General features: G+C 52.7%; 3 protein-coding genes across 11 annotated transcripts; all 3 read right to left on the bottom strand.

The window, feature by feature from the left end:
- Positions 1 to 1,909: 1,909 nt before the first annotated feature.
- On the bottom strand, positions 1,910 to 12,223 carry Klhl30 (kelch-like family member 30). 3 transcript variants are annotated; one of them, NM_001399332.1, is made up of 8 exons: positions 12,101 to 12,191; positions 9,069 to 9,915; positions 7,896 to 8,031; positions 6,096 to 6,182; positions 5,599 to 5,754; positions 4,519 to 4,707; positions 4,140 to 4,285; positions 1,910 to 2,993 (listed from the first exon to the last, which is right to left on the bottom strand). In NM_001399332.1, the coding sequence occupies exons 2-8, from the start codon at positions 9,840 to 9,842 to the stop codon at positions 2,736 to 2,738; spliced, it is 1,746 nt and encodes a 581-aa protein (NP_001386261.1). In that variant the 5' UTR covers positions 9,843 to 9,915; positions 12,101 to 12,191; the 3' UTR covers positions 1,910 to 2,735. The 3 variants fall into 3 exon arrangements, with proteins under 3 accessions (NP_001386261.1, XP_038940662.1, XP_063123387.1); XM_039084734.2 differs by lacking the exon at positions 12,101 to 12,191 and adding an exon at positions 10,175 to 10,488; XM_063267317.1 differs by lacking the exon at positions 1,910 to 2,993 and having other exon boundaries at positions 4,147 to 4,285; positions 4,519 to 4,655; positions 12,101 to 12,223.
- Positions 12,224 to 16,765: 4,542 nt separating this feature from the next.
- On the bottom strand, positions 16,766 to 43,298 carry Espnl (espin-like). 4 transcript variants are annotated; one of them, XM_063267040.1, is made up of 9 exons: positions 42,323 to 43,298; positions 41,000 to 41,190; positions 39,454 to 39,640; positions 37,314 to 37,496; positions 30,334 to 30,465; positions 24,705 to 24,819; positions 23,359 to 23,438; positions 22,562 to 22,756; positions 16,766 to 20,993 (listed from the first exon to the last, which is right to left on the bottom strand). In XM_063267040.1, exons 1-9 carry the CDS (start codon positions 42,614 to 42,616, stop codon positions 19,374 to 19,376), a joined length of 2,997 nt encoding a protein of 998 aa, XP_063123110.1. In that variant the 5' UTR covers positions 42,617 to 43,298; the 3' UTR covers positions 16,766 to 19,373. The 4 variants fall into 4 exon arrangements, with proteins under 4 accessions (XP_063123110.1, XP_063123108.1, XP_063123109.1 ...); NM_001191812.2 differs by having other exon boundaries at positions 17,863 to 20,993; positions 23,359 to 23,441; positions 42,323 to 42,627; XM_063267038.1 differs by lacking the exons at positions 37,314 to 37,496; positions 39,454 to 39,640; positions 41,000 to 41,190; positions 42,323 to 43,298 and adding exons at positions 29,642 to 29,712; positions 35,624 to 37,302.
- Positions 43,299 to 43,717: 419 nt separating this feature from the next.
- Positions 43,718 to 64,409, bottom strand: Scly (selenocysteine lyase). Of its 4 annotated transcripts, none has more exons than XM_008767277.4 (12): positions 64,229 to 64,382; positions 61,976 to 62,088; positions 58,879 to 58,975; positions 56,839 to 57,019; positions 54,550 to 54,677; positions 54,185 to 54,349; positions 53,065 to 53,171; positions 49,424 to 49,460; positions 47,770 to 47,853; positions 47,222 to 47,321; positions 45,505 to 45,580; positions 43,718 to 44,698 (listed from the first exon to the last, which is right to left on the bottom strand). In XM_008767277.4, exons 1-12 carry the CDS (start codon positions 64,361 to 64,363, stop codon positions 44,545 to 44,547), a joined length of 1,377 nt encoding a protein of 458 aa, XP_008765499.1. In that variant the 5' UTR covers positions 64,364 to 64,382; the 3' UTR covers positions 43,718 to 44,544. The 4 variants fall into 4 exon arrangements, with proteins under 4 accessions (XP_008765499.1, NP_001007756.1, XP_063123527.1 ...); NM_001007755.2 differs by having other exon boundaries at positions 58,879 to 58,979; positions 64,229 to 64,331; XM_063267457.1 differs by lacking the exons at positions 43,718 to 44,698; positions 45,505 to 45,580; positions 47,222 to 47,321; positions 47,770 to 47,853; positions 49,424 to 49,460 and having other exon boundaries at positions 50,268 to 53,419; positions 58,879 to 58,979; positions 64,229 to 64,409.
- Between the last annotated feature and the right edge of the window lie 3,864 nt (positions 64,410 to 68,273).

Here is a 68,273-nt window from a genome sequence, read left to right as displayed (position 1 = left end):
TTGGAGGGCTCCGAGGGATCCAGCTGCTCCTGTAGCCTCTGGGTCCTCCTGTAGGCTCTATGTCTACTGAGCACTCTATATCCTAACTAGAAGTCCTCACGAGCTTCAAATGTCTGAGGCCTTATTTCCCTAAGGATTCTAGGGTATGATTCTTGGGGTGCCTTATGTCTGTCCCCTGCATTACAGAAGGATCTCCTGAGTGCCTGGTGTGTTCCAGTGTCTGTGTATTATGCTGGTGGCTGTATCCCTTTGCCTGCTCACTTTGTGCCCCCAGGGTGGCTTTAGTGGACTCTGCTAGTATTTTGTCTTCCCTCCCTAGGTTCTGGTCATTGGGTGTTTGTCAGGTTGCTGGCTGGAAATGGGGACAGTAGAGTTAGAGATCTCTCTCTCTCTCTCTCTCTCTCTCTCTCTCTGTCTTTCTCTCTCTCTCTCTCTCTCTCTCTCTCTCTCTCTCTCTCACACACACACACACACACACACACACACACACACACACACACCAGACACTGTAGTTAAAGCTGTACTCTCTCTCAGCACCATCTTGAGTCAGCATCTGCCTCTTCTCTGGTCCCTAGAAGCTGGTGGTGGTCAGAATACCCTATTGTTGTGAGCTCCTGGCATTTCCACAGCTCACCTCCACCAGCTGGACACCCTTGAAGCTGGTCCCCACTTGGAGACTTTATTAGACTTCCAGATCCCTGGCTGGAAGACCTTTCCTCTTGGAACACCAACTATGCCACTGACCCCAGAATGACCAGATGAGGCACAATGCTGCAAGCTAAGAACCATGTCTCTCTCTAGTCCAGGACTTCCCTCACTCACACTCGTCCAGGTATGTGTGGCCTTCCCAACTCCCTGTTCCTGATTGAAGTCAGCTTCACCCTTTCAACCTTTGCCTTTGGACAGCCCCAGGATAGCATGCACAGGGAAACACATCCTGATCTGCAGGCTGAGAGAGACCGGGCCTGGTATGAGATAGGCTTTTGAAACCTCAAAGCCCACCTCTAGTAACATACTTTCTCCAACAAGCCACACCCCTAATCCTTCTAATCCTTTCAAACAGTTCCACTTCCTGATGACTAAGCACTCAATATATATGAACCTATGGGGGGACCAACTCTTATTCAAACCCTGACACCACGGGAACATTTAGAGTCCAGGTCTGAGTTCTGTCCTCTTAAAAGTAACACTTCTACCCCCTGCCCTATTTGATTTCTGAGTTGGTTCAATGGTCTGAAAGATAGGCATGAAGTCAGGTCTGGGATCAAAGTGAATCTAGACTTGCAAAATCAGGGCAGACAGGAGTCCTGTCCTCAGACCCCAGTGGTATCGGGAACCATTCTGAGCCCCTGGGTTGGTCCTAGAGAAGAAGTCCACACGTAAAGGGGGCCGGGGGCCACTCAGGGCCTCAGTGGGATAGTAGCTGGTGTTGGCCAGACCAACTCCTAATCTGCAGTCTAGATCCTCAACAGTCTGTAGCAGACACAGCATGCTGCTCACACACAGTGAGAGTCCTTTATTGTTTGTCTGCTTACAAATCTGGTGCCTTGTCTAAATGAGAGCGAGAGGGGTAGGGACAAAGAGAGGAAAAGAGGCACACAGAGAAGATGTAGAGACTGAAAAACGCACGACCTCATGAGACCATGGTCTGAGTCACGCCAAATCATATCGTGACTGACAGCAGAATCCATTAGCTCCACTCCACCTCAGCAGACCACTGGAAGCAAGCTTCTGACCCACCCACCCACCCACGCAAGCTTCTGACCCACCCACCCACCCACGCAAGCTTCTGACCCACCCACCCACCCACTCAAGCTTCTGACCCACCCACCCACCCACGCAAGCTTCTGACCCACCCATCCACCCACACCCGCCGGAATCCCTGCAGACCAGGGCGAGGGGTCAGGTGTGAAATATCCCGCATATCAGATATTTACTTGTTTATCAGATATTCTGCATATCAGATATTTACAGTCGCAACAGTAGCAAAATTACTGTTATGAAGGAACAATGAAGACAATTTTATGTTCAGAGGTCACCACAGCATGAGGGACTGTATTCAAGGATTGCAACACTAGGAAGGCTGAGAACCACTCTCCTGTCCTGTACAGCATCCCCTGCCTTCCTAGTGTCTCTTCGGGGGCTGCTTTCCTGGTGTCAGAGGTACCCGTGGTAGGGCAGGACCACCTTCATCCCAGAAGCAGCTATGTAAACACAGTGTCAACACACAGAGGCTAGAGATGGGGAGAGCCTGGCTTTCATCCAACCACCCCATGCAGGGTGAATGTGGAATCTGAGGAAAGAGGAGAGAGAGGAAGCTGTGGGCATGGTCAAAGAGCAGGTTGCGGCATGCTCTAGGGTGGGTATCCAAGCTCGAGGCCCTGGCTCAGAGTTCTGGATGTTCCATTTTAACTCCTCATTTGCACAGCTTCCCTGCAAACCACAGCTGGATAGAACAAGAAGAGCTGCCACCAAGGGGTCTGTTTTCTCTGAGGGTGTAGTCCAGGACCCCTCAGCTTTCTCTGACGTCTCCAGGGACAGCAGAGCTCTCTCCCCCACTGTGAGTTGAGTATCAGGGTCTCACCCTTACAACTGGTGGCAAAGTTGGTAGCCTCCAGAGCTGTGCCATCTGATACTGAGCCCAGCTCATGCCCTGGAGGGGGCAGCAATTCACAGTAGTCAGAGGACAAGCATAGGGGTGACATTCTGCAGGACAACTAGGAGCAGAGTGCTCCCTAGTGCTCCCGAGGGGCAGTGGGGCTGAAGGGCTGCGTCCACTTGGAGATGTCCAGAAAGATGGTAGATGCCCCATGGTAGAGCCAGAGACGGGGTAGGGAGCCGTGGCGGGCCCAGGCGTCTCTCACAGTGTCATAGGCCTCCATCTCCACGTGGTAGTCTCCATCCATGCCTTGCCAGCGGCCACCTGTCACATACAGCAGGTCGCCCAGAGGCACTAATGCGCCGTTCTCGTGTAGGCTGTGCTGAGACTGCACCTGTGGAAGGCAATTATCAGTGGCCGGCGGGCAACTGGAGGGTAGAAACAAGGATGTCCCTGGTGGGGTTGGGGACCACCATGTGACCTTGAAGCCCAGAGCTCATCACTGCTCACTGTGGTTATATCTGGTTCTCTTTGCCAGCGAGGCCCTGGTCTCTCTCCAACCTACATCTAACAGGGTGGCTCCTTTGGGCCCTAGAGCCACAGGATCCAAGTAGGGTGCTGAGGTCTGAGCCCAGAGCTGCCTCCAAATGGGGTCTGGGTTGAGCCTTGGCTCCTTTGTAACTCTCTCTTGGGGCAGACACATGTACCCGAAAAGGCTGGTGCTGCCTCCACATGAAGGTGACGGCAGGCAGTTACCCTGCCTGATGACCCACAGAGTCCAAGTAGCACCCACACTACTGGGAGCCCAGCCCAGCTGTGGCTCAGCTGAGAGGCTCAAGGAAGAAGCAGCACCTTGGCAGCGCCTGCTCTGCCCCGGCTTGACTACTGTGATGGGGATTCCAGTGACCGTGGGCAAGAACACACAGTGGGGCTGCCATCACCAGGCTGACTGGTGACTGGGGATGGATGGGAACACTATCAGGCTCCTGGGACTGAGAATCAAAGTAGGTGACTGACCCAGAACAACCAGCTTAGAACTGAGGAGAAAGACCAGGGCTCTGGGTCCCCGGACTGGCATCTGGTCAAGCTCAATTCTCACCCTCTCCTGGGACTGAAGACAGGGGCAAGGCAGAATGGTACTGGGGAGACGGCTGCTCCTCAGTCTTAGCACAGGATCAACTCGATCTCCCGTGGAGTGGGACACTCACTACCTCCTGGTTAACAAATGATTCTCCCTTTCGGTCCGTCCATGGCTGCCCCAGAGGCACTCAGCACTAAGCATGGATTGGATCCCGGAGAATGAAGACAAGAGCTCAAGGGAAAGAGATCTGAGAGTGACCCGCAGTCATTGTCTGTGTCTCTGTCACCACTGACACTGTGGCAGCCCTCTCTTCTACAGAAAGTCTGCAGGCTTGCCTCAGTCCTCTGTTGGCCACCCGGGCACTCCGCACACACCTCCATTTTGTCGCATCTCTCGGGTGTCAGGAGTTCAGCTAGGCTCCACCAGGGGGCAGATAGAGGGAAACCTGGGGTGGCTCACCTTCTGCCAGAGGTTGGCCCCCGGGTCATACACGTAGACCTTCTTAGTGTTGTCACCGATGAGATACAGGGCTCCATTGAGAGCAGCACAGCGTGGAGAGGACAGGTACTTGGGCAGGAAAGGTGACGCAATAACACTCCAGACATCTGCAGAACACGTGGATGGATAACTTCACCAGGAGGAGGGGATGGTTCCTCACTGGGAAAAGTTACACCTCATTCCCACAGACTGCTGGCAGCCCCTGAGCCTCTGCATCTGTCTAACCCACATTTCCCCATGGGGTTCTCTTCTGTCAGGTCCAGAAACAATAGCCTCCCCCACCCCCAACCGCTGGAGCTTGTCACCTCAGGAGTACAGGCCACCAGGGAGGCCTTCCTACCTGTCACAGGGCTGTAGCACTGGAGAGCCAGCATGTTGTACTTGCAGGCACTGGAGCCCACCAGGTAGAGGCGGCCCTGGCAGCTGGCAGCCGAGAAGTTGCTGACATACTTGAGGGCCGGACGGACAGGAGCCCAACTGTCGGTATAGGGATCGTAACGCTCTACTTCTACTGCGTCCAGGGCGGTGCCTGTGGGGGGAGGTCTTAACTGGTAGGAGTTGGGCACGGGGGCTGAGGAATAGGAGAGGGTCCTGGAAGCTTAGGGTCTGGACATTCAAAGGGAGCAGGGGTGGCTCTAGAGACCCAGGAAGTGGGGGTGAATGAAGGAGGTAGGACCTTGGGATTCTGTGACCTGGGTCCCATTCATAGGCAGCAGGGCTTACCCAAGACCACACCAAGAGGTGGGATGCAGGTGGAATGCTGGACACTGGTCCCTAGGGCCACTTCTGGGAGAACAGGTTGTAAGGCATAAGACTACAGTGATAGCCCCCAGTGGAACAGGTATGCCAATGGTGAGAACTTATTATGGGGGAGACATGTTTCCTAGTCTAAGCTTGCATGAAACCCTGGGGACCCCAAGGTGCCTGGGACTTGGAGGGCATGTATGTTCTTTGCTTTCTGGTGAGGAACACAGCAATTTTTTGAGAAGAGGAGTCACCCCACACACATACACACATACAACTGTTACACATTAGAAGTGGCTTCCAGGCTGCCTGTGGGTCGTATTTTAATATTCATAGCTGGCACCGGGTTGTCTGGATGATGAAGCCTGAGGCCGATAGCAGCACAGGGGTTACTGTGGGTCATTTACCTCAGAGGCTTGCATTGACTCTGAACTGAGGGCTGAGTCCCTAGTTCCTGGGTGTGTATGATCATTCCTGCTGACCCTAAGGCAGGATAGGCAAAGAGGGGCTACCTAGTTCCTTGCTACCCAGGATGCCCCAGCCAGGGGTTCTAAGAACTATCTGGGACTCAGTGTCCCCCAAAAGGAGAGAGCTCTCCCTGGTAGCATCCAGTGATGACATGGGTTGGGGACCTGTGGCTCTAGGAACAAGGTAGTGATAGGGAGGAAGGACTCACCACCGATGGCATAGATCTCTCCATTCAGTGCTGTGCTGGCATGGTTCGTTCGGGCCTTCAGCATGGGTGCCACAGGCTTCCAGACAGCTTCCTTCAGTGGGAAGCACCAGGCTTGGGTGGTCGACCAGGTATCTGTTTTGGTGCCCCGTGAGCCACCTGTCAGAGAGAAATTCAGTACATATGGTGGTGGCTCCTAGCACTTGTCACTGGACTCCGGCTTGTTTGTTTTTTCTAACTTATTTATTTCTTTTCAGATTAATTTGGTTTTTGCTTGCTTCCAAGTCAGGCTGGCTCCGAGCTTGCTATGTAGGACGACCTTGAGTTTCTGATGCTCCCTTCTCTACGTCTGGAGATTCCTCACTTTCAGACGAGTAGAAAGGCCTGGAAGGTCTTAGTAGACCTCCCAGGATCCTATTGGGTGGGAGAGTTGATTTGAGGGCCTGCCGTTCTACCAAGTTGATCAGGGCGTGTGTTCCCAGAAGCCCCGGACCACCCACCTGTGACGTAGACATCGCTGTTGAGGGTTGCCAGGGAGAAGCCCCACTTGTGGTAATCAGGGAAGTCTGGGAGTGCCATCCACTGCCCTGGTAGGAAGAGAGAGGGGGAGGGTCAGAGTGGCTGTGCTCCTCCTGCAGGCCCCCCACTCCCTCACCTGCCCTGGTGTCTTTTTCAGGAACTGGCTGTAGAAACGTCCTCCTCACTAGTGACAAAAATGGTGGGTAGAAAAGAGGGTCATAGACAGCCTGGGGTGTTCCAGCTCATCGGATTCCCCCACAGCACCAGCCTGGGGGCCCAGACTGGACAAGTGTAGGCCGAGGATAGGAAACATAACCCAGGATCTGCGGGCTGTTGTCACTCTGACCTGAAGCTCACCTCACTGACTCTAAATGAACATCACCAAAGGTAGCGGCTGCGTGTGGGCATCATTAGTAGGGAGTAGCACGTGTGTTCACTCCTCCATTTAGCCGTCTATCCAAAGCCTCTGTCCATTTTCAAGGTTACCAGCCTTGCATCGGTAGAGTGCGAGCCCAAATCCTACCTCATGTGTGCCAGTTGTGTGGATTCAAACATGGCCCAGCCCCTGTGGGCCAGAGACGGCACTCACCATGGAGGTTGATGGTGTGAGTTTGATCCCTAGATGCCACATGATAGGAGGAGATTAACAGACTCTCACAAGTTGTCCTCTGACTCCCAACCATGCATCACGGCACACAGGTCCCCCCACCCTCACCCCATATACATTAAGTGTAAAACACAAATTTAAAAAGGCACGAGATGTGTGATGCATGGGACATGCCCACCAGCGGTGGCTGTTAAGCCATTCTCACTGCTGTCACCATTGTGAGAGACAGAGTGATGAGGAATGTTTGGTAAGAAACCATCATGAGACCACAGGCGTGGGAAACTCAAATCCTGTGAATGGACTCCTTGCAAGTGTTGGTGGGAGACTAGGCCCTGGGGAAGTCCCCTGGACTGTTGACTGTTAGGACACTTTGGGAACATGTAGAATTCTAGGGTTCGTGGTGAACCGAGAGCCTGGCACCATGGGTAGGAACGGAGTGTCCCCTGATTCATGTCTGTGTCACCCCAAGATGAGGATGCCCCAGCCATTGGCAGGCTACTGTTGCCAGCCAGCTGCTCTCTCCTGACGTCAACCCCAAATCCCCACTATAAGCCTCTGACCTGGACTGCTGGCCTTGGACTTCCTCCAGCCCGCCAGAGCTGATGTGGTGGTGTTGGCGACCTGCCTGAGCCCTGGAGCCAACCAGCCCTCATCAGCACTTTCCCAAGAGCTCTCCTGGGTAAGATAGCCTTCCTCAGACCCCTTTACAACCATGGGAGGGAATCACGGGGAACCCATTTCACAGGTGAGAAAAATCAAGAGACATCCAGGGAGGTTAAATGACTTGCTCCAGGACCAAACTGGATCCCAGTTTGAGCTGGGCCAGAACCCAAACTCTTCTGGGATGCACCCTCTTATTTTCCCCTAGAGCCTTGGTTCCCACACTGGATGCACAGGGTAGGAGAACTTAGAGCAATCAGTGGGCTAGGAGAACATCCACCTTAGTTGTTCTGTCTGGGCCCTTTTGTCCCAGCCCCCAGGGCCTAATAAAGATCAGAGGTGGAGTCACCTTCCTCCCCATGGCCACCAGGTTCCTCTGCAACTCTGGCAAGGTCTAAAACTCAACCTTCTGGAGACAGCCCCCACCCCCACCCCCACTTCACTGGACTCCTCACTGGCTGTACCCCAAGGTGGCTCATGTCTCATGCCCAGGACAAGCATGTCAGGTACTTACTGGCCTTAGTGTTGTAGAAAGCAAAGTTCCCGGTGTGGGGGCTGGGTTCCTCACCACCCTCCTCGTCCTCCTCCAGCGCCCGTCCTCCTACAACCACCAGCACCTCCTGCATCTTCTGTGGGAGGCCAGGAGGCTCCTGTGGACAGGAGCCAGGTCAGAGTCGTTGTCTGTTCAGCCCAAGGGTCATGTGTAGTCTTTTCTCAGTGCCTCTGCTTGAGGCTAAGTGGACTTTGGCATGTGTGCACACATGCATGGGCATATGCATCAGTGAGTACCTGTGCATGCATGTCTGCACGGGCTGGACATAGTGGTGCACACCCCTACCCTGTGAACAACCACACCCCATCCGCACCCCCACCCCATCCGCACCCCCACCCCATGGAGAGCTGTACCTCTCAGTATTCACAAAGGGCTTTCTCAAGTGCTCTGGAAAACCCTTGGGGTGACCAGGCCTGTCACTCTCTTAGGACCTGCCTGCTGCCGGCCCACTGGCAGCATGAGCAGGCATGAAATTCCACACAGGTTCAGTCAGAACCCCTCAGGAGTACTTGGTGAGAGCTTCTGGGTCCCACAGTATCCCACCTCTGTGCAGCTATCCAACATCCTGAATGGTTTTCCTTTATCTTCCTCCTTTCAACTCCCATGTCTCCTCTAAGGCCTAGCTCCAGTGTGGACTCCTCCAGGGAGTCGCTCCTGACTGCCAGCCTGTGCCCGATGGCCCTAGCACAAGCACATCCTTCCAGTGGTGGCCTTTCCACTATGTACTAGGTCTGCTTTTTTGTTTGTTTGTTTGTTTGTTTGTTTGTTTTTGTTTTGTTTTGGTTTGGTTTTTTGCTTTTGTTTTTGGAGACAGATTTTTCTCTGTGTAACCCTGGTCACATAGAACTCATTCTGTAAACCAGGCTAGCCTCAAACTCAAGAGATTAATTTGCCTCTGCCTTCCAAGTATTGAGATTAAAGGCATCTGCCACGGAGGCCCAGCAGTGATGGGCTTCATAGAGACACTTCTAGGCTCCTCCCCCTGGTCCTCAGAGCATGATGGTCTGCCAGGGGACCAGCCTACAGGAGGGAGCCATGCAAGATGGGGCATGTGGGCACTCTTCTCTCCATTGGGGGGGCGCCTCAGGGACTTCTCCTCCACTTCTTAGGTGGAAGCCCCGGCCTCCCACTCACCGCACTGTGGCCCTGGGACAAGGCCTCCTGACACGCCTCTGACTCCTGGATCAGTGGCTCTGTGGCCAGCAACTGTTGCACGCAGGGCCTAGGCAGGGCATCCAGGTGCACCAGGTTGAGGAGCTCGGGCAGGTAGGCGGCCCGGTCCTGGGGGTCATGGCGCACCCAGCGCAGCAGGGCCTCGAGCCGACTCTGTTCCGGTTGTACCTGCAGCAGGTCGCTGGCCAGGCAGGTGGCCAGGCGGTCTCTAGGCAGCTGCAAGAACTCATCCTCTTGGGCCACTGCCTCAAAGTTCTCCCGCAGGAAGGCCCAGGCTTTGGCAGCCACACCCAACAGCCCTTGCTGTTCCCCAAACTCGCAGATGCCCAAGCAGTTGGTAGCGTCCAACTGCTGCTGGAGGTACCGGCCGCAGACCTTCTGTACGGTGGGGAAGTGCAGGCGTGAGGCGGAGCGGGTGAGCGCCTCCACGTTGCTCTGAGTGATGGTCAACCGGCCCGTGTACACGAAGTCCACGAGCTGCCCCACTGCAGCCGGCTCTACGTCTCTCAGCTCCACACGTGCCGAAAAGCTCTCAGCAAAGTCTCCGGCAAACATGGCGTGGAAGTAGGGGCTATTCAGCGCCAGAAGGCTGCGGTGGCAGGGTAGCTCCTGGTCACCAACCAGCAGCGTGACATCCGCCAGCTTGGGCAGAGAGCGCAGACGCTGCAGGCCTTCCAGCATGTCCTGGGCGTGTGAAGGCAGATGGAAGTCCAGGTCGTCTACATTCCTCACCATGATGCAGAGCGCACAGAGACTCTTGTAGCTCACCCTCTTTACCGGAAGTAGTTCCTGAGGCTCCCCTGAAGACCTAAGTAGAAAAGCAGGGTCAAGTATGAGAGCTACGGGTCTCATCCACCTGTGATTCATTGTATGACTGTCTAGATGTCACCCCTGACAAGTGCCCACCAACTGAGTGTTGTCAGTGTGAAGGCCACTTCGGGCATCCCACATCCTGCTCTATCCCAGGTCCTCAGCCCTATGAGTAAGTCAACTGTTGCTCACACTTTATAGGGAGGAAGCTGAGGGATAGACTACTCATGGCCAAGAACCGTGTAGAGAATACAAACCCTGGGCCTCTTATCTTCCACAGTGTAGATCCCCAAGGCTAGAGAACCTGCTCCAAGAGTCCAAAAGGCTTCTCTCAGGCACCATGTTGCTGGGCAGGCCACCGGAGGTGTTCTTAGGTTTTACTCTACCCCATTGGTTTTTACTGCCTGTCTGCATGAACTTGCTGGCTGGGTGATTTGGTTGAGTCAAATCTGGTCCTGTTTTCTATGCTTCTGATGGAGTAGCTAAGGGTGAAGGGGCTTTGAGTCACCCTCTGGGGCAGCTCCTATGCACGGCCACTTCCCAGGCCTCTTTCTGTCCTCACACTCAGCCGTGTAAGCACTCTGCCAATTGAGTACTGGTATTTCACAGAGAAAGTGATCCAGAGAGTTTGAGTCATCAGCCCAAGACCACAGAACCAGGAAGCAGATGTTGGGGGGCAGGGCAGGGGATAGCAACTGAATTCAGAGCCTGGCTTGCAACCAACCATAGAACTCAAAGTGTAACCACAGAAGCTTCCCGTCCTGTTGAGTGCATGACCTGTCAGCAGATTCCACTTCTAGACCTAACGATGTGCATGTCTGGTATTTCACCCTAAGAAAACCGCCAAAGATAACAGTCACGGGTCACAGTGGGACGCACTTACAATCCCAAAACTGAGGCAGGAGGGTTACCAGCAAGTTCAAGGTCTGCTTGGGTTATGTAGTGAGACCTTGCAAAAAATATATATATATATATTATATACATAATATATATATATTTTCTTTTTTAGATAGAAGGGAACCAGGGCTGATGAGATGGCTCAGTGGTTAAAAGCACTGACTGCTCGTCCTGAGTTCAAATCCCAGCAACCACATGGTGGCTCACAACCATCTGTAATGGGATCTGATGCCCTCTTCTGGTGTGTCTGAAGACAGTGTACTTATATATAATAAATCTTAAAAAAAAACAAAAAACAAAAAAAAAAACAACAGTGTCTCATAGGACTAGAAAGATAGCTTAATGATTAAGAGAAATTATTTTAAAAAAACACACACACACAAAAATAAACAAAAATAAAGAAAGCCGGGAACAGAGTGAAGAAAAAGCATGAAGGGGGACAGGAAGGGGAGGGGCGAAGGAAAGGAGAGATGGGAAGGTATATAATGTAGGCCACCATTCTGAGGAGTCCCTCATAGCTGAAAGCCACACAGCGGTAGTGTATTCCCTCTGGAGGTGCCTCACACAGCCACCACAGTGGTGGAGGATTGGCGAGCCTGGTGGATGACCGGAAAACAGAGACATCAAGGGTGAGCACTATCCAGTGAACTGGCAAACCACAGGGCCTGTGGCATGGGGCTGGCCGGGAGCTTGAGGCCTATGCCCCATCCCTGATGCCCTCTCCTTCCTACAGCACAGGGACCTACTCAGAAGAATTTGCAAGGAACGGCCTTGGCTTAGGCCTACAAAAGGAAGCTCAGGTGACTGGTGGCTTCAAGACCCTCATACCCACCAGGAATCCATCTGTCTAACCTCTTAGGGAGGCCTCTGGTTGAGGCTACGGTATTTTAGCTGAGGCACGTAGGGAGTGCTGTGCCCAGGGCAACACCCACAGACAGGCCTTGCATTCCTCTTTGGCTATCAACCATAGCTACAATGGTACAACCAGGCCTGTGCACACTGCACCTCTCCAAGGGACCTCAGAGCTACCTGTGGACACCTGCTGTCCTGCAGTTCCACAGAGGCTGGAGGGTAAAGGGGGATTTTAGAGTCTTACCAGGGCTGCTCGTGGATGAAAGGGCAGAATGGCAATGGCTTTAATGCAGCCCTGCTAATGTGGCTCTGGCTGCATTCCTAGAGTCCGGCTTCTCTCTCTGAACACATTCAGCTCCCAGGAGCCCCTTGCCTGTAGAGGACTCTGCTAAGCCTAACCGGAACTTACCTCCTTGTAGAACCCTTGGTCTTACCTGTTATTAAGGCTCCTTTGCTGAGACTATAGACCAAAGGGCAGGGCTTAGGCTGAAGTGTGGGCCACAAAGGAGGCCGCTGGGCTGGACTGGGCTGGGCAGGGCAGACCACGTGGGAATTTAGGGGTATTTTTAGCTTCTGTATGGGAGGAAGGGGGGGATGGTGGAGGGAGGAGTGAGGTCACAGCTCTTCGAAGACTGTCTCCTCTGAAAGCCACACCATCTATATCACACAGGAGGCCTCTGGGTTACCGGAGGGCTAGATGGGACAGTAGGGGACTTGGACAAGTTGGTGCTTTCGCTCATCCCCCAGGCTGAGGTGGGGGAGTTGAGAGTGTGAGACAGACACAGGCAGAGTGGAGACAGCAGGGGCCTGAGTAGGGGCTTGAGCAGGAGGCTGCTCAGGGCTGACACTAAGGACCTTCTTGTACTGCTTCATGCTGGGCTGATGGGGACCCAGATAGCCACAGTCTCCCCATGGTCAGCCTAGTCCCTAAGCTTGGGGTCCACAGTGGTAATGGGTGAGACTTCAGGGGTAAATGCTGTGCTCAGAGCAGGGTGACAGGCTCCCTGACACCTAGGTGCACAGGTAGGAGAGTAGGATTCTCCCCATGCAGTAAACAAAGCCTTGGCCCTGGGCAGCTAAGAAACAGGGTCATCCAAAAATAAACCAGCCGAGCGTCCCGCTCGTTCATGCAGTGTTTGGTTTACGGGGACGCACTTCACAGACAGTGTCTAGGCCACTGATGTCACCCAGGGTCAGGTTGGGTCAGGGAACTGAGGGAGGACGAGAGCCAAACTTCCCAGGTAAGGGGGTGTCTTAGAGTTTCTACTCTTGCACAAAACATCATGACCAAGAAGCAAGTTGGGGAGGAAAAGGTTTATTCAGCTTACACTTCCACATGGCTGTTCAACACCAAAGGACGTCAGGACTGGGACTCAAGCAGGTCAGGAAGCAGGAGCTGATGCAGAGGCCATGGAGGGATGTTACTTACTGGCTTGCTTCTCCTGGCTTGCTCAGCTTGCTCTCTTTTAGACCCCAAGACTACCAGCCCAGGGACAGCACCACCCACAATGGGCTGGGCCCTCCCCACTTGATCACTAGTTGAGAAAATGCCTTACAGCTGGATCTCATGGAGGCATTTCCTCAAGGGAGGTTCCTCTGTGATAACTCCAGCTTGTGTCAAGTAGACACACAAAACCAGCTAATAGAGGGAGCTTCAGTGCACAGGTGGGACATCTCAGTCTGGGTGACCAAGCTAGTTCTCACCATCCGTGCCTCCTTCCTTCTCACATGTAGGCCTTAGTAAAATAATCATTGGTATTCTGCTTTGGGAGGTCACTAGGGACGAAGGTGATATTCTCACAGATAGGGTCCCAGGTAGCCCTGAGTGACAGTCCTCCTGGCAGAGTTGGGTACTTTCTTGAGGTACTGGATGCATGACACCTTCCTGGTTGGTACCGCAGTTGGGAAGTTCATGTAGCAGTTCATGTTCCCAGGAAGAACTCGGTCATCATGAGGAGAGCCCTGCAGGGTCTGCCAGGCTCCTCGCACAGGCAGCTTCCACCTGCAGGACCCCGGCTCGTGCTTCCCTCCTTACTCATCCCAGGCCCTGTTTCTAGGCCACAGTGAGACTTTCCCTCTGGTTTTGATATTTAAATTCATGTGGTATAGGAGACCCTCATGGGTGTCCTTGTCTGCAAGGCGTTTAGAGCCACCAGGGGAAAGGTACTGAAGCAAGGTGAAGGCTTTGCTTAACACCCCATTTGCTGGGGCAGTGCCTCCCTGCTCTGTCTAGAGGGAGCCAAGGACAGGAAGGGTGACACAGGCTCTGTCATGGGGGAGTGCTGGCTGTGCTAAGTGAGCAGGTCTCCAGCAGACCATGCGGCGGGCATCACCATGTGGGCATTAGAAGTCCAGTGCATCATCGGATGACAGACCAGGCAGGAGACACAACATCAGTGTAAAGGTCCAAAAATCACTGAAGGAAAGCCCCAGACTCAGAGAGTAGGCAAGGACAAAGAGCATTTATTCTGCAGAAACAACCAGCATGCAGGAGTCAACCATTTTTTGAAATGGTGACCCCAGACAGAGGAATGCAGGCCTTCTTATAGGGCATTTGGGGGGGGGCTCTCTAGAAGGATTAGGTAATCTAAAATTTCCCTGGTGGGTGCTAGGGGGTCACAGATGATCAGTGGTTTGCATTCCTCTGTCATGAATGTTTAACCATAGCATAAGGTAGGACTGCCCAGTGCAGATGGCCCATCCTGAGATAAGATATTTCCCCATTTTTGTGGTTATCCCCCCCGGCTGTTCTTTGGGAAGGGGGTTTATGACCTTCTGGATTTTTATGGTCTGTTCCTGGAGACAGTGCCTATGGTCTTCTTTTCAAAATCAGGCCTGGTCTTTAAATGGAGACAAATGGGGTTTATGTTGTCCTTTCAACTAGGGGCTCAAAAAAATGACAGGTTTCTTCCAAGATCTGTGCCTTTAAAGTAGGCCTAGAGTGATTACACACACACACACACACACACACACACAGAGAGAGAGAGAGAGAGAGAGAGAGAGAGAGAGAGAGAGAGAGTTTTGAAGAGTATAATATCCCTCACAGACCGTCCACCATGAGTCTGAGTCTGGGCGGGACGTGTGCACAGGGCTGGGCGAGCACAGGGCACCATTTTGATCACTTGATGCTGAATCATGGGCTTTGAGGAGATTGGTTTGAAAACATGGGTTTAAATTTCATCTAGACAGGGAGATGCCTTCCTTCCCAAGGCTGGAGGTGACACCAGGCGCAGCTCCTATTCACAGGCTTTCGGGTCATTTTCCATTTTGGATGCCATGATGAAGAGGATCTGCTATGCACTTATTTCCCCAGAATAGATTCCGAGTGCGAGATCACCAAAGTAAAATGTGCCACCATCTTTAAAAGGTGCAGCTTACCCCAGAGGGACAAGGCTCGGAGGAAACGCACTTGCTTTTGCTGGTGTGTGGATATTGTGGGGGCTGTGAAGCCAGCCCAGGGTAGAGCCCCACAAGTCACATTGCCTCCAACACTCCAGTATTTATGTCCTGGCTGGTGCACTGTCTCTGGGTAGACGTGAGCTTGGTGTGTGTGTGTGTGTGTGTGTGTGTGTGTGTGTGTGTGTGTGTGTGTGTGTGTCTAGGGGGTGCTATAAAAACATCCTCTTCTGTTTCAGCAGTTAGCTACAGCACTCCACACTGTTACCGAGCCTTCTTCAGACCCTGTGAATGGGCTGCAGCTCTTTTTCTCAGGACATGCTTCCTAAGTGTGGACGGTCAGGCTTCTCTGACCCAGGTTCTTAGGTTAGAACCACTTTGCTGTCAGGACACTGTTCTGGAATGATGACACCTTGGAGCAGAATCAAGCTCCTTCTCTGTGCTTTCCCTTTTGTATCTGTCAGCTACTGCTGCGTAAGAATTTGTCCCCAAATCTAGTGTCTCGAAGGAGCAGTGCCACAAGCCAAGTGGTGGTGGTTCATGCCTTTAATCCCAACACTCTGGAGGCAAAGGCAGGTGGATCTCTGTAAGTTCAAGGCCAGCCTGGTCTACAGAGCAAGTTCTAGGACAGCCAGGGTTACACAGAAAAACCCTGTCTCAAACAAACGAGAGCGGTCCCACACAAGTACCGTTTTAGGGTGGCCCTCTCAGGAAGTCCCATCGGACTGCACTAGGGGCCTTCAGACTTTGGTCATCTAAAGGCTACCTTGGGCTAGGTAGCTGCTTGGATTAGAGGGGAAGACTGAACCCCCACCTCTACCCCAGGTCTCCACAGGCTCCCTCCTCACCTGGCTACTGGCTTCCCTGAGGTATAGAGAAAAGTAACCATACAACCGAACTCTTGGCATCTTCCAAAGGCTGATCAGAAATAACACCCTGGGCTGGAGAGATGGCTCAGTGGTTAAGAGCACTGACTGCTCTTCCAGAAGTCCTGAGTTCAATTCCCAGCAACCACACGGTGGTTCACAACCATCTGTAACGGAATCTGATGCCCTTTTCTGGTGTGTCTGAAGACAGCTACAGTGTACTTATATATAACAAATAAATCTTAAAAAAAAAATGACAGGCCCACATCTGCCATATTCAGGGGGGCATGGGCTGTGACTGTCTAAGGGCAGGGTCTCTGGAGACCTTCATTTTTTTTTTTTTTTTTGGAGCTGAGGACTGAACCCAGGGTCTTGTGCTTGCTAGGCAAGTGCTCTACCACTGAGTTAAATCCCCAACCCTCTGGAGACCTTCTTAGAGGCTGACCTTATAGCTTCTGCATTAGTGACTTTTCTTGTGGTGAAACGACTTAAAGAATGAGCTCACATTGGCTCACAGTCCATCGTGACGAAAGTGGGACAGAGGAGCATCAGGTAGCTGGCCATGTTACGTCACAATCAGGAAATCGAAAGCAGACGGACGCTGGACCTGCGCTATGAAACCTCCAGGTCTTCCTGCAGTGATCCGCTTCCCCCTGTTAGTCAGCTTCTATCTTCAATGGGTTCCACACCCTTCTGAGACAGGCCCACCAACTGGGGACCACGTGTTCAAACACAAGCTTACGTGCAAACCAGGACAGCTTCCTTTACCTGTGCTTCTTTGAAATGAACTTGACGGTTGTTTCTTAAGGGTTCCACTTTGCGTTCGGTCCTTGCTGGTCTGGGAGTAGCATTAGTTTATTAATCTTGGCATGTTTTCTGTTTCTCTGCGTATTCATTTTGCACACATTTTACAAGTGAACGGGAGGGCCCAAACTCGTCTGGAAGCCTTGTTCTGGGACCTCAACCTCCAGGACGTTTATGAAGGGGTTCTGGGTCCTCAGTGAAGCTTTGCCAGCAGGACAACAGGTTTATGTGTCCAACTGTGAGTATGGCCTTGAGGGGCTAGCCTCTGACTACAAGGGGCACCTGGCCCCATTGTGTATGACTCTGCCCCAAGAGACTGGACTGAAGATCTCTGTCACATACCAATTGTAGTCTCCTCAAAAGGTCACTACCCCAAAGTCCCCTGGGGGTTCCAGGCCAGCTGCAAGAGTGCCATGGTCTCCTGGCCTGCTGGATAAGGCATCAGAATGACCCAGAATGTCTTTAAAAATTAGCTACCTGTCCTCACCCAGGCCAGGGCACCAGAACCTTAAGGTAGCTTCCTGTAGATGTGACATGTCTGCAGAAGAGGGTTGCCTTCCATTTGGGCCACAAACCTAGGTTTGAACCCCTACTGTCTCCCTCGCCTAGCATCATACCTCACTCCAGGTCCTCCAGATCTTGTTACGTGTCCCTGAGAGTCTGGGTTTGACCTTTCACTGGTGAAACTGAGAGCCAAAGGCTATGAGGACTGGGCATGCCCACTTCTTACCTAGGAGACTCAAGACTAGGCTCTGTGACTGCTGCCCTCCCAACTGCAACACAGGATCCTTCTTTGTTACACTCTAAAGAGATGACAGTCACTACCCTGAAGGCGCCCTGCCTACTAGTGTCTACTTCTGGAAGTGCTACAAGCTCTCGAGCATCCGAGCCAATGGTGAGGCTCTGGACAGAACCCCTCACCTACCAGGACCTAGAATGAGCAAGCCAGCATCAGCACCACATCCCTGTGGCCATGATGTAGGGAGGAATCTAGGTCCTTTGTAGGTGTGACAACTTGCTTTGGTGTTACAGCTGCACTGAGCCACTGGGGTCTGAGTGTCCATTCAAGAGGTCAGGCTCTGTGAACACAGGCACCTTTCCCAGGGGGCAGAGTGATAAGCACATGCTCGCCGGCCAGGGACAGCAATTTTATTTAGCAAACACACAGCCAGCGTCAGCTTCTGAAGAGACTCTAAAAACAGAGGAAGCCAAGGGCCAAGTAGGAGGATTCACCCTGTCACCTCAGAGCAGGTCCCAGGGTGGGCAAGGGAGGGAGACAACTTGGAGTCAGGACCTATACCACTGCCTTTTGTGGCTTTTCCAGCACCAAAATCCATGCCCCATGCCAACTTTATCTCCCTGGAGGTCCCTATCCATGGGACCCCTTCCTAGACTTGTCTGTGAGGCTCTGCTCCATCCAGCCAACAGCCTTTCTACTACCATCCAAGAGCCCAAGGTTAGGGCTTCCTGCTCCCCCCAGTGGTGATTCGGGGACACTGTAGGAGACTCTTGGACATGGCCGGGCCCCATTGTGAATGACTGCCCCAAGAGACTGGACTGCCGACCCCTGTTCCATACCAATTGTAGTCTCCTCAAAAGGTCACTACCCCAAAGTCCTCCGGGGGTTCCAGGCCAGTTCTCCTGGGCCCCATGAGGTGGGTGGTGACTCATCCTTCTGCCTGTCACCAGAAGCTGTAATCGAGCCCCATCTTACAGTCAGCCACCTGGAGGGCTCCCTCTCTAGCACCTAGTTGCTGTGGTTCTCTATGGTACCTGGAATCTCCAAGGCATGGGAAGGTGAAACCCAAAAGGCCACATGACCACCCCTGCTATGTTCTTCCTTTGCTGTAAGCTGTTCCCAGCTACAGAAGGCCAGTTTCCCTTCAGAAGGTACCAACCTTTGTATTGGAAGAACTCCTCACCCCCCCGTGGATGGATATTCTTGGTGTCCCTGCTCTTAGGGCCCTCCTAGCCTTCCCCCAGGGGCCAGGCAGTGCCAGAGGAGAGATGTTGCTAGAATGACAATAGCAGTTATGACTGCCAAGCAGGAAAATCAGGGCAGGACCACTTGTCTGCTGGGGCTTTAGGGTCTCCTCCACAGAAGCCCTTCTGTCAGGGAGATTGTTCACGCTAGACACACTCCCTCTGGTTTTAGAGATAGGAGGTTGCCAGAAACAAACAAACAAACAAACAAACAAACAAACAAACAAACAAACAAACACTAGAGGCAAGCCCAGGGCTGAGGCCCAAAGGGAGGTATAGAGAGGGTGGTGGTGGAGCTGAGACCACCCGAGCCATTGAAACCAAAGATGCAGACTTCCACGTGACTGCTGGAAACATGACTGGCAAGAGGGCCCTGGTGCTAGGACACCAGCTCCTTGGCTGCAGGACCCTCAGACCCATATGACCACTTGAGGGCCTGGGGGCTGTGCTCCCAAGTGAGGATTTGACCCCAATCACTGCTCAGAAGAGATGGACACCATGGCTTAAGAGACTTCTGCGGGACATGGCTTCCGATCTCCACGAAGACAAACAGGAGTCAACCATCACTGTGCCCACTTCACCTGAACCCCAGGGAGCATAAAGAATGAACAAAGGAACCCCAAACTTCCCCCAGAGTCCTATCCCACCAGGTGAACAGTCATTCTCCAAAATTAAACATCTCAGCTTCTTTTTCCTTCCAGAAGGCGAAGCTGCGGTCGATGTAGCCACAGATGTCCCCGCTGTTGAAGCTGCCCTGCTGAGAATTAGACCCCAGCCTCGGGGATGCAGGTTCGGGGCCGCTGCCAGGGAGGGCAGCATGGGGCAAGGAACCGAGAGGTGTCAGGCCCAGCTTGCGACCCGGTTCCACGTCCCAGGGGGGACCCTGGCTGGAGCCGAAAAAGCGGGCTTTGATGTCCTCAAAACCGTCGGTCCAGGCACGGCGGCCCGCGGCCACCTCGTCGGTCACTGCTTTATGGAAGGCTCGCACGGCCTCCCAGCCGTGTGCGCCTAGGTGCTCGAAAACCTCAAAGCATAGCAAGTGCCGCATCTTGCGCTCCTCGGCTGGCAGGTCGCACTCCAGGAGCTGAAAGTAGCCGAGCATGAAGAGGTCCAGCGAGAGGCTGTTGTAGGGCACGGGTGCCCCGTCCACGTGAGGCAAGAACTGCTCGGGGGACAGGGGCCCGCGCGCCCTGCGGCTCAGCCTCCGCAGCTGCCGGGCCGGCACGTGCGCCATGATGGCTTTCCAGGTGCCCAGCAGGTGGGTGATGATGCCACGCTGCTGCCACAGGTGGCCGAGCCTGGGACTGTCGCTGGGCTGCGGGGAGAGCGGCCGGGGGCTACTCGCGGCCTCGGGGCCCCTGGATCGTGCACGTTGAGCCTCCAGGGTCCTGCAGGCGGCGGTCCTGAGCGCCGGTGTGTAGGCCGACTTCTTCCAATGGCCGAGGAAAAGCATGACGATGCGTTCCTTGCGCAGGTTGGCCAGGTCCAGTCCCGGACCGGCGCCGGCCTCTGACGGGGCCTCCTCACAACTGATGCCCGAGTCGCTGGCCTCCTCCGTGTCGCCTGGCCGGGGCTCCCTTCCCATCGGCTCACCTCGGGGCTGTGGCGGCGCCGACCAGCAGCCTCTCAGACACTGGCCCGGCCGCGCCCCCAGCTCACAGGGACCCGAGTTCGAGGCGCAGGGCAGATCTGGGGCAAACTCGAAATTCCCCCGCAAAGTTCGAACTGACACTCCGCACTCCTGGATCTCGCGCTGGGCCTCGCTCCGAGAGGGGCCGGCCATGGTCTCCTTGCTTGGGTCCTGAGGGACCGAGGCGGGCGGCTTCTCCTCGCCCTGTGCCAGCCCATTCATGCCCTTCAGCAGCAGGGACATGCTGCGCACCAGGCGACCGATGTGGCTGCACCAGAAGGGCAGTGGCTGCCCTCTGGGCTCCGCCTTCCCGGGCTCCTCGGAGGCTTCGAGTTCAGGCGCCAGGGCTGGACCTTCCTCGTCATCCAGGCCGGGAGCCCGGGGCAGAAAGTGGCTATTGACGGTGATGCTGACCAGGGGCTCGGGCAGGAGGGCCTGCAGCTGAGCTGCCAGCCGGCCCAGCTCGCTCTCATACTCCTGGCATCGGCGCCGGAGCTGCAGGTCGTTGATCTGTTTCTCCAGGTAGACAAGGTCATCTTCTGTCAGCAGCTCCCCGAAGGGGCCCAGGATGGCCTGGTGAGTCTGCGAATACCTCCAAGTTGCCTGTTCTGCAGGGGTGGGGCCTGAGTCCTGCCTTTGACTCTGGTCCTGGGCAGAAAAAGGCTGGGTCAGCAGCCACCCCAGCTAGAACTCCGCCTAGTTCCCTAAAGCCTAGACCTTGGACACCAGCTGGCCCTCCCCTGGCTTTACAACGTGAAGCTAGCCGCCCGTCAACCCAGTCCAGAGTGGGAGCCTAGACAAAGAAGAGGACTGCTTGCTCCCCACCGTCTCCTAACACTCATAGGGGCTGGCCACCAAGATATCCCGGCCCTCACTTAACCCTGAGCAGCCTTGCCTGCCTCCTCACCAGCCTGGGCATAGACATTATTGTTCTAGGCAGTGTCCAGTCTACAAGGGACCACCAAGTCTGCTCTCTGAAAGTCATCACTCCATAGGTTCCCCTTAGAAACCCTCCTCCATAGCCCAGAGCCTCTTGTCTCTGTGGAACCTGGAGACCATCCTTGGACTCCAAGGACTTCCTGGATGCAGCCCTTCCCACCAATCACCTCCCTCGCCCCCTTCTACGTGCTGTGCTGTGCTGTGCTGTGCTGTGCTGTGCTGTGCTGTGCTGTGCTGTGCTGTGCTGTGCTATGTAGACACATTGGCTGGAGGACAGGCTACAGCAGGCAGGAGTCCTTAGCATGGGGAAAAGATGTGACTGGTATAATGGAGAGATCCTACTTTGACTTTAAAACCAGTAGCTGACAGTGCCGTCTGGACAGTTCAGTTCTAAACCTGGCTGCAGGACTAACCCACACTCCTTTAGGGCAAGATGCTGGTTCCTCTTGCCCAGACAGCATCCAGAAGCCCTGTGAATGACCGCAGCAATCACAGCCCCTTCTCTGTTCAGTCACAGCTGCTGTCCTCTCAGCATGCCCCTCCCCCACTCACTCCAGCACTATCTCTGTTGATCAGCCCTCGTGCCTGCTCACTATACCTCAGGACCTTTGCACTTGCTTTCCCTTCTGCCTAGAGTGAAGAATGCCCAAACTCCCATGGGTTCCTCCTCATGTCCTTCTAGCTCCAGTTCAAGGTCACCTGCCCAGAGAGGAGCTTCTCTTGAACACCCCTTAGGGCCTCCCATTCACACTGGTTTGCCCTTCACCGTGGGTTCGTTCCCACCTGCCGTCACTAGGCTATGCTTCCCATTGCTATCTCTGCAGCAGTGTAAGCATCAGGACAAGAAGGCTGACCCAGTCTAGCAGATGACAGAAACCACAGGGCCTACCCCTCTGAAGCCATAAATGCCTTGCTTGGAGCCCTGCCATGTAGTTTTGAGCCATGTGTGGCAGAAGAGGAAGCTGGGACCACACAGAAACAGAGAGGAGGACATCTGGGTTGGGTTTTAGGTCTGGGCTAGAGCATCCCACTGGCACCTCCAACTCCTGCCTGGCACTTACTTAGTGGCCATGTTCCTGCCTCCTAACCTGCTCCTCACCTCCATCTCTCCCACATCACCCCTCCACCCCCACTCTATTCTATCCCCCACCCTACCCCCAATCCCCAACCCACCTCCCCACCCTCTTCCTCCAGTCTTGCCCTCCTCCTTAAAGCTCTGCCCCTCCCTCTGGCCTGAGGATCCTCCTCTGGCTCCTTCCTTTCCCTCCCCGAGACACCTGATCTTCTGGAGGATGATCTGCACCCAGGCGAGCCTGCAGCTTCCGCACCATCACCTGCCGCTTCCACTCAGGGATGGGCCGGCCTCGCTCATCCTGGGTGGGCACCAGCATGTCAAGGTCTCCTGAAGGCAACCGATCCAGCTGCAGAGTGGTCAGGCCATCATGGGAGTCTAGGGGTTCCACCTCAGCCCCCTATAGAGACAGGCAGGTGACATGCCCCAAGGGGACCTAAGATTGAGCAAGGGGCGATTCCCAACCCCTCCAGTCCCTAGCCTAATAAAGGTGAGGCCTTGAGCAGGAGGATGTGCTTAGAGCAACCCCTTCCAGAGGTGTGGTCTTTCATGGCCCAGATGAGGTTGCTTAAGGCAAAAGAGGGTTAAAAAAATGGCTATACAGACAAAGCCCACCCACCAGTTCTCTAGTGCCAGACTTATCAGAGCCTCTGTTGAACTCTGTGCTCTGACAGGACCAGTATCACTTGGTGAATCTCTGAGTCCTCTGGGATGCATGGAAAGGTGGGGCTGGAGGTGGCTGGGCACAGCTTTCCCCAGAGGAGCAGACTCCAGAGCCTTCCTGAAGCTGTCTGTTTGCTTCTTGGGATAGCAGCTTTTAATCCTGAGTCCAGAAGTCAGGACTCTGAGATGACAGAGAAAGGTTCTGTGATGAGACTTGCCTGCTGCCGCCCTGAGCTTGTCTTCTGAAAACGTGGGGTGGTCAGAGCAATCTGGGCTGAGAGAAGATGGGGTGCACTGGCCTTCAAGTGGGGATATGGGGAGTGAATGGAAGATACTCACCTGAAGGGCAGCTGAGGAGGTGACACTCAGAGGGGCTGTACAGGCCATTGGTTCCCTTGGGACAGGCTGAGCAGGCCAGGCTGCTGAAGACAGCTGGAGTCAGAGGGGCGTCAGAGGGCAGGGGTACAGGAGAGCAGAGATGCCAAGCGTGGAGCTCCTGGACCCAGGCCAGCCCTACCCTTCCAGGAACACTGGGCTTGGAGCCCAAGACCTCTCAGCCCTGCCCTCTGGGGTCAGAGGCAAAATGATACAACTAGGATTCTCATATAGGCCTCATAGGGCCTGCCCCAACTTGGCCACCAGGAAAGGTTGTCTGTTATTTGACTCTGCCTACCACAGCACCTCATCTCCCAACTTCTCTATAACCCGGACAGAGCCAGGAGCCCATAGATCTGAAGGTTTGGGGACCTAGCCCAGCTCTGTCAGTGCCCAAAGCCTATTCTCTTACTAATCTAACCCCTATGCACTATTAACACACACTAGTGCCATGACTTTGAGCTGTGTCATACCCTAGGCAGGCATAGACCCATTCACAGACATACTCACATCTACACACACACGTATATGTAGATTCACACAGGCACATGCATACACATAAGCAGATACACACAGACAAGTGCATGCTCACAGACCAGAAACACACACATACAGGTAGACACAGACACGTATATACTCACACACACAGAAAAATCAAAGATAGATAAAGACACATACATCCTCACACAGACAGAAACGCAAATAGGTTGACACATACATGCTCACACAGACACAGACATGCTAGACACCCATGTATAGACACACAGTACATACACAGACATACATAGAAGCATACTTGCACACTCACATAAAGACATAGACACAGACACACAGAGACATAAAGATAATACAGACACACTTGCCCACACAGGCAGACACACACTCCTACATGTTAGCATGTAACTGTAACTTGTTCATTGGCCAAGATGAAACCTTGTTGCATGTGGCGCCTGCTAATTGTTACATGCCATCTTATGGCATTTTGATAAGGGTTGATCACAATCCTCTAAGGGTGGTGATCCTCTGTTGGCAGGCCCTCCTCATTTCCTGATGTTCACTGGCCTGCTGAGGTCTCTGGCTTCGGCCCCACTGAGATCACTTCCTTTTATTTCAGGTTACTGTCGTCATGATATCCAAGATAGAAAATGTCAACCTCAAAGACTGCAAAAGAAGCCTGGGAGGAGTTCTGAGAAAGGAAGCTCTAAATACTCAGTTGCCTGAGCCTGGCTCCTCTGAGGAGGTCCACCCAGCTAGGTTCTGCTGCCTTCCACACCTTGCCCAGACCGGTTCTTCTGTGGCCAAGCACTCACAAGAGGGGCTCCTGAGTCCCGAGTCCCCTCTTCTTTCTTCTTCCAGGGGGAGTCCTGCAGCCAGCAGTGGAGGAGGTGGGAATGGTGGGGGTGGGGGTGTCATCAGAACTGGCACCTGGGGATGGACAAATCTGGTTGGTAGAGACTGGGGTGAGTCTGGCCTTGGGTCTGTCCCAGCCCTGCTGGGCAAGCATGAGGGCCTCTTGGAACATGTGCAGCTCAGAGGGCCAGGAGAAAAGTGCACAAGGAGAAGCCCCAGGATCCTGTCCCTCTTGTGTCTTCCTGCCCACCCATGCTGAGTGGCTGGGTTTCCCAACTGTCTGTACCCTTCACTCATTTAGAACCCAGCTCAGGGTCTGTTACAATAGCCTTCCTCCTGGACTAAATGCAGGGTTAGCTGTGCTCTCCTGTCTCGGCCTCACACAGACAGGAACATTACACATGCAGGCACACATGTCCCCCTACCACTGAGCTTCACTCCTGAAACTCACCTGGCTCTCTCCTTGACATGGGCCTGAGGCTAATTTGGGGTAGGGAAATTTGGTGAGATCCAGTAAGGGGTAGGGGGAGTGGCAGGTCCCTGTAAGGATGTCATCAAGTGAGGATGTCAGTTCCTAAACTCAGACCACATAGGACCCAGGGACCCTGGGCATAACCCCTAAGCTGTCCCCAAGGCTGAGCAGCTGTCTCAGGGAGCCTGGTCTTGGAGAGTCATACTGCCCAATCTTTCCCAAACTACCGCACCATTGGTTGGCTTGCCCCACCCCTAAGAGGACAGATATGTTGGTTGGGCAGAGAGGCAAGATAGGATACTTGAAATTCTTCTAGGTCCATAATGCTGAGTGGCTAGGACTGTATACCTCTGGCAGAGGTGCAATCATGACCTATATTCAGTGTCCAAGCCACACACACCGTCAAAGACCGGAGAGGCAGCCCCTCCATGTTTAGGTTGGGTAGCCAACCGTTCTTGGCTACTTCTACTGAACCAGTGGATGAGCCATTGACCTGAGCGTGCTGCCCAGAGTGGCCCTGATCAGTCTCAGCTGGGACACCTGACCCAGGGAAGCTGAGGCTCTTTCTTCCTATTAGTTCTGGCTAGGAAGAAGAGACGTGAGGCCATGGCTCACCTCCCACATATTCTCCCAAGTCCTCTAAGCTGGGCTTGGCACCTTATGACTGAGAGCTGATGTGGACAGCTTCTTGACCCTGTCTAGGACGGAGGCACCCTGGTTTGGAGGCATGCATTACATTGATGCCTCTGGCATGCAGATGCCCAGATCCTGGCTGCAGCTAACAGGGCACACATAGCATCCCTCTGAGTATCCACCCCACATCTGTGCCTAAGCCCCAACATCTCCCTCCAGGGGGCAGAGGAAACCAACCTGACACCAGGCCCCTAAGATGATGCTGGTGAGATCCCCACCCCCACACCTCAGCAGGAAAGGGGCTCTGGCTTGAGCCCGCTCTGGTTCAGAACAGGTGTCCCCACAGCCAGGATCTGTGTCGGGAACCTGCCATGGCTTGGATTATGGCTGTTGTGCCTGCTTTCACATTTCTCCCACATCAGCAGAGATGGCCTTCAGCCTGCACTCCATGGTGCAGCAGCCTGCACTACCCAGGCCAATCCTTGGCTTCTTTGGGGCACTCCTCACTCATGGCCAAGGTGGCTGTCCTGCCTTTCAGTCTCATCCCACCCGGCACCCTCAGCTCACCAGGTCACAGGGAAAAGATAGCAGCACGGACCCCAAATGCCCCCTTGTGCACCTCATTAATCCTGGGAATCTGCAGAACCCAGGAACCCACACATGGGGCTGCAGGGCTGGAACATCTGCCTGCTTCAGCATGGTAGGCTTCAGCAGCAAACGCTGGGCAGCCGAGCCCAGGGAGCCGTGGTTGTCCCAGTCCCAGCTGTCAGGGTCTGTGGAAGCTGTGTACCCGGAGTGGGAGGCATCACATTAATATTTGAAGGTCCAGGTGTCAGGTGGCCAGCAGGTGGGGGCCAGGTATGGGATCTCTTACCAGGAGGAGCCTTAGGCTCCATAGTAGAGGGCTGGGGTGGACCCTGGGGAGGTGGGGGACCTAAGATTACCCAGAGGAACCCAACTTGCAGTGCCTCTCTCAGCACACAGTGGGGACCAGAGGCTCTCTAAGGGCTCACAGCTGTAACTCATGGCCAAGGGAGGGGCAACAGAAGCTCTGGGGGACAGCTCCTGGGCCTGACAATCTCTCCAGATGCTGAATTTGACCCTGAAGGGCTGTCACAGGGGTGACCCTACAGGACAGGAATAATCTGAATGCTACACGTGCTAATGTGGAGCTGCCCCGGGTTCAGGGCTCCTCGGTTGAAACACAAACCCACTGAGAACATGGCAGCCGTCTGGACCATCAGCGTAACAACTGGGATGGGAGCCTCACCTGGGATCCTTAGCTCCCCTTCCTGCCATTTAATCTGCTGGCAAGAGAATGGGCAAGAAGTGTCCTTGCCCACCTCACCCAGGAAAGATGAAGGGGCTTAGCGGGCACTGGCAGCAGCCCCCTCAGGTTGGCAGAACAGAAGAGGTGGAATATTGGCCTGGCTTGGGAGAATAGATTCCAGCCACGGAGCAGTCCCACAGCCTGAGGACCTCAGGACTCTGTGCTAACCGGGCCCTGCTGCCCTCTTCACCACTGAACAAGAAAGGACAGCCAGTGTCATGGCTACATGTGGGTTCTTCAACATGGGTGGGTAAGGCACTGTGGGAAACATCCGATTGTATCTATACAAGAAACCACTAGTGCTGCCCTCTCTGTCCGTGGTCAGGAGGAAACCTGACTATGGTGGCCCCCAGGAAGTAGGAGCCCCCCATCCTTGCCTCTCAGTCTTAGCCACGGCCCCTGAGGAAACCCCTGATAGAGGAGGGGTAGGTGCCAGAGGCCATCCTTTAGTCCTAATGGCTGAGCGAGTGGAACATGTCTGGGACAGCTGTGGGGAAGGTGGCGGTGCCTCTGGCTCCACTGCCCTCCATCTCTTTCCTTGTTTTTGGTGAGATTTGAGCGTTGCTGAGCCTGCCATGAATTAATCATGGAGGGCAGCTGTGGCGATCTGAGTTACAAGCCTGTAATGCCACCCGGGCTGAGAAAATCATGACCTCAGACGGAGCTGGACACCATTCACTGCAGCTGAGATTCCATTACTGTGGGCAGTCCCCTCCACTCCGCCCTGAGACAAGACTCTGTCCAAGGACATCCCGGCCCTCTCTAGCTCCAGTTCTCTCACATCTACGAAGGGGCGCTGTGTCCCTCTGCAGTGAGAAGAGGGGGACTAAGCTAAGGCCATCGCAACACAGCAGGGGAGGGAACATTGCTTCTGCCCCTAAAACGAGATCTACAGAGCTGCTTTGAAAAGGACAAGGGAAGCCAAGGCTGGTGCCCTGTGCCCAAGAGGATCCAGCGTCATACTGGTGGGAGTGAGTGTAAGGTAGGCAAGTAGGACAACCCAGCAACCAGGGGTGAGGGCTGCATTCCCTGGGTTTGGAGGCCTGCAGGGAGGCCATCCAGCCCTGCTGTGATTGGCTAACATCTCTGCAGCAGCCGTCAGACTCCCACTGACACCAGGGAGCCAGGCTGTCTGAGAGAGGGTGGGCAAGCAGGCTATTGCCTCAAAGCCTTGCTTCTGTCCCACCTAGGAAAGGAGGCCCGCCTCTTACTGTGCAGAGGTCCAGGGAGAAGCATGGCCTGAATTTCCCCAGGGATCCGAGCAGGCCCTACACTCAGCAGAGGGTGTGCCAAGGTCCCACCGACCCCTGAGGTAAAATGCTCACTGAAGGTGTCCTTTCAGGTGATTGCTCTTGATACTGACAGCCTAGCACTCAAGCTGCCTCTTCTGGGCCCACACGTCCCCTGGGAGCAGCTCAGGACAGTGGTGTCCGGGGAATAATGGGTTTCACCATCTCCTCAGGCCCACAGGAGAGCGTCAGTGCAGACGACCTCTGCATATTGCATTTCCATCAATATTACATCAGGTGCTCTCCCCCTGCCGCCGGCCTGCAGCTGACATCCTGTCCTCCCTCATGAGGTAGGAGGCCCAGAGGACAGCTGTAGCAGTGGTGAAGTCAGGCACCTCTAGTTGTCACCAGGCGCCACAAAGACACACTACGGCCGCCAAGTTCTAGCCCTAAATGGTTCCAGGGATATATACACCACTGAGCCCACGCAAGGCCAAGTGTCAGGCTTGCAGAGCCTGGGTGGGTGCCTATACATGAGCAGGAAGGAAGGTATTGGGGTACAGGGAGTGGACGGGCCATGTTAAGCTATAAGAGAGTCATCCATGCAGACTTGAGGGTGCCAGGTACCATAGTCCCCAAGCACGATGGTGAGGTGCTGCCTTGGGTCCTATATCACTTCAAAGACACAATAGGACCAGATCAACCTCAAGAAGGCAAGATGGTATTCACACAATGGGCACAGGAGAGTAGCCACCCTTCCCACCTCTTGATCTCTGCAGCTACCGAGGACAGGAAAGATCTCAGTGAGGACAGGAGCCAGGCATTTTCAGTAGGTGGGGTGTTCCTAGACCCAGAATGTGCAACCCTGCTTACTTGACAGTCAGCCATGTCACCTCTTGCCTCAGTCCCTGCCAGGGCAGGGACCAGGCATTGAAAGCCAGTCTGGTCCATTTCCAAAACAGTTGAATCCTAGGTTCTGAGACTGCCACCCTAGGAGGAGCCTCACATGGGTCCTCAGGGCCCACATAAAGTGCACTACACTGTGTCAGGCTTGCTGCAGGCTTCAAGCAGTAAAATTTGGCTCTGACCATGTGAGGTACCTAGTGCCAGCCAAAGGACCTATGAGGGCTCTGCTTCCATTCATTGGTTCTTAACATTCTGAGGGGAGGGGAATCATGGAATGCCCCTAGGGAGTGCTGGGGGCCCTCCCCTCTTGGATCTCAGTGCCCTCACCTGAACATGGTAGGTCATCTTCCTGAAGGGTGGGTACCACTGATGAAATTCATCATGGTCACTGCCTTGGGCTGGATGGGGAGAGAGGGATTGGAGAGGGGGATACAGTGGGAAGAGTTTGGTCCAAGTCCTTAAACTTCATCCAACCTGTCCCACTTCTCTATCATCTCCCTCTGACTGCCTGCTCATACCAATCCACTTCTCTGTTCAGTCGGGCAGATCCCTTTTGTATTCTGTCCTGTGTTGGGCGCAGGGACCAGTTAGGATACTCAAGGATCCTGGCTCTGAGAGTCACACATGAAGTCAAGTGACCCTGAACCACTGGAGAGTAACAGGATGCCTGAGGGTTACCTCAGACAGCGTGGGGTCTTGCTTCCAAACCTGAGCATGCTTAGCCTGAAATAGCATCCCCAAGACATAGACACCACTTCTATGGTCCACACCACAGGCATGATTTGTCCAGTCCTGGCTCAGCCCCCACTGCAGCCTGTCCCCATCTCAGGACCTTCCCATCACAGCTCCTGCTCTGGCTTCTGCTTCCCCTGGCTGACTAAGTCACTGACTGGGTCCTTCCAAGGCCTTTGCTCCTGGCAAGTGTTGGAGGCAAGAGGGGTGTGTTAAATGAGCATTGTAACCAGCTGCGAGCCCACCTTCCCAATCCTCCAGGATAGACAGGGCCCCTGAGGCTTTACCGGCCGAGACATTTCCCGCAGGAACTGGGCACAATCCTGGTGTCCATGATACTCTGCTAGGTCTATCGCCGTATACCCATCTTCATCCCTCAGGAAGGGGTCTACATGGTGGGAGAGCAAGGTCTGGCAGCACTGGAGAGAAAGAAATATTCAATGACACATGGCTCACTGGGTGTCAATGGGGACATTCGGGCCGCTTCCCTGGCTACAGGCTTGGTCACTCAGCAGCCTGCCAATGATTCAATTCTCCTCATAGACCCCTTCTGTGCAAATGAGACATCCTTCTCAGGTGAGTGGACCGGGACCTCCAGCTCATGGCTTAAGCAAAGCCTAGCTGAGACCTAGGCATGTGGTAACAGCCGGGTAAGCTATGGGAGATTCCTGAGGTAGCAGGAGAGGCTGTGATGACCCGGAGGGGTCTGCTGAGCAGATGCTATGCAGAAAAAAGGGACAAGGCATCAAGTTTGGCCCCAGGTAGTGTTGAACAGAGAAGGCGCAGCCTGGACTGGATGTCAGCAATGGCAGGGGGTTGGGAGGGAGGAGGAGTCTGCCAGTGTGAAGGACTCCTGGATGCTTGGAGCAGTGAGCAGAGGTAGCTGGGGAGAGACGACCAAGGCCCAAACCTGGACATCCGAGGAGGCTATAACAGGAGAAAGGAGTGAGCAAATGGGTCTACTATAGGGAAGGGAGAAGCAAGAGGGGCAACCAAAGGATGATTCACACAATATGCCTTCCGAGAGGATACAGAAGTGAGTGGACCAGGTTAAGATCAGGAGATGAGGGAGGCTGGAAGAAGGCCTCGCCTCACATTCAGTTCCACTGTGTTCTACAAAGGTGCTGACAAGCAAGGCTGTTCCCCCAGTAGCCTGAAGAACGAGGGACCAAGGAGAGCAGGAGATAAATAAAGAGCTCTAATTGATAACCTCTGCTGTAGGCTAAAGTCCCCTATGGCCCGCTGACTGCCTCATACTTTAAGGCAGAAGAACCTCTAGCCTGGAATGAAGATTAAAACAGACTTAATCTTGTAGCTCTCCCTGGCACAGGAGATGAGAAACCACTCCAGTCACAACTGTAGACCATTCTCCGATTATACTGCCCAGCACACAGTCAATAGAAACGAAGGACACATGGGAACAGGTCGACCCCAACAAACGGGTCCGGAAAAACCACAGTGATCCCAACTTTCAAAGAAATGAAACCCAGGTGTAAAAATTTAGACATGGTGTTACAGACAATAAAAATGATATGGGCCTTGGGATGTGGCTCAGTTGGCCGAGCGTTTGCCAGGTCGGAGCCCTTGCACCTTGAACAGGTATGGTGGCGCACACTTGCAACGCCTTGGATGCCAGCACACCGAGGTGGAGGCAGGATGATCAGGAGTTCAAGGTCCTCATCAACTACACAGTGAGCTCATGGGATACATGAGACCTTGTCTCAAAATTAAAAAATAAGCAAATCTAAAGCCACACTAACAAATAACCAATCAGGAGACTGAAAATGACAGATGGGGCATAAAGAAGTGACTACAACTGAGGCCAGAGGGTGAACTAATAAAGGGAATATCGGGGGATTGGGGATTTAGCTCAGTGGTAGAGCGCTTGCCTAAGAAGCGCAAGGCCCTGGGTTCGGTCCCCAGCTCCGAAAAAAAGAACCAAAAAAAAAAAAAAAAAAAAAAGAAGAGAACATTGGTCAGAACTGATCCATGGCAGAACTTACACCGAATGAGGTTCCCAAGGCCCTCATGTTCTCTCTCAGAGTGGATCCAGCTTCAAATCGTGTGTGTGTGTAACCAAAAGTCTAAGTAGAAGTCAGTCAGCTGGAAGGGGCTGGAAGGGCCCACATTAAGGAAAGGAGGGTGTGTTAGACAAAATCAAGGAGAGTATTGGGACACTGGGAGGTGAAAGACTTTAACCTGAAAGAGTGTGGGAGTAAGGAAGAAGTGATTGGGAAGGCTAAGCCTAAGAGAGGGCGTGTGGAAAGCCATGCAGAAGCCATCTTGCAACCTGAAAAGGAGGAGGATTCTGGGAGTTAAAGGAGTGAGGGCAGGGGTGGGAGGATGAGGAGGGGGCTTAGGAGAGGTGGGGATGGGAGAGAGGGGGTAGGAGAGAAGTGTTAACCAAAGCGAAGGATGCATGAAACTGCCTCATGGAAACCTACTCGCTAGTGAGCTACATTCAAAACATAACAATGTACCTGAGTCAGCCCAGAGAGACCCATAAAGGAAACAGAAAACCCAGCAGACTGCGCTATCAGGACAGGCATCTTTCAGGGGCCTGTCTTAGTCTCTAGTCTGCGGCACCATTGAGATACAGTGAGGTCTGAGGAGGATGAGCCTGCTAGAAGGATGCTGGACCAGTAGGGTGTGTACTCTAGAGGGATCCTGGGACCCTAATCCCTGTTCATTCTCTTTCTCGGAGGCGAGTACGCAGAGCTGAGCTCCATCCCACGTGCTCCCATCATGACGCTCTGTGTGGCCACAGGCCGACAGCTCCAGGAAAGAATGACCGTGGACTGAAATCTCTGAAGCTGCGAGCCAGAACAAACTTTCCCTCATAAGTTGTGCAGTCTCTGTGACTGAACTTGAACGCTAGATAGTAAAGTCATGCATGTCATATAATATGAATCCCAGAAGAAGAGGAGAGACAGCGTGGAGCAGAGGGGCTGTCTCTGACAGACCGCAGAAAAGTACAAGCAAAGGGGAGAACACAGGACACAGGCCCCTGGCCTTCTAAGGGACAAGGGCTAGGAAGCAGCAGATGACCATTTTAAACCACATACAAAAAGAAAGGGCTCAAATTATCACAGTCTTTTTCTTCTCCCAGACAGGGCCTCCTAAAGCCCTGGCTGACTCAACTTTGCTATGTAGCTGAGTCTGAACCCCTGATCCTCCTGCCTCCACCTCCCGGGAGCTGGCGTGGCAGGTGTGCATCTCACCACATCACACCCATCGCTGGCTCCCAGCTCCCAGTTTATTTCTGGCAAAGGCACCCATCACTACTGAAGAGGACGTAAAGACATCTGGAGGCAAACACACAAAAAGAACCGATGGTTTCCCAGCCACAAAGCCACACTGAAGGAGCCCCTGGACACACAAAACCGGGGGACAGCAATTCCATGGGGAAGCTTGATCTGCATGGGGTGGAAAGAAGATGGAGACTTGTGGGTTCTTTTTCTTTAGAAAGAGAAGGAGAGAAGGTTTTATAAAGCTGTAGAAGCAGAACTATTGAAGATGACCCTCCTCTCCCCCATGACCTGCTCTCTCTCACCCTCCCAGCTTCTCACACTGGTCTCCATCCTCTGTCCACAGTGTCCCCAGCTGTAGGCCCAAATCTGAGCTGGGACCAGAGAGCACAGAAGTCCTTCCCATGAGCCCCACGTGTACCAAGCTCCAGCCCCATCTCCAGCCACTGTGGGAGCCTCGGCTGCTTCGGGTATGCAGAAAGGGAATGAAGAAGCTAAGAATTTTTCCAAGGTCATGATGACCTCATAGCCCCCAGCCTGCTGCTCCACAGTTGCCCTGCGGACAAGCAAGGACTCTGGGTCACTGAGGGCAACCATCCTGGATCCTCTGCCCCAGGACACCCTGAGCCTTCTGTTCCCAGCTCTTCCTAATACCTCATTCACTCTTCTAACACAACACCATGTGCGATAGCATCGACCCGTACACATCGCTTCTGAATAATTAAAATCCTGCACTGGAAACCAGGAGGGCCAGAGGACTGAATCAGACTCAGCTGAGAAAGGCAGAGAAAGGGGTGAAGCCCCAGGCGTCCTATTGGGCTGTCCGTGGGCTCCCTGCTCTGACCATGCCTCTGACCTCCAGCTCTGATGTTCTGCACAGGATTCCTGCCCACAAGAAGGGAGTGATGGAGACAACCAGCGAGTGGTCAGTGACCTGCAGCCTGCCCGGCTGTGAAAGCCTTCAACATTTCCTATCTGTGCACAGGGTCACTGGGAATGGCGGACTCCTCATTAATTAATAAGCTAAATAGAAATCTTTGCCACAGGCTCACGTCATAGTTGTGTCGAGATCACACGGAAGGTGTTTGTTGTTGTTTGGGTGTTTGTTTTGTTTTTCCTTTTTGAGACAGGGTATCACTCTCATGATGGCCTCAAACTTGCGATTCTCTTGTGTTACAGGAATGTACTGTCGTGACAGGTGACAGCTTGCTTTACTTGTATGCAGAATCATTACGTATTTAACAGTCAGAAAGTCAAGCTGTTGTAGCTGGTGATGTAGCTCAGTTGGTGCAGTCCTTGTCTACCATGTAGGAAGCTCTGGGTTCAGGCACCAACAGCACCTAAACCAGGTGTGGTAGCGCTTGCCCAAGATCTCAGGATGCGGGAGAGAGAAGCAGGAGGGCTAGGTGTCCAAGGTCATTCTCTGCTATACAGTGAGTTTTAGGGTACATGAGACTCTTAAAAACAAAGTCAGCATGGCTTCTCGGCCTTTTAGCTGAGAACCACTGTAGGGTCAAAACCAAGAGGGAAAATAAAATAAAACAAAATAACCCAGACCAATGCAGCTTCAACGTCAGGCCCAGCGGTTGCTGTCACTGGCCTCATTTTAGAGCTGAGATGAAACAAGGTATCTGTCCCTCAGTGTACTCTGTGGAGCCTTTCCTAGACAGGGAACAGCCGAGCACATGTGCACTGAGCCAGTGAGGTGTACTGAGGCCTTTGCTCAGATGGTCACAGACTGGGTTTTCACACTTGGGTGTCAGCCCTGAGCCCTGAAGAGATTCACCCCTGAAAATGTGCTCTTCACTGAGTAGGGCTGATCTGGCAGAGCTAATTTTCCTGTCCCCAATCACTGTAACCACCCAAGCCAGCCTCAAGGAGTCTGGGACCCTACACAGGGAGTGCCACAGAACCCACAAACATTGATAAAACACGTCTGTTGAGAGACTGACTGTGAACGAGGGAGGGTTGGGCATGCACCACAGGCAAGAGACCCAGCAGTTGGCTGGACCTCCACAGGGTAGGGCATTGGCGGGCACTCCTAGGCTCTCTCCCTGGAGTGAGTTAGGTAGAGAGCTAACCATCAGTTATAGCCAGCCACACATATGGCCTGAGGCAGTCTCACAGCTCTTCTCTCTTCCACATTGCCTGCCCTACCACAGTGCCCGCCTCCAAACAGTGTCAAAGTCACCTGTCCTCATGTCCTACAGCAGCCTCTGATAGCCTCCCTACACCACACTGTGGCCTCCTGCCCATGAGTTCTTTCCCAGAAACCTTTCTGGAAGCACCCTACCATCTTTCTAGCCCCATCCCCCTGCATCAGCCTCACCCAGTCGGCTCCTTTTCTTCAGGGGCCTCGTCTTTGTGGCTTTTTATATAAGGTTCACTGATACAGCTCACACCCGGTCCTCCATCTAACACGTGTGGCCCCATCCAGGACCAGTTAAAACCAGAATTGGACATGTATCGAGATGCTGGCACAGTTCTTGCTGTTAAGCTAAGTTGGAGAACCACACTGCAGGCTGCCCTGGCACCCGGGCCTTACAGAACCTGGCCTCGACCGATTGTACCTGTCAGGGGACATAGAAGGTTTGAAAATGGAAACAGGAAGTACTTGTTTGAACAGTGGCAAAAACAGGGATCCAGCCAAGCAGTGGTTAGAAGAAAGGCTGGAGCCTGGAGCAGATGCATTAGACTTGTTTCTGTGTATGTGCGTGTCTTGCTGGCATGTGAGTGTGCACGAATGTGCCTAGTACCACCCCTACCCCAGTCCTGGGCCTTCTCTCATATGCCAGGGGGCGGGAAGGCGGGAACTACTGAGGACATGCACTCTCATGAGTCCTGGATTCTGTAAGACGTAAGGGAGGCACACTCCTCTGAGGACCCACGGAGCTGGCTACTCTGCTTCGTGGACTTCCACACAGTCTTAAATGGGAAAATATCTGGCTACTTAGGGAAAGCCCTGGACTCCACTGCCCTGCACGCCTTTCCCTAAAAGGAGCTGTGATGTGCTTGGGGCCTGAGCACCAGGAGGCAGAGCCTAAGGGTACCTGGTCTGCAGCCCAGCAGACTCCCATGGGGTGGGGCGGGAGTGACTCCCTCTTCCAGCTCATTGACCTCTGTCATTCCACCCAGGATGTCTCATCCTCACCAGACAGGGCAGAGAGGGCTCCTGGGGACTCTGGGCAGGCCCCTTATTCCTCCAGGTTACCCTGGGGACAGAGCTGGAGTGAGCTATGCAGGGCCTGTGAGACAGCCGGCAAGCAGGAGGGAGCCTTTGCCTGGAAGGTGGGGGAGGTAGAGAAGGAGGCCCAGGGACTGGTCAGGGCTGCCTTTAGTGACCATGTGGTGGCACTATGTGGAGTTCTCTTGTTTGGCATTGTTGAGGCATCTCCCTGAATATTTGGGGATCCTGCTAGAGGCAGCTGTCCAAACTCTACCTATGCTGGGACACTTGCTTTGTCTCCAGTGACAACCCCCATAGATGAGTCCAGTCAGCCTGGAGATTTGCAGGGGAACGTTGGCAAAAATCAGAAACTCATGAGGAATCCAGGAAGCAGGTAGAAGGGGGTAGGGATGGGGTGGAGTTCAAGTTCAGGAGTGGTAGGGGAGAGGGAATCTGCGTGGGACCGGACCAGACTGGACACCAGCAATCTTGGCTCTCGGAGCTTGGCATTTCCTCATCTGTGACATTTTCACCCTCGCATGTCCTGAGTTCTGCGGAGTCATTCCTAGAACCTGGGCCACCTGGGCCAGCAGGTCTAGGTTATGTACTTACCGTAGAGCCTTCCACCACACATCACCAGGTTAGGGTGGAGCAGGAAACAAGGGTTTTTCTGAGCCGATAGCTTCCCCCATAGCTCATTAGCAGGGGTGTGGTCTGCCTGCTGTACCTACTCTTGCTGCTCTCTGTGGAAGGGTAGCACTGGCACCTGCCCCAAAGGTCTTCTGGGAGGACTCAAGGGCACCCTGACGAAGTGCCAGCTCAGAGTCCCAGCCCCTCCCCCATTGAAATATACCTCCATGTGTCCATTCTCGGCTGCGTCATGCAGGGGAGTCCCTCCCCAGGAATCTCTCATGATGGGGGCACCCATGAGCAGGAGGCGGTCAAGAATGGGCGTGTGGCCCCCGCGAGCTGCAAAGTGCAGGGCAGTGGCTCCTTCATTATCCCGTGCTGTCAGGCCGATGTCTGTGAATGTGACCTAGTAAGAGAACCAAGGAAGGTGAGCTGTTAGCTGAGGGTGGACCTGTGGTAACTTCTCTCAGGGAGAAGAGACAGGGACACTCAGAACAAAAATGGGACTTCCTAGCTGTGGTCCTCAGTGGGCAGTGAGGATATCCCTAGGAAGCCTTGGGACAGAGTTGACTCATCCTACATGCTCTGTGATGCCGGTGGCTGGTCCAGAACTGCTAACATAGCCTGGGGCTTGTCCTGTTGGTTAACACTAGAGTGCTTTAAGGCCTGCCTTCATCTCTTGTCTCATTTGCCCTGCAAAAAACACAATGGGATCTGCTTCACAGGACCCAGTTTGGGGTCTTCTCAGGCTGCCCAGCCAAAAGCCACGCCCACTCTCCCATGCTTACCTCAGGAAATGTGGACATCTGGTATTGCCCTTGACTCTGTTCTGTGGGGTCTGCTGGTGACCCAATTGACAGGCAGGGGAACTTTGGACATTTCCCCATCCAGAATGGCCTTTCTGGCCCTGTGGCACTGTGGCTACCTCTTCCTCAGAACAGAGTGCGTCCACCTTGACACAATCCGAGGGTCTCTGTGGATAAGTCACCTGTGCCCGGCCACGTGCCACCACCGTAGCCACTTCTCCAATCACATCCCACTCGCTCACACATCCAGGTGGCAGCACAGCCAGCTTAAGGCTCAGACCTGGGGCAGCACAGGTGATGGGCATGGTCTAGAGTGTCTGAGTTATATGAGCAAGGCCATGGGCGAAGCTTCAAGGACAAAAGGGCTTGGGGAACTGGGCAGCCTGGAGCCAAGGCTTTCTGCAGAGGGAACTAGAGCAGCACACACAGTTGACACCAATGGCTGGGCAGGTGTTGCAAGGAAAGCTGAAGACAAGTGACACCTGGGAGGACATCCTCAGGTGTGAGGGAAGCACTGTTCCTTTTGTGTCTCCTCACGCTAACTGCCAGGCACAGGGAATCCAGCAGACAGACAGGACCTGACCTGATGGTGGGAGGAATCAACTATGGTGCCAGCCAGATGTGTTGCTGGTCAGGGGCTAATACGGGGGATGCCCAGGGACCCCAGGAAGGCGCAGCACACACAAAGGCCCTGAGAGGGTGCTGAAAGGGGAGATAAGGGGAGCAGGAAGGGAGAGCCCTAGCCACAGTCAGAATGACTTTCTATCATGCAGGGAGATTTGGGCTTTGAGTCCTCCATGGCTCCTCGAGATTCTCCTGTCTGCTTAGGGCCCTCTCTGTCTTAACCACTCGATCCCAGGGCCAGAGACCAGGCTTTCCTACCTCTGAGTGTGATGCATCCTCTTCTGGGAAATGCCTTGAGTTCCACCCCAACCACAATACATATCATACTACTTCCTTCCCACCATAGCTCCTCCTCCTCCTCCTCCTCCTCCTCCTCCTCTCCCTCTTCCTCTTCCTCCTCCTCCTCCTCCTCCTCCTTCTCCCCCTCCCCTCCTCCTCCTCCTCCTCTTTTTTCTTAGGGTCTCTCCAACTCATGGACTCTATGGAATCTCTAATGGACCCTTGAAGTGCCCACTTCTGGAGGTGAATGGTTTTTGGTTGTAAAGGTGAGAAGTCCCTGGCCCACTCAAGCCCAACTCTGGCCACTCTGGAGTCTGGGGTTTCCTTCCTGGGAAAGGTGAGTGGCTGGCCCAGGACTCTGGGGAAGGAGGGCTTGAATGTGGCTGAATGGCTTAGGTCAAGTGCTGGCACCTGTGACAGATCATTGACACCGAGCCCCAGAGAAGCACCGGACTCCTAGGAAGGGGTCCTGTGTGCCCTTGGGGGCTGCCCTCTCTGTCTCCTATAGTCCTGTGGCCATTTCAGAGGGGTGGGGTTTCACCTGATGCGCTAAGGGCTGTGTGTGACCCTGGTGCCTGAGAGCCCCCTTCCAGACCCATCTGACACTAGGGCTTGGTCCTCCTGGATGCCTTGCTCCCCACAGAGCCCCCTTACCAGCCAGACAACTAGAGAGTAGTGGCCACGGGCCGCCGCAGCATGTAATGAACTCATGCCATCCAGGGCTCGTAGGCGCACGTCAGCCCCACAGTCTTTCACCAGGAACTGTGCCAGATGCAGGTGGCCCTCTTGGCAGGCCAGGTAGAGTGGAGAGGCACCACTGCATGTCCGCTGGTTCACACCACTGTGAAGGAGGGAGGCTCATAAGGCCTGCGCCCAGAACTGCCCCGGGGAGGGTGAACCGGGGCAGCATTCAGGGGTTTTTTGAAGGCTTCTCTTGGGCCTGGGTGACTCCTTAGTTCCCAGTGACCAGCTGCAGGGAAGGCTAGTGTCCTACCCCAAACTGACACCATCCCCGGGTGACACAGACTTGCCCTTGACCCCTGACCCCTGACTTGTACTGTCTGAGTTTCCTTAATTCTTGCCACCTGCTGCCTCCGTGGGCTCTGTGCGCTCTGCTGCCACAACCTGTCCTTAACTCTTTCCTTGCCTGGGTCAAGCTTACTCTTATCAGTTATTTTAGATGGTGTGTGTGTGTGGGGGGGGGTCACGGTCTTGACTGATTCTGCATTCTCAGCTATCCCTGAGGAGCATTAACCCCTAACCCCTAAGGCCCCTTCTGCCTCTGTGTGACTGGCACTGTCTGCTGCAGCCACAGCACGGATCTGCCAGGCCAGCCCCATCCACTGAGCAGTCTTTGCTTTGTGCTTGAGCTGTGCTCACTGGGGCTGGGATGAGGTGGCCTCCCTGAATCGTAAGCCTTGGCTCTTAACCGCTCCTGCTGCAAGCATGTTTGTCCTCCAGGTCTCTGACTATGCTTCGGCCTTGTCTACGGGGCCCTTGAATAGGATGACACTCAGGCAGGGGAGGCAGGGGAGGCAGGGGCGGGGGGGGGGAGGAGGCAGGGGGAGGGGGCAGGAAGGGGGGTGGAGGCAGGGGAGTAATGGCAGCTTCCACAAACACCCTGCAACACAGCACTGAGTGACTTTGGATCCATCCCGGAGGGGGACTTCTAATAGGAGAGGCTATTACAAGCTTTAACCTCCAGAAGGAGAAACTGAGGCTGAGAGATGAACGGTTTCCCCAAGGGGCAAGGGTTCGGGTTTCTTTCCTTACTAAGCCACCCTGTTCTAGTAAGGTGAGCTTTGTACAGTCTAGGGCTCAGACCGGTGGGTCGGGCACCTTCCCTGGTCCACAAGGCATTGGGTTTGGGGAGACTGGTCCAATCGAGGGATCCCCAGTGTGGAGGAAGAGCCCAGACAGCATGCTTAAAGGAGGTTGCTTTTCCCAAGCACCATTTGGGTTCGATACTTGCAGGCCCCTCCCCCTTTAACCTGAGTGATGCTGCATCTGTGTTAAAGGCCCGCCCTGCCCCGTGCAGAACTTGTACTCGTGCTTTCTGCCCGAGTTTATCGTCTGCTGTTTATCGTCTGCTTCTGTTATCACAGGGCCTGCCTCCAAGGCCACCAGCTTGTCTTCCTGTGCCTCCCCTCCGCACAGACCCCCACCCCCAGCCACTATGGGTAAGGTTCTGGGCTCTCACCTGCTGTGGGCTGCTGTCAGGAGTTTCAGACAGGTCAGGTCACCACTCACAGCAGCGTGGTGCAGCGGCAAGGCCCCTTCCAGCGTCTCCAGTGTGGCTGCATGGCCCTCACGCAGCAACCACTCCACCAGTGCCGGGTGTCCAAACCGGGCAGCCAGGTGCAGTGGGGAGACACCTGAGGCATCTTGGTCCTACCGGGGCGCAATCAGGACACTGAGTCCATGCAGGTCCCCGTGCAGCTTGGCTGGACAGCATCAGCATGGCCAGAAGCAGCTGCCCGAGGTTAGATTCTTGGAGGACACTATAGTGTCTACAGCTGGCTCCCTTTCCATTCCTCTATCCCCTACTGAGACTGAAGAAGCACGCTGACTGGGAAGAAGCTGGACTAGGCTCCTGGGATCCCACCCCGTCCCAGCTGCCTCCCTTCCTCATCAGCTGAGCCCCTGTACATTCTGCACATGGTCAGAAAGGTTTCTGCTAGCACAGTGATTCCCACCATGGCTGTTCCAGGGCACCAGCCTCTAGGCCTCTGGCCTTCTCCCTTCTCCATGATGGTCCCCAAGGCATTTCTCCTCATGGTGTCAAGCATCTGGTAGACCTGGCCATTCCCTGAGGGTGCTATGATCCAGTGTGAATCTGGGACTGGTTCAGTGTCTGTCTGTCTTTTGTCCTCGGGGTTGTTGTGAACAGTGAACAGAGCTATGGAGGCTGAAGCCCACTGTTCTGTACCATCTGCCAGTGTCTCCGTTTCCATCCAACTCTGATGACTGGTTCGCGCTCTCAAGAATGCAGCCATGGCTAACAACTCTAAGTCCTTGCCTGCACCAAGCAGGTCTAGGCGTGCAAGCAAGTGGGAGGCTGGTAGCTCTGATGGAAACGTTCTAGCAAGATGGTTACCATACCTGAGGAGCCTTCCCACTACCACAGCCCGTGTCCCTAGGAGTACAAGATCCTGAGTACCAAAAGCCACTTTACAAATCCACTTCTTGACTCTTTGATCAGATCTGTTGATCAGGTCTGATCAGAGATGAGATCCTGAACGTAGGCAAGGCCATCGTTGGCAGCCCCAGGCGCTCCTTGCTGAGGGAGGTGTGGAAAAACCCCGGTGACTTTTCTGTGCCAGTGCTGGGTACATCTGATGTTGTGGCCTTGGAGTTCAAGGGCTTTATGCTTTTTTCTTTTTTCCGGGGGTGGGGTGGGGGATGGGGTGAGAGAGGCAGAGGCACACTTCTCTGAGAGCTCGGGCTTTCTAGGGATCAGACTTTCTGGACTCGCCTCACCAGATTCACAGAACAGGCACAGAGCCACCCTATTCTAGCTTACCTGCAGCCCGCAGCCCCCGTCCCGGATGAGCCAGCACAGCTCTGCCAGGTTGCCCATGGCTGCTGCATCGTGCACTGGTGTCGCCCCGTTGTGTGCCTGCTGGTCACTCGGCAGCTTGGCTGTCTGTACCAGGAACTTGACACAGTCCAGGTGACCAGCCCGGGTGGCATGATGCACCAGGCCAGCCCCCAAATCATCAGTGATGTCTGGTCTCAGGCCACCAGCCTCAAACAGCCGCTCCAAGGTGGCCAAATCCCCGTCCTTGGAGGCCACCAGTGCCTGCTGTGCCTCCATCCTGACTGACTCTCAGTAGTGGCTTGTACACAGGCCCGGCTGGGCTTCCTGTTTCAGGCGTGGACGCTGCTGAGGGCTCTGGTTACCTGATAAGCAGCTCCCGGGGCAGATGGGAGGCAGCAAGGGGCGGGGGAGGGGGAGGCTCTGGGGACTGACCCTCAAAGTCTGGCCCAGGCTTCGTGCCTGGAGCTTCCAAGCATGGAGAGTGCAGGCCCAGAGGAAGGGGCAGGCAAGTCAGGCCTGCAGATGCCACTCGGGGTAGCTGGAACCCTATCACCTACAGAGTGAAGTGAGAGCATCCCTCAGCAAGGCTCCTGGCCTAGGATGGGTCTCCAGCCAGCCAGCCAGTCAGCTAGCCGTGCTCACAAGCTACAGTCAGCTCAGCCTCAGAAACCTGCCCCAGGAAATACTTGTGATAGACTAGCAGACCACCCAGGAGATGCTTCAATTCTCCCTGAAGAGTAGACTCACTGTGATACCCTTAGGGTCTAAATACTATCACCTGAGGCACCCAGGACACACACACACACACACACACACACACACACACACACACACACACACATACACACACACACACACACACACACGTGTGCGCTCTTTCTCTGTGTTTACCTGAGACCTCGTCTCACTAAGTAGTGGTCTGGAACTCACAGAGATCCACCTCTCCATTGCTGGGATTAAAGGTGTGTGCAACTGTGCCTGGCTGGTTTGTAACTGAACCCCAGGCCTTGGCTGTTCTCAGCACTGACACTGATGAGCTTCCAGGGGCTGCTGGACGGTGAGGCCTCTAAGGTGAGAGGATGGCCTCCCAGCCCCACATTGTCCCCTCCGGCTACGGCACTCTTGGGAGTCTGGACCATCCATGGTCCTTGGCTGGGGAAGTCAGGACTAATGTGGGTTCACTCTGGTGCCACAGGAAGGTGCTGATCGGGGACCAACCTCAGGCTTCCAGAAGTCCCTTTCAAGCCCCTGGGCTGCAGTGTCTTCCTACAGCGGTACATCAGAAACCTCCTCTTCAGCTCAGACAGACAAGCATCCATCAGTCTTGTGAGCAGCAAGCGTCTCCCACCACCACCAGAGAAAGCCCAGGCCACCTCAGCAAGTGCAGGCATCTTTCATTAGTTCATTTAACTTCTGACAACTGTTTCCACATGCTGCGTCATCCTTTGGCCCACAGACCCACGTGCTAAAAGTGTCCTCCAAGAAGACATTTCCTATATAAACATGGGTGTGATGTGTGCCACACATCCTCAAGATGACAGAACCCTTTGCAGATAAAATTAAAATTGAATCTGAGTGAGAAATGACCGGATTTCCCACTTTGGCAAAGATCAGGCAGCAGCCTCCCGGCAGCCATCCCTGTGTAGAAGACAGGGTGAGCTGTGACCTCTGGGAACAAGGCATGAGACCTCGTCTGGGGACCATCAGGCCAGGGAGGCAGGTGGGCAGTGGCAGGCTGAGGGCAGAGGAGAAGGGCAGGGCAGCATGGGGGAGGGGTGTTGTCTGTAGGTGCACACGGGAGGCCATGGGTGGAGACGAAATCAACTTCCTATTCTCACATGAGCAGCTAAGTGACAGTAGACCAAGACGTAGGTTTTGTCTTCTGATCAAAGTGTCTTCTGGGGTCGGGTGGTCCTGTCAGGCTGCCTGATAACTGGGATATTCCTATTCCCCTGTGGCTTGTCGGAGGTGACAGGGGACGTCCTATGTGACACGGCTGTCCTGAGCTTATAAGCATGGGCACTAGAGTGGGATACTGTGCAGTGGGCAGCCCCCTGTCACTTTGCACCCCATAGTAGGACAGTCATCTCAGTGCAGCTCTTGAGAAGGGACAGCTTAGGGGCCAGGAACTTTCACAAGCGGTTTCCTATGGATTGAGTGGCCAAAGTCCAGCTGGCCGCTGAGGGAGAGAGTGGCTGCTAGCTCTAGACCGGGCCTTCCAGCTGGTTCACGGCCTGCTTCAGGTCCTGCACGATGAGGTCCACTTCAGCCCTAGTGGTACTGCGGCCCACACTGAGCCGGACTGCGTTCCGGGCCACATCCACAGGAATACCACAGCTCAGCAGCACTGGGGATGGCCTGCAGGGGAGGGACAGCATCAGCTGCTGTGGGGGACATGTTTTCCTTTGTGCTCCTACCTCTCAGCCAGACCCCCAAACTGAGGATGTGCTGCGTCTACTCAGTGCCTATCTGGCCTACTGACACCATTTGGGGCCCTCCTGTCCCCAAACTCCCTGGCCCAAACATTCCTCTAAGCCCACTCATAGGTAAGGTCCCCTAACACTCTCCGTTCCTCTCTGGTACCAATTTGTGAACCACACTGCTTTCTAGTCCTAGCACCTTCCTTCCATGCACCATCTACCAGCTAAGCTGAGCTCTGCACTGGGCCCAGCTTCCGGGCCTCGCCTGTACTGGGGTCATGGTAAACATTCTTTGAGCAGTGCCATCTTGTGCTTAATTGGGGGACCCTATGTGTCCCCCATCTGTACCTCCCACTCGCCCCTGCTCCCCAGCTGCCCTCAGTCTCCCTGCTCCTAAGGAAGCCTCGGTCATCAGGTGCTGGACTCTGGGCATTGTGTGACCTCTTAGGTCTTTTCTCTCTTCTGTGAACCACTGATCCCCAAGAGCCTGGTCCTTATCCCCCTCTCCTGACCACTGAACGGTCCCCTGCTCTACTCACATGCCCACTGAACGGTCCCACTGGCTCCGGACCCGGTACCGATTGCTGACTGCTGTCCCAGAGTCATCTATTCACTCCGAGCCACAGGGACCCATACCTGCTCCCAGCCAGAAACAGAACCCCTCTCCCATGCTGGAGTCTGCAGTTCCGGGGCTACGCCCTCGAGTCTCCATTAACCTGAGTCAGTGTAGCTAAGAATACCTACCGGTCCTCATGATCCGAGTGGCATGAAGCTCCCACGCTGGCCAGCAGTGTCTGGCACTGTGCAAGGACCATGTACCCTGTGAAGACAGCATGTGTCCCCAGATGCAGGACTTGAGCCATCTCCCAGCTCTCCCAGCCTTCTGGCCCTGCTTCCTGCCACCGCCCGCTGAATCCCAGTGCAGGCAGAACTGGAAACCTACTTCCTTCAACTACAGAAAGGCCAGCCTTCTTTTGCCTCCTAAGACTGGCTTGAACTGGCATTCTAGCCAGCCACCTCAAGGGTGCTGGGATGCCTACAGGCTGCCTTACTTACAAGTTTGGTGCTAGGCAGTGCTGAGGGTGGCTACCTACTGCTCACCCAGGGAACACTGTGCTCTTCTCACAAGCCCGGGATAAACACGATAACTGCAGAGATGCTGGTGTAGTTAAACTAAAAAATCCGTTACACTTAAATCAACACAGGTCATCCCTGGGCACAGCTGCTGCTGGAAGTGGGGGGTGGGGAGCAGGAGAATAGCTTCCTCCACAGGGGGTATGCAGGGGGTATGGTGTGTGTGTGTGTGTGTGTGTGTGTGTGTGGGGAGAGAGAGAGAGAGAGAGAGAGAGAGAGAGAGAGAGAGAGAGAGAGAGATACTGCTTCCACTCATCAAGCATGGGCTTTAGGAGAGAGAGAGAGAGAGAGAGAGAGAGAGAGAGAGAGAGAGAGAGAGAGAGAGAGAGAGAGAGAGATACTGCTTCCACTCATCAAGCATGGGCTTTAGGGTCCATCCTGTCCCATCAGGACAGCAGGCTCCTCTGTGATCCAGGGTGATAAGGGTGACGACCTCTTCCGGGAAGCCAAAAGCCAAGGGCTGGAGAGATGCTTGGTGGTTAAGAGCACTGGCTGCTCTTCCAGAGGTCCTGAGCTCAGTTCCTAGCAGCTCTATGATCTCTCAAAACCATGTATAACGGAATCTTATGGCCTGCAGGCATTTATGAAGACAGCTCTCACACACATTAAAATAGATAAATAAATACATAAATCTATCTATCTATCTATCTATCTATCTATCTATCTATCTATCTATGCACCCCTTTAATCCCAGCATTCAGGAAGCAGAGGCAGGTGTATTTGTGAGTTTGAGGCTAGCCTGGTCTACAGAGTGAGTTCCAGGACAGCCAAGGTTACACAGTGAAACCTTGTCTCGAAAGAAGTTAGAGGAAGACCGCAGGGAGGGGTTGGGGGGAGGGAGAAGAGAAAAGAGAAAGAGGGAAAACAGGAAGAGAAGAAGGAGGTGGAAGAAGAAGGGAGAGGAGGGGGAGGAAGGGGAGGAGGAGGAGGAGGAAAAGTCAAACGCCAGCTGCAGGTGTGGCTCATGTGTCCTCTGGGCCACTAGGTCTGGGAACTGGGAGAGGAGAGCTCATGAGATCCCAGGAAGATGCCACCCGAACTCGGAATCCTGCTCTTTGACCTCAGCCAGCTGTCACGTGGCCTCTGCATTTTCTGACTGAGCGGAAGCAGGGAAGCTGGTCTAGCCTGCACTGACTTTCTTTGGCTTGGCCTGGGCAGTCTGCTCTCTGCCCACTGGCTGCAGTAAGCAGTTCCCTGGCAAATGTCCTACACCTGCTAATGTTAACTGCACTGTGCTGAGAGCACTCAAGGGCAGGGACAGGCCCTGGCCCAGACCCAAACCCATGCCTCCCCAACATACAGAGATGAGGGTGAGACCAGTAGTCACCTCGAAGCTGGGACCCCTGGATGGAAAAGTTGCAGGTGTTCGGAAGCCTCTCCACTCCTGGAAAGCGGCTGTTCAAATGGATTCTCTTACCAAATTCAGCCTAAAGACAAAAACACACACGCACAGGCACACACACACAGGCATGCACACACACCATGAGTTAGTCAGTGATCACTTCAAAGTCACCCTCTCCCACCAACTGTTTGCTATCCAGACTTTTTTGGAAACAGCCCTGGCGTGTGTTTATCTTATAACAGCTATGTGGTAAACTGTGGACCCTAAACTAGCACGAGTGAATATACTGATGTGTTCACCCTCACACACGACCACATGTCTGCGAGAGAGAACGATACAGGGTCCCCTTTTGGGCTTTCTGATGCCAGCTAACTTCCAGCTCAGTTCTGCCCCCTCTTTCCGCAGGTCCCCAGACTGAGTTTCATCCATAGGGAGCTAGTATCTGGTGCCACCCTGCTGCCTGCACTGTCCCACCCTGGGGCGCCTCCCAGGTGCACAGACAAGGCTGCAGGGCTGGCCTTTCATCCTCTCACCTCCAGCCTCTCCTCCAGGTAATCCCGGATGTCTCTCATGTGGGCCTCATAAGTCTCGCAGTTCTCACTCACCAGATCCGCAGCCTGGGGTAACAGATATGGGACAGTGTGGGTCTCCTGGAATCTGAAAGTTGTGCACAGTCTTCCTAGCCTCTGCTGTGCCTCTGCAAAGTGTGTTGTAAGCTGTGCCAGGCTGTCCCATGTGCTCAGCAGGGTCACCAGGTGCTCCCCCACAAGCTCCCCAAAGGTGCCACAGGCAGAATAAACACACCTTGAAAGGAATCTCAGCCCCTATGGAGTGTCATTCCACTGAGGGACAGAACTAGGTCAGCAGGCTTACTCCTAAGAAGGGAGTGCACAGGTCCTCAGGTCCCTGAGGGTCCAAGGAGATAGTCATGGGGGAATAGGTGTTTCCATGGCAGTCAGAGGTCAGCACATCTCCCTGGCAACTGCCAGCCTTGGAGGAGATCACTCACAGCAGATCCAGGAGGCAGAATAGGAATGTAAGTGCCTGGCGGATGTGTAATTAGCTCTAGTAAGGGCAGAGATGACCTGTTGTGATATGCAAGGGTCACGCGAACTGCTGTACAAGAGGCCCACGGAAACCAACTAAGGGCAAGCTACTTTGTCCAGTGCTGTGGGCCATGAGAAGGACAGAGACACATTGGCACCCCCCCCTCACCCCCAGGAAGAAGAGACAGCCACAGCTGCCACCTCAGACCCATGGAAGAGGACCAGGAGCCCTAAGGGGTCTCCCAGCTTTGTGAGCGAGGGCCTGGAAAGTGGGAGCCACCTCAGGGCAACAGAGAATGTGGAGGAACCTGTGTGGTTTGGGATCCCGAGTCTGATAGTTATTTTCCGACATCAACTAGACTGGCATTAGAGTTGCTATGGCAACACACTGTGGGTATGTTGTCTGGGAGGGTATTTCCAGAAAGGCTTAAGTTTAGAGGGAAGACCCTTCCAGAATGTGGGCAGCTCTTCTCATGGGCCGGGGTCCTGGGCTGAATGAAAGGAGAGTAAGCTGAGCATGTCCACCTCTCTCCGCTTCCCTCCTGTGGATGCAATGGACTATGCCTGCACAGCCAAGTTCCTGAAGAGTTAGCAGAGCGCAGGCTCCAGAGCAGACAGGCTGAGTGCCACACCTGACCTGGGTACCTCACACCCTATGGCCTGACAGGGACCAGCAGGCCTGACGACCTGCAGTGAGGCCAGCATTGCCATCTCTCATTCGGGAAGAGACTCAAAGAGTTTCTCCTTTAAAATGACTCTATTATCGGCGCACATTTGCAAACGCATGCAGCACGGTGCGTGCCGAGGTCAGAGGACAAATATCTGGAGTCAGTTCCATCTTCTCACCACGTGGGCTTCAGGGGTCAAACTTAGGTCATCAGGCTAGACACCTTTACCACAGAGCCCTCTCACTGGCCTAGGTTTTTTCCTTTCAACTGCTAAGCAGGAGTAACTCGCCCTACCACAAAGAGCAAACGTCTGTTCAACTCCTCATCCTCCTGCCTCTACCTCCCACACACTGAGACTACGTGAGTGCACCACACCTGGCTCTAGTTCTCCAGCCTCGCCAAGGACGGTCCAGGCTTTCTGTCATCAGTACACACATGCCGTCATGGTAGCTGCCCAAGGTCAGCAGACTTACCTTCCCAAGGCCAGCAATCATGGGCGTGTTCTCGGTCCTGCAGGAGACAAGGCATGGTGCAGTGTAAGAAAGCTTGCTGAGCCCTGAGCATTCAGGAGTTCATTACTCTCTGCTCCTGATGGTGGATGGGATGTAGCCAGCTGTTTAGAGTTCCTGGAGCCTTGATTTCCCTGCTATGGTGGGCCATAACCTGGACCTGTCAGTTCAAATAAGTCCTTTCTTTCCTGAGGTATGTATGTATGTATGTATGTATGTATGTATGTATGAATGTATGAGTGTGTGTATATATGTATGTATAGGGGTATTTTACCGCAGAGATGAAGCAAGGGCAACTCTAGATGTCAAGTATGCCACTGAACATATTTTCCCAGCAGGCAGCTGGTCTTTTTGTAGTAAAGCTGTTCACAAAGCCCTGCATGTGTGTGTTCACGTGGAGACCAGGGGTTGAGCCAGGTGTCTTCCTCAGTCACCTTCCACCTGACAGGGTCTCGCTGAACCCGGTGCTCACTGATTGACGGGACCAGCTAGTTCGTGAGCTCTGGGGAGCTGAGCTTCTGCCAGATGCACACTGTGTTTCTCTGCCTGTGCTCTGGAGCCTACTGGAAAGAGCTAGGATTGGACAGCCTCGCCTGCTTCCCTCTCTGCTCCTCTTCACTTTCAGGCAGACTCTCCATATATTTGAAGTGTCTTTTTAAAAAAGATTTAAGCTTTGTGTGGATGTGTGTCTGAGGGTGGAGTGGCGGGTTACTCGGACATGAGTGTAGGTGCTTCAGAACCCAGAAAAGAACACTGGATTTCCTGGAGCTGGAGTTCCAGATGGTTGCGATGCAGTCAAGCTTGTTGGTGCTGGGAACAGAATAGCAAGTGCTTTTCACAGATAAGTGATCTCTCCAGCCCATAAAAATTCTTTTATGCAATGTGTTTAAACCATTTACATTTGACATCACTATTGAAATGGCAGCGCGATGGTTAGTATCAGTTGTCCCCTTGATAGGGTCTAGAATCTCCTATGAGTTGGGGTTCTGGGCACGCCTGGAGAGATTATCATTTTACATTAATTGAGGTGGGAAGGCCTGCCTCCTGGACTTCTCACCATGACAGACTGCATGAACCCTTGAACTGTGAGCCAGGAGAAACCCCTCCTCCCTCCCTCTGGCCACTTTTGCCAAAGTGTTCTATCACAGTGACAAGAAAATAAACTGAGGCAGCTGGGCTTGAACCTGCTTTCCCCCAGTGTTTTGTGGCCCTGCCCTAACCACAGCCTCATGTATTCTAAGCCAGTATCCCTACCATTGACCATACTTTCAGATCTTCCTGTTTGCTTTGGTGGGGGTACTGTACGGTCTTTAAATTTTAATTTGGGGATATACCTATTCATCTTTTTTTAAAGTGTCCCCCCCCAACCAGGTTGCAGAATTATATACATTGTATTAATGTATTATTATGTTTTGGTAAAACTTTTCAGCCTATTGATTTTATCATTCTACCAGTCAGAAGAGACATAGAGTCAGGTGTAACCAGTGCTGAGGGGTAGGGGCAGGAGGGTCAGAGTTCAAGGCTAGCTTGACCTACATGACTCCTGTCTACAAATGCCAAACATATTTAGTAATATCCCTTCTATGGTTTTTCCTTTGTACATCCATTTTAAATGTTCACTTTATACACATTGATAACCACACCAGACACTGTTCTAATCTTATTTGTTTTTAAGCTTCAAGGAAAGGCCAAGAGTTCGAGAAGGGCTTCCTACTGTTTTGTTTTGTTTTTTCCCTCAACTTTTCTTGGTTTCTCTTCATCTGGCCACACCTTGATTTCCTCTGCAGATGTGAAGACCTGTTCACCAGGTGGAGATTCTAACTTGACTGCTCTCCCTCAGGACGGTGCACAACCACGTGAAGCCTGTCATTCAAAGCACTTTCCTCTCATCAGTCAGATGCTGTCTGTCTCTGGCTGCTTTCAAAGTTTCTCTTCCTCTGTTTCACACATAAATGTCTAGGTGTTTCCTTGGCTTTATCCTGGCTTTTTGCTTGTTTGCTCTGTGCCTCAGGCTCTCTGTACCTGTGCTTCAGTCTCTTACTTGAGAGGCTGGAGGCTGGCTGTCTATCATCATCTTCTTCTTCATCGTCACCACCACCATCATCGTCGTCATCACCATCATCATCACCACCATCATCATCACCATCATTTTGGTCTTGATTTTTTTTTTTTAAAGAGAGGGTCTCACTGTGCAGCCCTGGCTATCTCGGAACTCTCTGTAGACTGAGCTGGCCTCAGACTCACAGAGTTCCACCTACTTCAGCCTCCTGAGTGCTGGGAGTAAAGGCGTGTGCCACTGAGGCCAGCTCTATATCCTCAGGTGACCTTTTTAGTCCTGTCCTGTCTTCTTTCCTTTGAAGGGATCAATGGTGCATGAGTCACACCACTTTTGATGGCCTTGGAGGTCCTCGATGCTCAGTCCAGTTTTCTATTTCCTGGTGTCTGGTTTCTCTCTCTCTCTCTCTCTCTCTCTCTCTCTCTCTCTCTCTCTCTCCTTTCCTTTGTCCCCGCTATCCTGCAGGATTATGTGAGTCCATCCACGCAGCCACACAGTTACTGTAGACTTTAATTTGAAATGTCCAGTTGGATCTTCCTATAGTGCTCCCCAGCCCTCACTCATTTCGAGTGCTCCCATGATCCCTTGCTGTCGCACATGTATGGAGCCTGCTGTCTCATCTCACTCTCTTGGGGTTAGCATCCATTTGGTGACACTTGCTTTAAGATCTCTCTGGGCCTTGACGAGATACCCGGACATTTTCACATGCTGGAAGAATTTCTCTTGGCTAACTTTTCTGCTCTTCCTGACTTGCCCTGACTCTGCTCTGCAGAGAGGACTTGTATCCCAATGCTGCCAGTGGGAAGCAGAAACCACAGCTCTCACTTGATGTCCATAGAGTATGTGTCCTGTTATCGATGCGTGGAGACTTCCAGGGTCCCCTTGGTCTCTTTTGACGCCATGGTGAGGCCTGCAGTGCTCCATACAGACTGGTTGGAAGCCTGGGGTCTATGTGGTGCTGGCTGGTGAGGGCGGCACACTGCCCTGTGAGAATGGACTAGAGCAGATATTGCCTAGTGTTTCCTCTCCTTGATTGGCTGGCCTGCCTGCCTGCGGGCTTCAGCGGGGGCAGTTCCTGCCTTCCCCTAGCAGTGTTTCTCAACAGCTGGCTGTGGAATTCGAGCCAAGGAGCCTCCGCTGTCTCTGAATTGTTACCCTCTCCCTCTCCTTAGATGTCCTAACGAAAGTGGTGCGGGCACTGATTTGGGTTAAAACACCACGTGTGTAGTGGAGACCCAGGGCTCTCACAAAGGAAAACGGGGCACCCTCTGCGCCTGCTGAGCCCCCACTGAGAGAAGAGTCCAGCGCTGCATCACACAGGGAGCCCACTGCTCTGGAGCATTTCTGAGAAGGGGGACTCCTACTGCATGCTCTGAGTCACCCCAAGAGACTGCGGATCTGAGTCCCACTGTGGAAACCAATCAGTAGGACCGGTTCTGGTTTGGGGTGATGTGGACTGCACTTCTGAAAGAAACGGCAGAACGTCACTGACTCCGACCACAGGAGTATTTGGCCAGCCGGACAGAAGCTCGTGGACTTTCAACCTTACCCTGGCCTGAAATTCCGCTCTTGTCCACCTCCAAACAGCATGGGGTACAGGGGGGTAAGTTTACCGACCCCTCGCACATACAGAGCACCGATCCTGGGGCCGTAGAACTGGAAGGGAAAACCAGTCGTTTACTCACTGGGAGCTGCCGGGTCACCTGCTCCGCTGTGTCTGAGTGCGAGAGGCACAAAGTGCTCCGGGTAGCTCTGGGGAAGCTCCTGCTGTTTCCTTGTGGCCTGGGCTGTCTTTCTGCTACTACTTTGGCGTGTGAGAGTCACAAGAGCCAGGGTCCAGGGTCCAGCTCAGCCTGAGGACCAGCAGTGTTAGACTCCTGGTCCAGTCCTGTGTTGGGAGAGGCCTGCACATGACATAAGAGGGTTGTGAAGGAAGGGGCCAGAATGGCAGCCGAGGGCTTTTCCTGCACTCCATACCTCCCAGGGGTAAGAGGCAAAGGGTGCAGTGTCACAGTGTCAGGCCAACTTATGTGGTCCTTTAGGGACCAGCTAAGAACTGTGCTGCAAAACAGAGCACAGAACACCTCGGTCCTTGTCAGCTGCCAGAAAGCCAAACGGAAGATCTGGGGTGGGGGGTGTCTTTGCTATGATCTTATTCGTGAACTGCACTTTGAGGAGTCACTGAGACCGAACCTTCTTGCTAAGAGGTCATAGTTCAATCAAGTTAGAGGAAGCAACAGCTTCCTAGACCCATCTCTTCTATGCTGGCAAGGTTCTCTGTGGGAGCAGATGAGGCCTCTGCATAAGTTTCCCTAGCAACCAGCACTTGCTGTGTCCTGAACCCAGGGCCATCCATCTTCCACAGAGCCCATAGTTATGTCCTCCCCTGGCTCCGTGTGGGTTGGGGGTGCCCTGCTCTCTGTGTCACGACTCGTCAGAGGTCATCCTCGCTGTTATTGGTGCCATAACACACATGCACTGAAAGCTCTCTGGGACAAAGTCCTTCCTGAGTTGTTGTTACAGCCTCTCAGCACCTGGTCCCAGACAGGTACCTGGAGCTCACTGGATGGAGACAGAGACATATTTGGTCATGGATGGCGGTGCTGGGGGCTCCACTCTGCTGTGACTGTTAGTTCAATATGGAGGGAAGGCAGCCCGTGCACACATACCTTATGCCCCACGATGGTCAGGAAGTCCACGCCCAGGTCCTCGACATCCACTCGCCTTTTCCCCAGTGCCTGAGCAGCGTCTGTGTGCACCAGGACTCGGGGTAGCCCCGAGGCAGCCCGGATCTGGTTCAGGGCTTTAATGCGACGACTGATCTCAGAGATGGGCTGAAGCAAGAAAAGGAACGCAGCAGAATGAGTGTGTGGCTCTGACTTGATGCAGGTAGCATGACATGAGCTGCCGAGGGCTGAGCTAGGCCGGAGGGTCAAGGACAGAAAAAGGACAGGCTGAGTGCAGACAGGTGGTAATACCCATGTCAAGCACCTTCTTCCCTGGGGCCTCCTTGAAAAGGAAAAGGCTGGCTCACCATGATGACACCAGTCTCGTTATTGGCCAACATGATGGTCACAAGGCATGTTGTGGGACGGACAGCGGCCAGGATATCCTCAACTTCTACCTGCCCATTTACCTTCGACACTGGGACAAAAGTGACCTCTGTAATACAAAACACATATACTAAGGTTAGCCATGCAAATTACTCCATAATTATGTATGTTTTTAAAAAGAGGAATGTATCATCCAAGTTCAGAAAACCTTAGAAGAGGAATTTAAGGTGCTGTCCACTGAGAAGTTCAGGCCTCAGGCTGTTCTCTCACAACAGCAGGTCTTGGGTAGTGAGTAGCTACAGGAGGTTTGACACACTATGGCAACAGGTAGCACCTTAGGTGACACATAAGCAAATGCATCCAGAGAGAGATAACAAAGAGAAGATTTAGGGGCCAGACAAAAAGGTCCACAGAGAACTGGGATAGGTTCCAGCAGATTTCTGCTCAGTCAGCGGAGTCTAAGAGCTGGCTGAACCATCATCCACAGACAGACACTCCTTAGAGAAATCAGAACAAAGACAGCCAGTGCGTGCAAACCCTCTCTAGCTTCTGAGTCTCGGGATAGATTTGTGTATGGCCATGGCTGTGTGCAAGATATGAGATTAACCATGCTCCAGTGAGAGAGAGAGAGAGATGGGGGGAGGACGGGGAGAGGGAGAGGGAGGAGGGAGAAGAAGAGGAGGGAGAGGGGGAGACAGGTGGGGGAGTCTTTAGCATGTTGGGCTGCTCCACATGGCACATTCATTTCCTCAGCTGGTATTATGTGAATTATACGAACATTCGCTCTCTTTCTGAAAAATTATTTTAAAAATAATCATCAGAAAAACTAATTCCTGCAAGGTGTGGCAAAGGATGGATGGACAACAGCCCAGTCAGTGCACGTGGCTTGACATAGTCGGCCATCAGACAAAACACACGACAAAAGAAATTCATCTGAAGTCCTTTCCGGGAATCAGGAGGTGCCGCCCACTTTATTCCCATCTGGATCGGTGTCGGGGTCTCTAACAGGGCACTCTTGCTTTAAGGAGAGAAACACCCCTGGAACTCTGTGAACCAAAGCTGAGAATACTGGGGCCAGGTCCCACCACACTAGAGGGACACACAGATGGGTCCCATGGAATGTCTGAGTGGCCCTTATAGCTGTCATCAATGGGTCACCCTCCATCTCTGAGTAATACCTCAAATTCAGTGACACAAAGATCGGAAGCAAGAGGTTAGATAAAACAATATCAAATCACTCTACGAAGGCGTTATATAATATCTCAGTTGCAGTGCCATACATAAAATACAGTTTTTGAAACATAAAACAGAGAGTCAATTTCATACATAGAAACAGATTCTTACTCCTAGCTCACAGTGCCCCACAGACTTGACTGTGAGACCCAAAGCTGAAAACTAGGTGCTGAGACAGCAATGAAATCTTCGTGACCCGGGGTTAGGGTGAAGGCTTCTCAGATATGACACAGGACAAAAAACAAAAACAAAACAACAAAATGAAAACAAACACCAAAGGCAATTAGACTTCATCAAAACTTTGTTGACTTGTGCCAAATATCTGTGAAATTCTTTTAAGTCAATAAAAAGATAAGTACTCCAGGAAAAATTAGGGCAAGGGGCTGAGGGCCCTGTTAGTGGCAGAGGACTGGCCCTGCGATCAATCCCCACTACTAAAGGCCAAAAATAAAGCCAGAAGAGGCAAGACCAGGAGCACAGAATCCTAAAAGGAGACGTATACAAAAGAGTCAAGATAGTGTGAGAAGACACTAGGCACCGAAAGACCACTGAGGCACAGCCCGTGATGGCGACTACAACAGGAGAGACAGACAAGAAGCTCTGGCAGGGACAGGACACTGTCTGTGTCAGACGGTGACATCGACTGGAGAGCAAAGGCTAAGGTTAACTAAGTCTATCCAAGAATCTGTCAAATGTGGTTTCGAGACAGGGTCTCTCTGTGTGTCCCTGGCTGCCCTTGAACTAGCTCCGTAGACCAGGCTGGCCTCGACTCTGCCTCCAGAGTGAGTGCTGGGGTTAAAGTCAGGCACCGCCACCACTTGGCTCAAATTTGGTTTCTGTATGACTCAGCAATTCTGATGCAACTGCCAGCACAAACACCCTCTCTAAGCAGCTTATGCAGTATTGGTCGTGACAGCTGAGAGTAAGAGCAGTGGGAACGGCCATCGGCTTCTGAATACAGTACACAGGTCTGCCGGGCTCTGAGTGGCCTCTCTGTCCCCTCACTGAGGTCTGGAACAGTCCCCACGGTCACTAACCTGCCACTTGATCTTCCACCAGGTGCTCCAGGGGCAGCCGGATGGAGTCATGCTCCACCGTGCAAGTGATAAAATGGGGCCTGGTCCCCTCCTCAGGGCTGATCTGGTCAACCGTGCGCCCCTGCAGGGTCTGCTGCTCATGGAAGCATCTCACCGTAGAGTGGATTACTAAATTATTGGACTGCGGAGACACAATAGAGAGAGCCTTCACCAGAGCTGCCAGCAGAGAGGAAGCTCTCACCCATTACTCTCCCTCCTGCCCAACACTTCAGAATGAAGGGGCCAGAGAAAACCAACCTCCTGACAGGCCTGCGCCCTCGGAAAGCTTCCGAACACTAAACATTCCAGAGTTCACTTCAAGTGTACCTGTTTCTTAGTAAGCCCGAACGTTCATATTACATAAACCTGACAGGAAGGAGAATTCCACCGGGGGACACACATGCACAGATATAAATAAGATGAAAGAAAAAACGTAAAAATCAAATTAAAATTGAAATACACCCCCGCCTTCCGAGGGCATGTCATTCCACAGTACTTGGTCCAAACCACGACCAGAAGAACCCGCTGGGCAGCAGAGCAGGAAGAGGTGTCTTCTCTTTCCTGTGGAACTGCAGGGAACCCACAGTGCCCAAAGCACACTCAGCCTGCCTTGGGGCTTCTTACCTCACCTGAGCCTGCAAATCACCTGTTCTGCCTCTGGGTACATTATTCCCAGTTAGTGCTACTGTTCACACTTCCGCAGCAGTCAGGCGAGGCAGGCCGGAAGGGCTGCCAGAGCAGAAAGCCCCTGGGGTTTCCTTTGCGCCCCACCTGTGTTCAAGTCTCTGTGGGAGTCCCCCAGCTGTTCTGGGTGCCTGTCAGCTCTGTGAGATAAACACTCTTTCCAAGTGCTTTTTGAATTTCCGCAAAGTGTTCTCTGTTAACTCGAAGTTTACCTGTTATTTTTACTGTGACAGAATTCAGTGTCTTCCTGGTTTGTTTTGGCTCAAAGTTGTGGTCTTCCTGCCTCAGCTGCCCAATCACGTGCTCTCCTTTGAGGAACCCTTCACTGTCTGATGCTACAGAGATGCTGAGACAGCAGCTAAGAGCTTCCTAATGTCACTTCTTGGTTCCATCTCTGCTGAGAAGCAGAAGTTGACTCCTGGACTCTGCAGCAGCACAGGCTGGCAGGGTTCCCTGTGATCGGCCCACTCAGTCACATGACAATCTTATGGTCCACTACTGTGCCAGCAATGGTTGTCCAGACCTGTCCTGAGCAGGCAAGATGTGTGGCCAACCAGTCACGTGGCAAGCGTCATTACTGACACACTGTCTCTGACCAAGTGTCTATCTTTGCCAGAGCTGTCTGCCTAGGTACGGGAGCTCTTACAGACTTGGTCTGGGTAGTGTCCAGCCTTCTCTCATTGGGCTCTTAATCTTCCAGAAGTCTGGGCTCTTAGCTTCCACACTGAGTTAATTTGTGAGGGTTCATTGTCAGAATTTTGACAGAGGCTGCGCTGAGTCAGCAGATTGGTTTAAAAAGATCCCAAGTCCTCCGGTCTGCAAGTGCTGTGCACGGCCTGTCGCCCAGAACTCCTTAGGAGGCCCCAGGAAACATCTCAACCTCCTGGGAGGTCTCGCCAGTTCTTTTCTACTGGATCTATTTCCTAAGTGGACATTTTTATGTCCTGGTAAATGTCTATTACAGGCCAAAAAACAAAACAAAAAAACAAGAAGCAAAAAAACAAAAACAAAAACAATTCGCTTTTAATCTAAAAACTGCTGCGGCTGAAGTAACCTGTGATCCACAGTCCCTGAGCCTCGTGGTATCTTCCTTCTAAGTTTATTTCTAGTGTATTCTATCAACTTATAAATGAGTTCCATTGGGACAGATGAAGCCTCAAACTCAATGACACATACAACGTAGTCGGAAATCACAGGAGAGTCCCAGAGCAGCAGGAGCAATAGGAAGGAGAAAGTCTGATTGATCCTAAAACAACGTCACCCCACCCCCACCCCACCTGTGCCTTTCGGCTCAGCAGGTAGAGGCGGACGCTTTACCTCGGTGCCCCCAGAAGTGAAGATGATGTCCTGGGGCTTTCCCCCTATCATCTTGGCCAGGCTTGCCCGAGCTGTGTTTATAATGTCCTTGGCCTTCCTACCTTGAAAGACAAAAAACATGGTCATTACTAGCCATTAATTTCATATCCAACAGGGCAACTAGACAAGGGAAGCCAGGGACTAGGGTGATTTTAGAAGGAGACACATCCACCCGGGATGAGCACAGTTTCCTACCACTCAGAGGGGCGTCAGCAAAGGGGCCTCATTAGACTTAGAAGAAAGTGCCAACCAATGGAACTCAAGAGCCAGGGACATCCTGGGGGGTCGAGGGGGATCTAGGCGTTTCCCCCAGCACAACTCTGCTTTTTTACTGGATGCTAGAGGAGGGGCTATGGCTGTCTGCCCACACCATTCAAGATAGGACAAGGAGAGGAGGTTCAGAACAACAGAAGTAAGCAAAACAGAATGTGAGACTTCATACAGCCAGTCAGTCGGTGCCTTCTCTCACACCGCAGGTCAGCCTTGGGAGACACAGGAAGAAGATGGAGAGCGTCTGCCTTCAATTAGGTGTCCTAGCTGCTGCCCAGTTGCACAGCGTGTCAGAGGAAGGTGGCTTTACGGGGCTCTCAGTCAACACACAGTGGTTCTTACATTTGATGCTGGGTCCAGACCAGCTTCCCCATGCTGCCCAGTCATTTGGCCAGAACCCCTCCCCTCCTCAGCTCACTCCAGATGTTGTTGTCTGTTATGAGCAAGGCCACATCTGGAAACTCAAACTCTTCCCACAGAACCTCAGCACAAGTTGCTGTAGACTTTAAAACCTAATGCTGTGAACACTTGAAACATCTGTGATGAGCTGGGATGGTGGTACATGCCTTTAATCCCAGCACTCCGGAGGCAGAGTCAGGAGGATCTCTGTGAATTTGAGGCAGGCTTGGGCTTCAAAGTGAGTTCTAGGAAGCCAGAGCCACATAGTGAGACCCTGTCTGTCTTGAAAACAGATAGACAGAAATCTGTGATTCATGATTTTCACTTTTCTTTCCCTTCTTGGCATTTCTTCTCAAATATCGACAGAGAGCAGCTGGGGTGTCACCCAGGCCAGCAACAGTCTCCCACTGCATGCCCAACTTCCCAGGTTACCCTTAATCTTCTTGGTCTTCTATGAGAAGTTTGACTAGACTGCAGGGGACATTAGGCAGAAGGCAACATCCAGAAGTAAGGCAACAGACAAGTTAATGAGTGACTGGGACTGGCTTCTGACTTGGAAAGTCTGTGTCACTGAATTGCTGAGGAACTTTCAATGAGCAGCTGCTGTGAAACTCACCAAACCCCTGTATGTGGGACATAGGTACTAGTAAGAGACCTCGGGCTAACCACCCGTGTGACAGATGGGTTAGCGTGCGCCATCTCAAGTCCCCTGACTGGCACTCAGTTCCCAATAAACCACCATTACTGTGGTTCGTCTTAGTCACCCTAATCACACGGCGCAGGGCTGGGTGCAGGGTCCTTGCCACTCTGCTGATAAACATTAACTAGGCAGGCAAAGCATGATTAGCCTCCGAGTCTGCAGAAAAGTGTGGAATGCTGCCTTTTAACTACTGACTTGAAGTGAATGACCATTCAAAAATGCAAATTTAAAACTCTACATTACAAAGGCAAACTAGAAAGAAATAATTATAAACCAGGTGGTGATGGCGCATGCCTTTAATCCCAGCATTGGGGAGGCAGAGGCAGGAGGAACTGAGTCTGAGGCCAGCCTGGTCTACAGGGTGAGTTCCAGGATGGCCAGGGTTATACAGAGAAACTGTTTCAACAAAACAAAACGAAACAAAACAAAACAAAACAAAACAAAACAGAAGAAATGTTAAATAACCCAAGCCACAAATTAATTTTCCTTCTTTCAAATGTAACACAGCATGTGCTGTGTTGTGCATGTGTGTTTGCATGTATAGGTGCTGTGTTGTACATGCATGTTTGCATGCACATGCATGTGGAAACCAGGAATTGAGTATCTCCCTTGGTGCTTTGTGTTACTCAGGGTCTCCTGCAGAACCTGAGGCAGGGTGTGAAGCCTGCAGACTTGGTAACCTAGCCAGTCAGATTGTCCTGAGGGTTCCCTGTCTCTGCTTCATGGGCGCTGGGATTACAGACCTGCCGCCATGACTGCGTGGCTTTTGCACAGGTTCTGTGAATCCGAACTCAGATCTTCACACTTGTGTATCAAGTGCTTTACCTCAGGACCTCTGGAAGAACAGTCAGTGCTCTTAACCACTGAGCCATCTCTCCAGCCCACACATGTAAACTCGATGCTGAGAAGCACATCACCAAATGTATGGAGATAGACTGCTACTTGTAGAGAAGATGTTCAGTAGGAGCGGGCTTATACAGAGCTCAGTGAGATCTGTTTCTTGTGGGGAAGGGTGGCAGGTTATAGTTGAAAAGTTACAGCCATCAGGGTGACAGCAAGGCTCCAGATACAATCAGGGACTTTTCAGAAAAACATTCCAAATATGACTGCTCAAGATACTTTTCATCTTGGGAAGAAAGAACTGACTCATGCATGCTGTCCTCTGACCCACACATGTATACTGTGCAATGCCAGTGAGTGTATGTAAAAAAAAAATCTGTCGGATGTGCAGTTCCTAGCTAGGATATCATACAGGGACAGAAGACTTCAAGAATCAAGTCAGGTACATAATTGTAACATGATGCTAATTTACATAGAAGATACTATGTAGACTTTAGTGACAGAATGCTTAAAGATCAAAATGTAATTATTTTGTTTCTGTTTTTTTAAAGTGTGCTTTAAAAAAACTCTTGGGAATTCTGTTAAGCAATATAGGTATTGTTCTAACTTTAAAGTTGAAAGAAAAAAGAAAGTCCACTCCAAACCAAAACAAAGCTATCTCATGTAAGCATACACTTTAGACAGGGCTTCTCAGTGTTGGTAGCTCTCACTGTCCTGGAACTCACTCTTTGTAGACCAGGCTGGCCTCACTTGAGTGCTGGGATTAAAGGCAACACCAAGCCAGGCTAGGATATACTTTCTCTAAGAGGCCTCTGGTTCCCTTGCCTGTCATGGATTCTTCTAGATTACCTGCTACATATGAGCTGCTGGGGTTTCCCCAGGCTTCTTTCATGGCTTCCGTCACAGCCTGGATGACTTCGGGCTCTAGAGGTGTGGTGGCATTGTAGTCCATATAGACCTTCCTGGAAGAAAGAGAACAGCCGGTAAAGGGAGGGGAGGCAGGGTGTAGGCAGCAACACTCTTTTGGGAGTCCACAGCTCGGGTCCTTTGCATCCAGAGTGAAGGCCCAGGTAGGACAGACAGGTCAGCACAGGCTTCAGTTCTCCATGTTCTCCTTCCAGATGGGAGACACCATGGTTTCCAATCAGCCAGTAGCTGCCCCATACAAGATGGTCATAATCTCCCCTAGCACAAGGTTGACTGACAGCTGGAGGCTGGAGGCCAGATCTGAGGCCCAACTCCAGGAAGGGAGGGAGGAAGAGGGAGGAAAGAACTTCCCATGGCTGGGGAGCCCCACATTCCCTTGGGGAATTTCCCAACAACTTGGAGCCATCTGCTCCTGCGAGTCCTTCAGGAGCTGCCTCTAAGAGCTCTGCCCTGTGTCTTTGCAGTAGATTTCTCCTCAACTTTCACCACACAGGCCTTTCCCTGGGGCAATTCGAATTTTCAGTTTTCCTGGCTCCACCCCCTGCTTCAGCGTATCTGCTTGGGTGAGGCTCCAAGGTTCTGTCTGAAACTGCAGGCCGCAGCTTGGCCCTCTTCCTTCCTTCCCTCCCCTCATTCCAGTCTTCCCCTGTGGTCCCCTTCATCTTCTGACCCAAGAGTCACATGCTTAGTGCCCTCTCTAGGGAACAAGTGACGAGTAGCTCCAGGAACAAGCAGGGTTTGTCTTCCCGCAGGGGCTTCATCCAGAGGACACCCAGTGCAAAGCCCCAGAGACCCTCACTAAAGAGAGTTATCTTTTTGTGTTCTCACCAGGGTCACAGACCTTCAGAAAACTCCACGGTAGGCAATCAGGTCTGAAAACAGTCAGTATTTCACTTGGTTTTAAGTCCAACCAGTGTTCAAGCCAATGCTCTGGTGAGCCGGAACATAGTGCCCCACTAGGCCCGCAAGAGCACAGAACAGGCAGGGTGAAGCTTTGATCTCCTATCTTTGCTTTAAGCCCCAAAGAGTCACCTGACCTTGCAAAGCTTGGGGTCATGGAAGGTGTGCCTGATCACCCTGGGGCTGGAATTCACATTGCTGCAGGCTTTGTCCTGCTCCAAGTCAGTCCTCCAAAGAGCTACACACCCACAGGTCTGCTGAGTGACTGTGGTTTTCCCATCAGTAGCTTGGCTCAACTGTTTTATGGCTTGCATTTTACCAGTGATTGACTCTGTCATTAGCAACTTCCTAGAGAAAGTGAAACTGCTTAATGGATATCTAGTGAAGGCTCAAACCACCAGGCCTAGGCCTTTATAAGATAGGTTCTCACTGGGTAATCTAGGCTGGCCTCCAAATCACAATCCTCCACTCTCCAAGTTAGGATTATAGGCAAGTCTCACCACATCCAGCAAGACTCAATTTTTTAAAGAGAGACAGATATTTCACATCCTAGACGTGAGCACAGACGATGAGAAAAAAAATGAGACGGCAAACCTGTAACCCAGGTGGGAGGAGGCAGTAGTAGCCTGGACTACATAGCAAGGCCTTGTGGGGCTGGGGTGGAGGAGGGACGGGGGAAAAAAGAAAAAAGAGAAAGAAAAAAATTGAAATGGGGGTGGGGAGGGGGCTTTTGGTGTGATGCATTCCTAGGTTGAAGAGAGGAACCAGGACCGACACATCACCCCTGCTCCTTGCGCGCCAGGGGAGGAGGTCCCGCAGCCCTGTGGACAGCAAGAGAATGTAGGTCTCCCCCACTGTCCTGGTGACCCTAAGGCTCCCTCCCCAAAGTCCACTTTTCACCTCAGGGCGGTCAAATGGGCCTTAGAGATCGTCCCCAAAGTTCTCCCCTGTCCCACAGCCACGCTGCCTTAGTCTCTAAGCAGCAGCGATTCTTGTAAAATGCAGATAATTGCGATTTGGCTGTCAGCTCCAGCCTCTAAGACATCATTCCCTGGGAAGGAGCCCGAAACACGGGAGGATGATGCGGCCACACGGCACAGTTGTCACCCGCGGATCCCCTTGTGCCCTTAGCTTTGGTGGTAGCCTGTTCTCTCCCGGGTCGTGTGGCCGGACGCTTCTGTCTGTCTCTGGGACTCCTTTCCCCCGCCTCACCATACCCTCACTGAGGTCCCCCAAGTGTCCTCAGGCCTTGCGGGATCCCCAGAGGGAGCGCACCTGTTGGGCGGGCTCTCCACACTGCCCCGCGCGCCATTCCGCGCCACGTCCATCTCCCTGATCGCTGGCCGGTAACCCCAAGACTGAGCACCCCTTAGACTCCGATGGGGTGCTCGGCTCCCAGGGTATCCGCATTGGCTGCGTGTCGCGCTTCAGCCAATCTGCGAGCCGCACGGGCCCTGCCTCCGCCCCTGACTGGTTGATTGGTCATGAGGGGTCAGGTGGCAGTGGGGCGGAGCTGAAGACATTAGTAGGGCCACCCGGCAGCCGGTCCAATCTAACCGGCCTCCCGCAAAGCGCGCGCTGCTCCAGGCGAGTGATCTGGGCGCTCCAGTTACTGGCACTGTGTGGCACTGTGTCCTGGGAGCCCACCTCCCTGGGCTGTCACCAGTGACAGAAGGGACTTCACCTGCCACCGCAAAGTCGGTGGAAGAAAAAGCGCTAGGATGCGCGGTGCAGTGAGAGGCACCATAGCAGCCAAGACTGAGCGCCTGGAAAGGTTGGCAGCCAGTACTTGTAGACCTAAGGGCCCGCTGGACATAGGATTCCATAGATCCGTCTTCCCGCATGATTTCATTACGTGAAATTAGAAAGTCATGCGTTATGTAGCAGAGGATGGCCTTGTCCGGCATCAATGGGAGGACAGGCCCTTGGTCCTGTCAAGGCTCCAGTGTAGGGGAATGCCAGGGCGGGGAGGTGGGAGGGAGTGGATGGGTGGATGAGGGAGCACACTCACAGAAGCGGGGTGGGTGGGGAGATGGAATAGCAGTTTTCTGGATGGAAAACCTGGAAAGGGGATAACATTTAAAGTGTAAATTTAAAATCTAATAAAAATTTTAAAGTAAAAAAAGAAAGTCGGGAGTTGATACTTTTGAGGATCAGAGGGCCTGAGCTAAGCCGAGCTGTTGAAATTGTGGAAGAATGAAGGCAGAGGGCCCAGAACCCACACAACAACTCACAAGTGTAACTCCAGTTCCAGGGGAACTGATGGCCTCTTTTGGCCTTTACAGTCACCAGGCATGCACATGGTGCTTGTATATAAGTGCAGACAAATACATATACATGCAGAGTCATACACATAAAAATCTTAAACAATTGAAAGATGCAAAGCAGGGCGGTGGTAGCACAGGCCCTTTAATCCCAGCCATCCTCCCCCGCCCATCCTTGCCAGCATGCAGAACTGAACACCTGTCTACTTAGCTGAGGGACGGTTAAGAGGTGCTGAGCTGGCTGCATCCCAGGCAGTCCTCTATGAAACTAGACTCGGGCTCCAGCTTCCCTTTTCCTCAGATTGTCGTCCTTATCTTAGTTAATCTGGACCATCCTAGGCAGGTTTTGCCTTCACTTTCTGTCCTTAACGTTGACTTGGTTGTCACACAACAGTGATGTTTTCACATACCTGTACCAGATCCCTGTGACGGTTTAACACATTCTTGATGTTACATCAGACACTATAATTATATACATCATAGCTTCCATCATGTGGCTTGCATGTAGTAGCCAATCCTCGAGCTCCAAACTCCTCCCGAATGCTGGTGTCCCATACACTGAACTTGGCCAGCTGTTGTTGAGGCCCAAGAGTGACCATATACTTGTCTTTCTGCCCAACCAGGACTTCACCATCCCCCTGGGCTGTCAGCCAACACGAGAACCAGTGGCTTCACCTGTTGCTGCTAAGTTAGTGGAAGAAAAGTGCTGGGATGTGTGGGACAGTGGGGGACACAGCAGCAGCCTAGCTCCAGATAGGGTTGGAGGCTAGTGCTGCGCTTGCCCACCAGGGTGGGCTTGTACTGGACCTGCACCTTTCAGTGTGGGTGAGACTCCACAAAGGCTGAGGAGGACGAGAGAGTGCAGTATGGATGGCTAGTGGGGGCTACCTCTCCACTCCCATTCAGAGTCGTGGACACAGGATAGGTTTTACACTTTAGATCTCTTGTCTCTTTTGGTGATGCTTTTTAGTCCTCAGGGCATAAAACTTATACTCTTTTGATTATGTTTGTGGTAATAACAATGGAACCGAGAGCTTCGGACATACTAAGGAAGCCCCAGTGTTTACCAAATCAACTATTCTGTTCTTTTAACATTGCTATCGTGGAATTATTTTTCATTATTTCACTCATATTGATCATGTACATGACTGCTTGGTGCTCTTGCAACACAGGGAAAAACATCACTGTCTTTACTGAACTGATTCAAATCAAGAAAAAGCCTTGCATTGCATGTGGACTCATCCAGGGAATTACTGGATTTGTTGAGGAATGGCACATTCCTTTGGGAAGGAAGGCTTCAAAGAGCACCCTCCACGTTCTGCCCTCTCTGGTGGCTGTAAAGGTAAGCCACACACTCCTAACACGGCTGTAGGGTTACTGCCTGTCTAAGTTAGAGATGCTGTACCTCTGTTCTCACTGGGGTTTGTGGAATCCTCAGGATTGACACAGTCTTTGCTTTTTTTTTTTTTTTTTTCTTTTGCCAGTTAATTTCTTGGCGAATGATCTCAGAAGTTCTTTGCCAACCAAAATTGTTGAGCATCCTTTTGGGTGCTGATTGGTTTAATCTGGAAAAATGCCTTGGCTGGATACAGCAGCATGCAGCTGTAGTTGTAGCCACATCTGTTCAGGCCGTCTTTTAGTGTAATCTTCTTAAGCAGTTTTCAGAGGCTTCTATGGGCATTATGATACACATATGTGAATTAAGTCTGCTAGTACCAACATTAGGAACACTTTTTAACTATGTGTATCTGCCCGTAGGAATGGGTACATGAGTACGTGTGTCCATGAACTCCAGAGAAGGGCTTTGCATCCCCTGAAGCTGGAGTTACAGATGCTTTTAAGCCACTTCATGTGAGTGTCAGGAACTGAACTTGGGTCTTCCAGAAGAGCAATACATGTTCTTAGCTCCTGAGTCATCTCTGATTCTTTTTTTTTTTTTTTTTTTTTGGTTCTTTTTTCGGAGCTGGGGACCGAACCCAGGGCCTTGCGCTTCCTAGGTAAGCGCTCTACCACTGAGCTAAATCCCCAGCCCCTCATCTCTGATTCTTGGTACCAACATTTTACCATTTTTGATGAAGTGAGGGAATCTTATCTGAATCTAGTTTCCTTCCCTCTGTTTTATTTACTAGAGATGAAGCCCAGGGTCTCACATATGGTGGGTTAAGTGCTCTCCCACATCTGAGTTCACCCTAGCCCTTCTTTTTTAAATGAAAAATTTTGAGAATAGGTAAGTGCTATATTTACGTAGTCCCTCCCCTATGATCCTCCTGTCCCCGCCCTCTTCTCTACTTTCAGCATTGCTGTGCCTCAGCATCAGCTGAGGGAATTCTTTTTAACCACCATCTATGACTTCTAAAGGCACCATCATTCCCTGTGTTTGAAGAACTTTGATTTTACTTAATTTTGGAGAGTCTCATTATGTAGTCCTGACTGGCCTTGGACTCACAAGAGTTCTGCCTACCTCTGCCAACTGAGTGTTGAGTACTTCAACACTGTAGCAATGTTGAAGGTTTTAGTCAACCATTACAAATAAGTCAGTAATTCATTTTACTTCATCTGAGGAACGGCACTGAGTTTTCCCTTTGTATCTAGGAACCAAGTTTTCCTGAATATAGACTCGCCAGGTGCTCTTTTAGCACTTAAATAGCATGCACCATTTGTCATTCAGTTCGGTGTCTCTTCTAGGTAATGCCCATTTTTCCCCCTCAGACTTTATTTTATTTTATTTTTTAAAGACCAGGTCTCACTGTGGAGTCCTGGCTGGCCTGGTACTATGTAGACAGGCTGGTCTTGAACTTATAGGGATCTGCCTGTCTCTACCTGTGTGAGCCATTTTGCCAGCCCAGTTGTTTTTAGTTCAGAGATTGATGCTTCTTGGTGTGGCTTTGCAATTTAACAGCTCAGGGTCTATTTCTCCAGGGATCTGTATGTTCATATCCGTTATAATCTGAGTGTCTCTTTGCTCAGCTTCTCTTGTGATTCCACTCTCCGGGTAGGGCTTGGGTCACATGAGCACTGGGTCTGCTTTTCCAGTGTCTCCAGGCCTACACCCTGTG

This window comes from Rattus norvegicus, chromosome 9 (assembly GCF_036323735.1).
Source record: "Rattus norvegicus strain BN/NHsdMcwi chromosome 9, GRCr8, whole genome shotgun sequence".
Lineage (NCBI taxonomy): Eukaryota > Metazoa > Chordata > Mammalia > Rodentia > Muridae > Rattus > Rattus norvegicus.
This window is presented reverse-complemented; position numbering and strand designations above follow the sequence as displayed.

Excerpts from the sequence above, each read along its gene's own strand:
- Espnl (NM_001191812.2), bottom strand. The coding sequence starts at position 42,616 with ATGGAGGCACAGCAGGCACTGGTGGCCTCCAAGGACGGGGATTTGGCC. Across the intron at positions 24,820-30,333 it reads TGCGGGAAATGTCTCGGCCG|GTGCCAGTTCTGATGACACC; the intron begins GTAAAGCCTCAG and ends GTCCATCCCCAG. Across the intron at positions 22,757-23,358 it reads CCTCCTCAGCTGCCCTTCAG|GGGGCTGAGGTGGAACCCCT; the intron begins GTGAGTATCTTC and ends CTGTCTCTATAG.
- Scly (XM_008767277.4), bottom strand. The coding sequence starts at position 64,363 with ATGCGGATACCCTGGGAGCCGAGCACCCCATCGGAGTCTAAGGGGTGC. Across the intron at positions 57,020-58,878 it reads TCACTTCTGGGGGCACCGAG|TCCAATAATTTAGTAATCCA; the intron begins GTAAAGCGTCCG and ends GTGTCTCCGCAG. Across the intron at positions 49,461-53,064 it reads GAGCGGAATTTCAGGCCAGG|GACCGAGAACACGCCCATGA; the intron begins GTAAGGTTGAAA and ends TGTCTCCTGCAG.
- Klhl30 (NM_001399332.1), bottom strand. The coding sequence starts at position 9,842 with ATGGTGAGGAATGTAGACGACCTGGACTTCCATCTGCCTTCACACGCC. Across the intron at positions 5,755-6,095 it reads CAGCGATGTCTACGTCACAG|GTGGCTCACGGGGCACCAAA; the intron begins GTGGGTGGTCCG and ends TCTCTCTGACAG. Across the intron at positions 4,286-4,518 it reads GTGCTACAGCCCTGTGACAG|ATGTCTGGAGTGTTATTGCG; the intron begins GTAGGAAGGCCT and ends CGTGTTCTGCAG.